Raw genomic sequence first — 72,089 nt, 5'->3', positions numbered from 1 at the left:
ATCATTCTAGACTATTATTCTGCATATAATAGCGTTATTCTTTTCAATCATACCATTAATTTATCCTGTGTATAACTCATTGTATAAATTCCCAGATTATCCTCATATCTACATCAACTTTATTCCCCAGTAGTTACTGCAGGTCTGCACATCTCCCTTATTCTTAAAGATCCATGCAAGCAAACTCCTTCTCCATTCCTCAGGCATCTTCTCACCTTCCAGAATCTTGTTAAACAATCTTGTTAAAAACTCCACTGTAATCTCTCCTAAACATCTCCACGCTTCTACAGGTATGTCATCTGGTCCAACCGACTTTCCACTCTTCATCCTCTTAATCGCTGCTCTCACTTTCTCCTTACTAATCCTATCCACCTTCTGCTTCAACATCTCCACACCATCCAACCCTCTCTCTCTTATTTTCGATGCCAATTGTGTTTTGCGAACATCTTTCTCCTGCACTGCTTTCCTGCACTTCTTCTTTCCACTACCCGGTCTCTTTGTCTTACTTTCTATTTCCAGATGTCACACCAAATATCTTTCCAGCTGTCTCCCTCATCACTCCTGCAGTATTTGCCCAATCATCCAGCACCTCTTCACCACCACCGAGCCCCTTTCGGACCTCTTTCCTGAACCTCACACTACAGTCTTCATCCTTCAGTTTCCACCATCTTATTCTTCTTTCAGTCCTCACTCTCCTCCTCTTCTTCTTCACCTTCAAAACCATCATACAGACCACCGATGCTGTCCCCTGCCAACACCTTACAGTCTTCAATCTCCTTCAGGTTGCATCTCCTACATAGAACATAGTCCACCTGTGTGCACCTTCCTCCACTCTTATACGTCACCCTATGATCCTCCTTCTTCTTAAAATACGTGTTCACCACTGCCATTTCCATCCTTTTAGCAAAATCTACCACCATCTGCCCTTCCACACCCATCATGTCCTCATCAATTCTGTTCCCTTCACCTACATGCCCATTAAAGTCTGCCCCAATCACTAATCATTCTTTCCTAGGTACACCTTCTACCACTTCATTTAACTCACTCCAGACTTTTTCCTTCTCCTCCATCTCACAACACACTTGAGGAGCATAAGCACTGATGACATTTATCATCATCCCTTCAACTTCCAGCTTCACGTTTATCACTCAATCAGAAACTCTCTTCACCTCCACTACACTCTTACTCCACTCTGGTACAGACACACACACACACACACACACACACACACACACACACACACACACACACACACACACACACACACACACACACACACACACACACACTTATCATTTCTACATCATTATGTCTATTATGTGTATCAGTGAGATATAGTAAATACTGTGTAGTTCACATGTAAGCGTGTAGGAAGCAGAGTGGAAACGTGTCTCAATGGATGCAGTAGAGGTGTGAAGGTTCATTATTTCAAGGTCTTTGTGATATTTTGTTTGCTTCTTGATTTGACTTATAAACCTGGTTGTTGACGAGGTCCTTTGCGTTCACACTAAGCATTTTAGGTATGATGAGAAAATAAAAATTTGAAAGGGGAAAGAAAAGAAGAAGAAGAAGACGTGGGTCTGGTTGCCCATGACGTGATGCGTGCTGCTGTTTTTCCATTCGCTGTGTGTGTGTGTGTGTGTGTGTGTGTGTGTGTGTGTGTGGGTGGGTGGAGGGGGGGGGGATTATCATCCATCCATCCTCCTGTCCCTCCTCACCAGTGTCCATAAGTAGCATCGCGCACTGCTCCGGCGCATCACTCCATCCTGCAGAATAGCAGGCTGAACCCAAACAAAGAGAGAGAGAGAGAGAGAGAGAGAGAGAGAGAGAGAGAGAGAGAGAGAGAGAGAGAGATCATAATGTACTCGAGCAAAAGCGAGGGGCCACGCAGAGGAAGATCATTTGACTCCATGAACCTCGCCTTGTGTTTGGAAGAAAAGCAGCTCAATAATGAGGTGAGACGACGCGGTTCGGTTTTGGGTTTTGGGTTTGGGTCTCGTTGATCTATATGATGAAGCACTTAGAGATAGTTAGGAGATGCAGCATGGCATCATAACCTTTCTGCGCATCCTGAGCTTTTTGGGCATCTTGAGCTTTTTGGGCATCCTGACCCATCCTGATCATCTAGACCTAGATATTCTGCAAGTTTAAAATCAGTCCTCTAGGATCTGACTCGTCTCACGTGCGCACAGCTGCGTGTGTGGACGATTTATTAAGCAGACATGAGCTTTAATAAAGTCGGTAAGCCGAGGCGAGACCGCTCGTGCGTCAGGCGTTAAGAAGGTCATGCTTTAAGCAGTGATGTCTCATCACATTTCATCTGATATGTCCAATTAGTATATAGGGGTTTAGGCTTGATCCTAATTTAACAAAACAAAAACACGCAAGTGATTCTACAAAACTTGGCGCAGACTTGCGCACGTGGCGTCAGTTCAAGTGCGCGCGACGGCACGCTGATACGTTTGCACATCCAGATTAAGATTAGGCGCTGAGATTAAAGTGGGACTGAGGAGGCGATCAGGACTCAGGTGAAAGTCAACCTCGTGCACTCGGGGTCGGTGGAGCAAAAAAAAAAAAAAAAAAACCCCAAACGTCATGTTGGCGGCGCTGCGGGCGGGACTGCGCGCGCACTGGCGGCTGCTTCGCTTTCGGCTCGCGCTCACCTCGGGGGTTAGTAAACCTCAACCTTATAAAAAATGTAAAAAATATAAATAGAATACATTTAATGTTGGAGATTAAAGTAATGACACTGTTGATTAACAGGTGTGTAGATAGATGGATGGATGGATGGATAGATAGATAGATGGATGGATGGATGGATGGATGGATGGATAGATAGATAGATAGATAGATAGATAGATAGATAGATAGATAGATAGATAGATAGATAGATAGATAGATAGATAGATAGATAGATAGATAGACATGCATGCAGGCAAACTCATTTGTATTCATCTCAGAGGTTAATTTCATTTTACAGCACCAAGGACAGCAACCTGTATAATTAAAGCAATTATAGGTTAATAAATATGTAGATATTCAGTACACAGAGTTGTATAAGTATATAAAAAAGGAAATAGATACAGCGTGGGTTTTATTACTTTATCTCTCTCTGCTCACTTTCTCTCTAAAAATATAATTGGAGGTTTTTCAGTAGAAGACACTATATTTGGCAGTTTGGTGTGTACGCAATCATGCCAATAAAGTACTTTGAAATTGAAATCGAGAGAGATTGGGAGGGATAGGGTGTGTGTGTGGGGTGTGTGTGTGTGTGTGTGTGTGTGTGTGCACACATAATAGTCTATGTAATTAAGTACACTTTATCAGACACTTCACTTAATCCACAGCCATTTAATTCACACCCCTTGATGCTGTGTTTTATAAGAGTTGATAATCGTTTTTATTGCGGCCACTGACAGGCTTTTTCTTTTGGGGGGCGTGTCTTACAGATGAACAAATTGACCTTTCCTAAGATCGATGAGAACAAAGATAACAAGAGTGTTTCTGGAGAAAAGGGTCGTGCAGCTATAGCATTCACTCTGAAGAATGAAGTCGGGGGGCTCGTCAAAGCCCTGAAACTGTTCCAGGTAATCATGTTTTGACAGAGTTTAGATATTTAGTTGGGAGCTAATATACATTAGTGTTCAAAATAAGGGAAAAGGCTTTAGAGATCATAGGTCTATTTTAATGACTGGCCTAAAATAAACAAAAAAAATCTATTCTGCAAGATGAGACCAAAGTATAGTTTTTTCATATATTATGTTGTTTATGAATAGGTTTTATATATCCCACTGTTTGACCAAATTGTTCCATATTGCACCCGGGTTCCAATTTGCACATTATTTATTAAATTATTATTTGTCCATTATTTTTGATTTGCTGCAACATCCACGAGCATCTCGTTGTCAATTTTAAGCTTGTGCGTATAACTGTGAAGTTCTCAATTCTTGACTCTTCTACCGACAGGAAAACCACGTAAACCTTGTGCACATCGAATCCCGAAAGTCCAAGAGGCGCAACTCAGAGTTCGAGATCTTGGTGGACTGCGACAGCAATCACGAGCAGCTCAGTGAGATCATCCAGCTACTGCGCAAACACGTCAACGTGCTCGAGCTGGACGTGCCAGACAACCGACTACCAGAGGAGAGTGGTACGGACTGGGCATTTTAGAGCTATATACTCAATATCATAGTGAATATTCTGAGAAAATAGTAGACTATAGGCAAAAAAGCCCCAAATGGCAAAATATAAAGCTTCTAACGGTCTTGAATAAAGACCCTTAGAATGAAAGAATGAATAATAAAGTACCTTGGGATGCGATGGGTTTTTTGCTTTGATTCCCTTCAGACAGCTTTATGGTTTAAAGAATGGTGTTCATGCAGTGGTAAAAAAGCTTCAAACCGTTGATGAGAAGTTGGAAAAACGTTGTATATCCACATTGTTGAATTTTATAGCAAACATTTTATGCATGATCATGATTTTTAACCTTTATAGTAATATCTTTGAATTATGAGCTTTTGCCCCAAACGCTTCACTGAAGCAAAACTAAACAAGTGATTGCACAGTACTTTGATGTTAAGACCATTAAAAGCTTAATATTTGCTATTTAGGCTTTTTTTTTTTTTTTTTTTTACCTGAAGGTCAACCTGACAGTTTGTAGGCCTCTTTTTATACAATATTTCGTATTTGAATTCCATTTAAATTTATCAACATCATTTGTTATTTTGTTAATTATTACTAAGAACAATAAAGTGAGCAAATTAAGCTTTTATTCTTTAAATCAGTCTTAAAATAATAATAAACATACTGTCACAGGTCTTTTAAACAGATTTACAGTCATTCCTACCCATCACACCCATTTGTAATGTATAGAAAAATACTTTTTTTTTCCAGAAATGGAAAATGTACCCTGGTTTCCAAGGAAGATCTCTGACCTGGATAACTGTGCGAACCGCGTGCTGATGTATGGCTCGGATCTGGACGCAGATCACCCGGTAATCATTCTTCATTATCCAGCTGACACAGTAGCTGCAGTTTTCTGTTGCTCTTTTAATTAAACCTGATATAATATTAAGTAGTACCTACACAAAAAAATACACCTTGGTCTCAAAGCGTTGCTCTCCTCATTGATGTGCATGTTTCTGTCCTGTAGGGATTCAAGGACAATGTCTACCGCAAGAGGAGAAAATATTTTGCAGACCTGGCTATGAGCTACAAGCAGTAAGTGTCTATGGAAGTCAAACAGATGTTTTTGCAATTTATTTAATGGCTCGTGTTCTTAAAGTAAAAGTTGGAAATGTGAAGAATCCAATTTCAGTAGATCAGAATTAACATTATGACCACCTAATATTGTGTTGGTCTCCCTTTTGCTGGCAAAACATTTTTCTTCTAAAACATTACCATAGAGGACAAAATGTTCACTTGCTGCCTAATAATATCCCACCCACTAACAGGCGCCATGATGAAGACGAGACCTTGGTATGCTTGGTATTATAATAATTTACTAATATAAAAATTATTTTTTGAAGTATCTTATACTTAACTTTTAACTAATTAATTAACTAATTACCTAACTATCAACTAATAATAACTTTATAATATATGTATTAATTTATATATATATATATATATATATATATATATATATATATATATATATATATGGCGCTTCATGGCATTTAGTTATAGGAAAAAGAAATGCAAATCACAATGGCAGCACACCCCACTTTATGGATATTTTCATATCCCACCACACCCATTCAGTTTTTATTCCTGTCATATTAAAGCAAATTGCCAGAGATTGTTATTTTTTGTAATCATTAAAACAATACACATCATAATTTGTATATTTTTGCAGTTACGATAGTAGTCCGTCCATAAAACTATTCAATTCTGGTTATCAAATCCATTACATCAATTGTTCTGGAAGCAAAAGTCAAGCATTCAATGTTTCATATAATTTTGCTATGAAGGTCTCTGTGATTGTCAGTAGCAATACCTTATTAGATAGAAAAGACACTAGCGTTAAGAGAAACCTGTGATCTGAGCTGCAGGAATAGAATGAAAAAGAATTTAGCAGTGATTATATAAAGCTAAAAACTGCATATTTTCTAACCTGGGGCTTATTTTTTTGCTCCAATTACCAGTGGAAACCCCATTCCCCGGATTGAGTTCACAGAAGAGGAGGTGAAGACATGGGGGGTCGTATTTCGAGAGCTCAACAAGCTCTACCCGACTCACGCTTGCCGCGAGTATCTGAAAAACTTACCTCTGCTGACCAAGTACTGTGATTATCTGGAGGACAACATCCCACAGCTGGAGGACATTTCTCGCTTCCTTAAAGGTGAGACAGAGGTTATCACTTTGAGTTTGTCCACAGTTTATGTACAGTGTATATGGAAAGACATTCATAGTGACCATTTTATTGCATCTTCAGAGCGTACAGGATTCACTATAAGACCCGTGGCAGGATATCTCTCCCCAAGGGACTTCCTGGCAGGACTGGCTTTCCGCGTGTTCCACTGCACGCAGTACGTCCGGCATAGCTCTGACCCTCTCTACACACCTGAACCGTGAGTACACACAGCATTTATAACACAGCATGTAATAGCTTTGTATGTCAATATTGAAAGCAGCAAAACTCGATTCAAATGCAGGGATCAGACTTAGTCACGATCCACTGGCCAGCACATTATTAAAGACTATAGTGTCATAAATTTGGCAATATTTAGATGTAAATATAAAAAAAAAAATTTAATAAATGAATATACAGAATTTCAAGTTTACTGGACTATGATATTGTGTTAGTAAAATTATGAAATTAGGGACAGGGCAGGGACAGAGGTCAGAAGAAGTTGGCCAAAAGTAAATGTTAAAAGATATGTGGAAGTTTTGAAATTAAAGTTCGCATAGCACTGAGGGCAACTATCCGAAACCATATCCAAATATGTTTGCGAGGTGCAGGTTCCGAATGCCACTAAGTGAAATGTGTTTTTTAGGGATACGTGCCATGAATTGCTGGGTCATGTGCCTCTTTTGGCTGAGCCCAGCTTCGCACAGTTCAGTCAGGAGATTGGACTAGCTTCTCTTGGAGTATCCGACGAGGAAGTTCTAAAACTAGCCACAGTGAGTATAAAGTCTTTATGTTTTTGTCTTCTATTCACATCCCTTCAATTAATTAAATATAATTCCATGTGTGCAAACAAAAAGAAACTTTTTTCATTAACATACTTTTTTTCATCCAGTGTTATTTTTTCACGGTGGAGTTTGGACTCTGTAAGCAGGAAGGGAAGCTAAGAGCGTACGGTGCAGGCCTGCTGTCCTCCATCAGCGAGCTGAAGGTAATCGACTGATATAACGTACGCCACCTCCACACACGCTTCATTGATGTGATTGTTATACAGTCTTGATCCTTATACAGGGAACTGGGAAATTTTGGAAATAGGAGTCCTTGGGGCATTTGCAATTGGGCAGTTGTTTGGAACTAGTGTGAGCTCATTCACATGAGAAACCCTTGTCATAATGGTTATGTCATGTGATTAATTTTTTTTTTTACGGCTGAACGCATTTCTCCAAAATTCTTCTTTGCTTCTTAATGAGCTTGCACTAGTTCTGACCAACTGCTGACGTCCCAAAAATTCCAAAATTTCCCTCCTTCATTCTGTATATCTTAGAATATGCTGCAGTGATGTAAATATCTTCCAATACCTGCATAGCTTGTCTAATTGGAGTATTTCTTTCCAAGCATGCTCTGTCAGGGAACGCCTGCATCATGCCCTTCGACCCCAAAGTCACATGCAAACAGGAGTGCATTATAACAACTTTTCAAGATGTCTATTTTATGTCAGAGAGCTTTGAGGAGGCCAAAGAAAAGATGAGGTTTGTAAAATGAAGAAGGGAAGGAGCGTATATCTATAATTTAGTTGAATATATCTTTTAATTGCTATTATATGATTGCAATATAACAATGCATTTATTTCTAGACATTTTTATTATGTTACTATGCCTATATTAGAGAAATTATCTGTCAAATACTAGATATATTTAACTACATCTAAGATCCTTTAACATGAAGTCTTCTGTTACAGTGAATTGTTTAATCTTTTATTATTGGATTCGATGTTATTCGATTATACTCTTGACTACAATTTATATCATCTTTCAGGGAGTTTGCGAAGACAATCAAGCGTCCATTTACAGTGCGTTACAACCCGTACACACAGAGCGTAGACGTGCTGAAGGACACAACTAGCATCAACTGTGTGGTGGAGGAGCTGAGACACGAGCTGGATATTGTAGGAGACGCTCTGAACAGACTCAATAAACAGTCAGGCATCTGAATAACTGTTCCTATTGGAATATATATATATATATATATATATATATATATATATATATATATATATATATATATATATATATATATATATGTTCTGCAAATGTTTCCATCAAATCAACAAAATGATTCAGCGATGATTTATTAGATTATTTTTAGGGCAATCACAGGAAATTCTTCGAGTTGTTGTTAAATATGTATGTAAAAAAATATATATACTATTATTAAAATGACACACCTTGCTGTTAAGTGGACTTCCGATATTATTATGTGTAATCTGAGGGTTTATGCAAGGATATTGAAGAAATTTTGTCTTTTTCATTGCACGTGGCAGTGATTTTTCTCTTGGATTATGGTAACTGTGGTGGCTTTGGTCAGAGCAGTGTCTTTGTGATTTCAGCTTTTGTTAAAAATAAGCTATTCAACTCACCGCATTGAAAAGCACCTCTGTGTATTGATTTTCTCTTCAATTCTTTTCAGGGTTTACTATATTTCTGGTACCTTGATATCGTTTTTTTTCTTTTGCACATGTCACATGTCACGTGTTTTGTTTTTGCGAACCTAACTGAATTTTCTGATTATATACTACATTATTATGTCTATAGACCTTTTATCTTGCAATCAGGGATCCTGGGCATTTAGAATGAAAATGATTTGTGCAAATATGTCAATGGTCATTTTGTACAAGTGACTGTAAAGAATGCTTATAGCTTCCAAATAACTTGTGTAAAACAGCCCTCGTGGAATCCAGTACAGGTTTAAACTGCTAGATGAATGTGATATGTTTGGTTGTGGAAGAGGTTATTAAAAATAAAATTCCTTATTTTTGTAACAATGCCACTGTGTGTGTGTGTGTGTGTGTGTGTGTGTGTGTGTGTGTGTGTGTGTGTGTGTGTGTGTGTGTGTGTGTGTGAATCTCAAGAATACAGCACAAACAGGCATTACATCATTACAAAAAAGTAATATAAGCACATTTATTTAGTATTTCAAACCATTTTGACATTTAAAGCTATCTTATGTTGTCACTCATCAGCCCCAAGACACACACACACACACACACACACACACACACACAAAAGCACATAAACACGTGACAAATCTGGAAAAAAAAAAAACACCTTCCTTCGCGTGACGTCATCAACATGCGTCCACCCAAACAAATGGAAACGTCCACGATAACATGTATACATTGTACACGTGGGTAAGTTTTAGACCCCCTACTGATCACTTTACAGATAAAACGACGAACATTGGGATTTGAAGGGTATTAACTAATAACTAAAACGCTGTTTTACTTTCTAAAAGTCTTTCGTGCTCATGTTTACCCTGTTCCAATAAGAGTGTAAGATGTAGAACAAGAGGATCGTCTTCTTTTTTTCCAATGGTCTTCTTTTGGTCATGTGCACGTCAGGGATACTTGTGATATGCTTGTTATGAAGCTCTGGGCACACTATTACAGACATACATACACACACACACACACACACAGTTAAATATATACAGATACACACCCAATACCAGTCAAAAGTTTGGACACCCCATCACCTGATTGTCTAAAGCACAATAAGAAGGCAAGAAATGAACTTTTGACAAGGCACATGAGTTTGCCAAGCTGTAATCAAAGCTACATGTAGCTGCTATTGGCATTCTAAAATATAAAATATACTCCGGGTTGTTCTCATGGTTTGGATGTCTCAGTATTATTGAACAATGTTGCAAATAAGGAAAAACCACTGAATGAGAAAGTGTGTCCAAAGTTTTTACTCTATATATAAATACACACTGGGCTTTTAAAATCCTATACTTAGATTTGTCTTATGTCAGTTTCTTCTGTTGGTCTTGTGACCTCTGTTAGGGTGCTAACAGTTTTGGTCAGCTGGGACTAAAGAATGCTGAAGATCAAGTGAAGCCACAGTGTGCAGAGTATAGACAGGAAGCAAGAACATTACGGGCCATCACAGGTGGAGGTGGACATTCGGCACTTATCACCGGTGAGTGACATTTTTTTGTGGAAAACATTTTTTATTAAATTTTTTATTTAATGCAGAAATAATGATCCTGATATACATGATACATTTCCAGATTTAAAAATAAATACGCCAATATATTCTTGAAATGCATTCAAACCAAATAAGCTTAAATGTTGTCATATCGTGTTTTCCTGTTTTTCATATGTGTTGTTTAGCATATACATTATAATCAGCAAGTGTTGTTATAGCTAGAAATACAAGAAAACTTAAAGTTTACTCAGAATGTTGCTCCATTTCTTACTTGTCTATAAAGCCCCAGCTCAGTCTAGTTGTTATGGATTCGAGTGGATCTCTATCCCTGTCTCAGGGATCTTGGTGCAAAAATGACAAAATATTTTTTGTCTTTACTGCAGAATCTGGTGAGTTGCTGGTATGTGGACAGAATCACAAAGGCCAACTCGGACTTGGCCACGTATCAGAGGTCATGACCTTTCAGCTTTGCCAGTTGCCTGGCCTCAGGACTGTTCAGCAAGTGTCATGTGGCTGGGACTTTACCATCATTCTAACAGGTGATGTTGAAGACTTCAAAAACTGATACTATATAACAATCTAATATTACACTTATACAAAGTTTACCGGTTTATTTTATTACCAGACGTGTCAAACTTCATGCATTTTGTGTTGAAGCTCTGCAGTTCAACACTTAAGTACATTACTATGAGTTATCCCCTAACAATATACCAAAAGAGCTTTTTTCCCCCTCCATTATAAAATGTAAGATAGGCCAATGTATACATTTTTGTTTTGAAATAATAAATATTCACTGATCTATAAATGTAGGGATGAAACCAAACAATGTGGACAGAAAAAAGAAAAAAAAAAAGGAAATGTCACCTTTAAAGATTAAATACTCACACTTTAAAAATAATGGTAATGTTCCCTGTTCTTGTATCGTGCAAAATGTGGGTCATGTGAGCAAAAATCTAATTTGATACACTGCCGATTTTTTAAGTGTTCCCACTTACAAAGAACGGAGAGATCTGTGATTTTCATCGTAGGTACACCTCAAACTGTGAGAGACAGAATCTGGAAAAAATAAATAAATCACATTGTATGATTTTCAAATAATTTATTTCCATTTTATTGCATGAAATAAATATTTGATACAATAGTAAAATAAAACTTACTATTTAGTGCAGAAACCTTTGTTTACAATTACTAAGATCAGACATTTCCTGTAGTTCTTGACCAGGTTTGCACACACTGCAGCAGGGATTTTGACCCACTCCTCCATAAAGGTCTTCTCCAGATCTTTCAGGTTTTGGGGCTGTCGCTGGTCAACATGTAGTTTCAGCTCCCTCCATAGATTTTCCATTGGGTTCAGGTTTGGAGACTGGCTAGGCTACTCCAGGACCTGGACATGCTTCTTACGGAGCTGTGTGTTTGGGGTCATTGTCATGCTAGAAGACCCAGCCATGACCCATCTGCAATGCAATGAGGGAAGGAGGTTGTTGCCCAAAATCTTGTGATACATGGCCCCATCCATCCTCCCCTCAATACGTTGCAGTCGTCCTGTCCTCTTTGCAGAAAAGCACCCCCAAAGCATGATGTTTCCACCCCTATGCTTCACGGTTTGGATGGTGTTCTTGGGATTGTACTCATCCTTCAACACGGCGAGTGGAGTTTATACCAAAAAGTTATATTTTGGTCTCATCTGACCATATGACCTTCTCCCATGCCTCCTCTGGCAAACTTCACACTGGCCTGGACATGTGCTAACTTGAGCAGGGGTACCTTGTGCACGCTGCAGGATTTTAATCTATGAGAGTGTAGTGTGTTACTAATGGTAACTGTTTTAGACTGTGGTCCCAGTTCTCTTCAGGTCATTGACCAGGTCCTTCCATGTAGTTCTAGGCTGATCCCTCACCTTTCTCAGGATCATTGATACTCCACAAGGCTAGTTTGCCTATTATCCTGTAGCCCATCCCAGCCTTGTGCAGGTCTACAATTCTGTCCATAGTGTCCCTAGACAGCTCTTTGGTCTTGCCCATAGTGGAGAGGTTGGAGTCTGAATGACTGAGTGTCTCTTATACAGGTAATGAGTGGAGGATCTAACAGGTCTGTGAGAGACAGAATTCTTGCTGGTTGGTAGGTGATTAAATACTTATTTCATGCAATAAAATGGAAATTAATTATTTAAAAAATATAAAATGTGATTTTCTGGATATTTTTTAAGGTTCTGTCTCTCACAGTTGAGGTGTACCAAGATTGCTCCATTCTTTGTAGGTGGGAACACTTGAAAAGTCAACAGTGTGTCAAATACTTATTTGACCCAATGTATTTTTGATTGCCACTGGCAGCAAGCAGTTCCTGACCACACAGCTGATATTATCATGTCTATTATACATAAATGGTTTTATTCTGTGAACTATTATTATTTGGACTTCTAGGACATATCTGATGTAGTTTCTGATGGGCCATACTAAGTGAAACTGCTTACATTTTTAAATAACCTAATAACAAATTGCAGATTCGAACCTTTTCAAGTTGTGCTGTTAATGCATTGTGTTACCTTCTTGAGAGTCGACGAACGGTCGCACATAGTAGTTGTGTGCGAGTCTCTCGGTTGTCCTGAGTCTAAAACAAATTGATCACAGAATCATATAGTTGCTGCTGTGAACTGCAAAATCTGTCAGATATGCAGTAGGTGCTGGAAATCCTAATAGTGTGCAGTTCCTGGAGAAGGAACTCAAGGATTCGTGTATTATGGATCATATATAAGAATCTGCTATGTGAAATTGCGGATTCAGGGCACTTCATATAATACAACACGCAATTTTAAATGATTAACATTTTACAGATTCGGCATATGGTGTATGTACATTTATTATTATTTCAAGTTTGGGTTATTTATTGCAATTTTTTATCAATGGTAACTCATCAGAAGGTCATGAATGCAAATCCCAGCACTATAAGGATTACACTGTTAGGCCCTCGAGCAAGGCGCTTAACCCTCAACTGCTCAGTTGGAGATGATTGTAAGCTGGTCTGGATAAGGGTGTCTGCCAAATATTGTAAATGTGTATAGTAGAGTATAATCCTTACCTCTAGGGATTCATCAATACCACTTTCTCCATTTTTGTATACAGTATCAATAACAGGGCTGAGTATCAATGAATACTAGATGCTGCTGCTTGTAACACAAGAAATAACCCATGTCTGTAATTCAGTCTGGAAAATATCCTTTGAGCCGATACAATGCAGGATTTCAGAAAAGTATGAAGCTCTATATACATCTCTACTAACAATGACCAAAATCCTAAAATTGAATTTCATCGTCACACTTGCGCTTTATCTAGTAGATGACGGACACGTCTTGGCGTGTGGCTCCAACTCTTTTGGTCAACTGGGAGTCTCCGTGGAGACACAACACACGCCGGAGCCTCTTCTACTCACGGTAAGAACGTGTGTTTTTTCTCTAGTTATGTATTGCACCAAAACTTGACATAGAGTTTGTTCTTCCAATCAAATAATTAGTTTTTTTGTCTTTCCTCCTTTTGTTGTTAGTCTTTAAAGGAACCTGTCATCAGTGTAGCGGCAGGGCTTAGACACACGCTCGCTGTAACAGGTACATGTACGATAAGCTTCACGTTTTCTTTTTTCCGTGTCTCCCTTCCTCTATTCACTCTCCACGTTCCATGTGTTGGTTTGTTCGTGTGAAGGTTCAGGGGGAGTGTATCAGTGGGGTACTGGTCTGTTAGGTCAAGCGAAGAGAGCACTGAGTCCTCAGCCTATCCCTGGCCACTTCAGCTCCAAGGAGCCCTGCCTGGTTACAGGTAAGATCTATGGTGGACTTTATAAACACGTTAAAAGGCATGAATCAGTATATGTTGACGAGCCAAACCGGCAGATTCGCGCAGGCGCGATCGACCTTGCAATCACATTCTTCCGATGTATCGTGTTGCCTGTTGAGAATCGGTGAATGTGTACACCTTACATAATAAGGTGTGCGAGTCCGTCAGTTGCCAGAAGAATTGATTAGAGAATCATATTGGTGCTGTTGAGAACTGGAAAAAGCTGTCAGATATGCAGTAAATGCTGAAAAAACTAAGTGAGTAAAACTAAGCAAATCTGCCACAGAGACGTTTGATATGACATACGTTTTACATTCGGCGATGCTGCAGCGAGTCGTACGAGGTGTTTCGCGTGGCACGTATGCTTCAAGAGCGGAGGAACTTCACTGGAAGACGGCGAGAGATCAGGAAAACCTTCAACGAGCTCAAACCCCAAAAATGTCGCAACCATTTGGCAATTTGTTTATGATGATCGTCAGAGAACGATCTTTCTCCTGTGGACTTCGCCCTCTTCTCGAAGATGAAGATGCAGCTCAAAGGTTGCAGTTTTGACACCATTGCGGAGATCCAGCGCAAATCGCAGAAGGTGCTTCCAGGACACATTGCAAAAGTGGCAGGAACTCTGGGGGCGCTGTATTGCTGTTTGCTATTTCGAAGGTGATAGTGTGTGAACGTAGATAAATAAAGTACTTTCTTGTAAACAAAACTTTTTGAGAAAACCTCACAGCATGTTCAGGGCCGTTCTGAATATTAAACAACATGCTATTTTTTATTTATTAACATTTTGCAGATTTTACAAGACACATGTTTATCACCTCAAGTGTGCATAATGTATTGCTATTTATATCAATGGTAACTTGTAAAACATCACCACTGGCATTTATCAGCAACAGGAAGAAGTAAATGAGGAAATTTCAATTAGAAAATTTTCACTGCAAAACCCCAAAGAACTAAAATATTCTATGTTTTATCAGTCATATAAATTCTGTCACAGTGATTCAAGGCTTGATTTTATTTTGTTATTTGACACGATCAAAAACCATATATAAAACGTTTGAGAGCTACAACAATGACATCAAGCTACTCAGAGACAAAGTTGGAGTTCAGGCTGAGTACAGGCTGAGAGCCTTCAGGAATTATGGCCTCATTTCTGGTAAGTACCATAGAGAACATTGATGATTTCTTTCTGGTTTTTGCGGCGCATTGTGGGGAATACTTTTAGGCGCCAAATGTTCCAGTGCAGTCTTTAAAAGGTTTTTGGGTTTGAGACAGACTCAAAATGACTGAATCCCTGATCACTGCCCTGACTGCTCAACTACGGGAGCTGATTGAGATGTAGCCTAACGCATGATTCTTCACATTTAGGGCTGGACCAGGTATCTGCCAAGCATGTGACTGCAGGTTCTGCACATTGTGCTTGTTTAACAGGTGAGCTTATTCCAGATTAAATGCTCTTTTGACTTTAAACCAGGCTTTGAAGACATCAGAAAAAACATCTGTTCAAAATGTTTTGTCTACAAGCTTGAGCATGTACAGGTCCCAAGACTACTAAGTTCACACAGACTGCTAGTCTCATTACAGCATTAGTATAACCAGCAGTAGCATTCTCTAGCTAACCTATTGTTGTTTGAGCAGAATATACTCCTAAAGTTTGAATATAAAAGTAATTTGGATGTCATTGTTTTGTCTAGTGTCTGGTCAGGTGTTCCTGTGGGGCAGCAATAAACACGGCCAGCTGTGTAGAAAAGAAACCTTCCTACCTCTTCCTATAGCCTTAGACCAATCACTGTTAAATGGAGAAAAAGTTTTAGCTCTACACAGTGGCTGGACTCATCTAATTGCCCAGACAGGTACGAGTAGTAAAATGATTAAACATACACACACAGTGTATTTTTTATTTGGATCATGATGTAATTCATTTTACAGGATAAAAATGATTAGGATATTTCTATCTGTACAAACTTGCTAAAAGGTGTATATTTAATTTGGATACCACTTAATTGCTTTGTGTTGTCTTACATATAGATGTTGCCTTGAGCTTAGGTAATCTTTCCCTAATAATCACAAATGATATGGAGTCATTGTTTTTGTCATTTTGCCCTCCATATTTGCCCCACCATCAGATCAGAAACATACGTTTTTCTCCCTCGAAACACAGACGTCTGGTTGACCGGAATGGTTTCTTCTCAAGAATTTGCTTGTGTTCGGCCCTTTTTATCCGGAAACAAGTTTTCTGGATCGTCCTTTTGAATAGCAACCGCTGAGCATGCCGCTACCACCATCTACATTTATAGTAGAAATGGTGTTAGCTTGGTTTTCGCATGTACAGTCAGCCCCCCGACCTACGAATTTTTGGAGATACGGTGAGGAAAATAAGTATTTGAACACCCTGCTATTTTGCAAGTTCTCCCACTTAGAAATCATGGCGGGGTCTGAAATTGTCATCGTAGGTGCATGTCCACTGTGAGAGACATAATCTAAAAAAAAAAAATCCAGAAATCACAATGTATGATTTTTAAACTATTTATTTGTATGATACAGCTGCAAATAAGTATTTGAACACCTGTCTATCAGCTAGAATTCTGACCCTCAAAGACCTGTTAGTCTGCCTTTAAAATGTCCACCTCCACTACATTTATTATCCCAAATTAGATGCACCTGTTTGAGGTCGTTAGCTGCATAAAGACACCTGTCCACCCCATACAATCAGTAAGAATAATCGATTCACGAAATAGATAGGGACCGGAAAAGCGTTCGTAAGTCTACCTGTATTTTATTTTTATTTTTTTTGTTTTTGTTTAAAGCCTAATGCTTTTCTCTTGGTTCAAATGGTTAAAAAAAAGGATCGCCGATTTTGTTGAATGCCATCTATGATCAACTCAATGCTTCAGAGCCACAGGAATAAAGCTCTTATATAAGTTTGTAGTCAAACCAATGAAAAGGCTTATATTGTGAGCATTTGATTGAACTTCTAGATGCTAAGAGAGTACTTACATGGGGAAGAGCCAGTTATGGACAGCTTGGGAGACAATTGACAACCACTGACAGTTCAGAATCAAGTCTTCCTTCTGAGGTTCGGACTCTTCATGGCGCCACTCAGGTATGAGTTTCTCACGTTTTTTTGTTTTCTGGTTGAATGCCAAATTCTCCACTCTTCTGGGAGGATGCTTCATTAGATTTTGAAGTGTGCTTATGGAGATTTGTGCTCATTCTGCCACAAGGGCATTAGTAAAGTTTGCACTCAAGCTCTCCAATCCAACTCATGTAAACCATATTTTCATGGAGATGGCTTTGTGAACAGAGGGTAACAGTCTGGGGAAGAACCACATATAGCTGAAAATGTCTGGTGTCCCAATACTTTTGTCCATATATCGTTGTGAGATGTAGTGTGCAATCAGAGCCAGCAGGTGGAGACGTCACTGTGACTATTTTTTTATTGTTTCTTGCATCCTGCCTAGAGACAGAGCATTCACAGGCATTCAAGGTCACCACTAACCTTGGAGATGCAGTATTTGTGTGTGTGTGTGTGTGTGTGTGTGTGTGAGAGAGAGAAAGTAAACCAATTTTCAGTGGAAAAGTTTAAATCTCATGTCTTGAAATAACAGTGGATTAAAGGTGTATAATCAGAGACATATTACACTGTCCATTTCAATAAGTGTGTGTGTGTGTGTGTGTGTGTGTGTGTGTGTGTGTGTGTGTGTGTGTGTGTGTGTGTGTGTGTCTGTGTTTTGGGAAAAGTAAGACAATGTGAGTTAAAGCCTGACATGACATGTGCCATGCTGCATATTTATTCCCTGGTGAGAGTTTAAAGTTGGATCTGTCCATATCCTGTCGCTGTAGTTCAGTATTTACGCTCAGGGTTTTAAACAGCTGTCCCGAAATGACTAGATTTTTTCTGCTACATCTTTTTTTTCTTTCTTTCTTTCTTTTTTTTTTTAAGTGTCTGCTTTTATCACTTATCCTATTTAATCTTCCGAAGCTGCTGATTCCACATTGTCCCTGTAGTTGTTGTTGTGGTATTCACTTGTACGCTGTGTGCCATTGAGACAACCGACAGGGAAGGGCAGAGCGTGCTGTAACGTGCTGCAAAAGTGTTCTATCTTTAATGAAAGCGAGAGGCAAAGGAACAGAGGAGTACACCATTGGCCCTGGGGATGCATGTACAGTCATGTGAGGGAGCACAGTGCTCGAACACACAGTTTCTGTCCTTAATGCGTTCGGTCTGAAAGTCCTTGCCTTTGGCTTTATGTAAAGCTGCATCTATAACTCTCCTGGAAGGGCATCCAAAGCAAATTTACTGCATCCGTTTGGATCAGTTCTGTGTTTTATGTGAATTCATTTGGCAGGTGCTTTTGTTTCTGGAGGTTTTAAGCAAATGACTAGAAGGACATGCATTTATTTATGAATTTTTGAAGAAAAATTAAGACATGAACAGTTAAATAACAGGCGGATTCAATACATTGCAAAAGGAAACGCATCCTAAACCCCCTCGATTTTCCATATCATGCTTCTTCCCCAAACTGTTACCACAAAATTAGAGGCACAAACTAATGAATGTGGTAGCATTCAATTTTCCCTTTACTTTAACAAGAGACCCAAATCTGTCCCAGCAAGACATTGCACACAACCAGCTCCATGAAGATATTCTTTACATGGATTGGAGTGAAAGATCTAGAGTGGCCTGCTATAGTGCGCTGGTCTCAACTCTATTGAACACCTTAGGATGAATTGTAGCTCTGACTGCACCCCATGGCTCCTCACATCACCTACATCAGTACCTGACTTTACTAAAACCCTTGTGACTGAATGAGCACAAATCTCCATAATAACACTCCAAAATGTAGTGGAACACCTTCCTAGAAGAGTGGAGGGTATTATAACAGCAAATGTGGAATCAGTGTGTAATGGGATGTTTAAAAAGCAAATCTTATGGTCAGGTTTCCACAAATAAGAGGAATATGGTCACTAATCCTTTCTCTAGTCAGGATTCCAGTTGATTTTGAGGTTAGAAATTGTCACTCATTTTACACGTACATATGTTCCAATTCTAATTTAAATCATACAGTTGTCATGGCCTGGGGTTCACAGAAAATTGTTTTTATTTGCCATATAAGTTTGTGAACCCCAGCAGTCAAAATATTCTCCATGCTGCAGTCAAAACATCTTTAAATCCCTCCTTTTAATTTTCAGAAGGTAAACAGACTTTAAAATGCGTTCAGTTTTTTGGCTGCCTCACATACAGTACACCAAACCATAACCTACAAATACTGGCCTTAACCCAAATGAGCTACTTTTTAAATCTATTAATAAACAGGTAGCTGCATTCTTCAGGGATGGCCTGCTGAGAGAAGACCTAGAATCATACAGCGATGTTATTCCTGGCCAGATTTCACTCACATAAGTGCTTAACTTTAAATCATTTTCTCAACAACAACAAAAAAAACAACAACATGCACCTATTGTGTTCATTTAGATGAATACTATAAGATCTAGCTGTTAGCATGTTTGTTTGTCTGGTATCAGAGCTTTTATTTTCATGAGTTAGCTTTACTTGATGTTTGTTTGCATGCCTTGGTTCATAAGTGTGTTCATTTTTTGTTGTTGAGGAAATTAGTCAACTTTTTTCTTGGTTTTTTTCGAAGTTTTATTTTCATACTTTGAGTAAATGTAGCAATCTGATTAAATGGTTTCAAGATTTTAAATTGATGAGCATTTTCACTTTTACTCTTAATATAATAACTCAACATACAGCCATTATTGTCAAAATAGCTGGTAACAAAAGCTGTACGGCGTGTAACCGTGCAAAGCTGCATGTCCTATTCATCATGTTTGTTTTTGTCTGCTTGACAGGACCATACAAATTTGTGTATTTTGTATTAGAGAGGTTACAATTTGGTGCTTTGAGTACAATTCTCTCATACTGACCACTGGATGTTCAACATGGCACCTCGTGTCTCTCTGAGGATTTGAGAATTAAATTGTTGCCTTGCAAGGGTCGAGCTGACGCTTGAGTATTGCAGTATTGCTTTAGAGGCTGCAGGAGCAGAAGGTCCGCTTGTCAGTGCTCACACCATACGCCGCACACTGCAACAAGTCGGTTTGCATGGCAGTCGTCCCAGAAAGAAGTTTCTTTTGAAGCTGCTCCCAAGAAAAACCCCAAACAGTTTGCTCAAGACGACCTGTCTAAGAGCATAAATTACTGGAACCATGTCCTGTGGACTGATGAGATTAAGACATACTTGTTTGACTCAGATGATGTCCAGCATGTGTGGTGAGGAGTACCAAAAAAAATTGTGTCTTGCCTACAGTCAAGCATGGTGGTGGCAGCATCATGGTCTGGTGCTGCATGAGTGCTGCTGGTACTGGTGACATTCTGACATGATGCCTTCCTTTCAGAAACTGGGCCAAACGGCAGTTTTCCAACATAATAACGACCCGAAACACATCGTCAAGATGACCACTGCCTTGGTGATGAAGCTGATGGTGAAGGTGATGGAGTGGATAAGTATGTCTCCAGACCTAAACCCAATTGAGCACCTGTGGAGGGTGGTGGATGTTTCTAACATCCAGCAGCTCTGGATGTCATTATGGAGGAGTGGAAGAGGATCCCAGCAACAACCTGTGCAGCACTGGTGAATTCCATGTCCAGGAGGATTGAGGCAGTGCTAGATAACAATGGTGTTTAGACAAAATATTGACACGTTGGGGACAGTTTTGACATGTTCACTTAGGGTGTACTCACTTTTGTTAAGCGTTATTTAGACTTTAATGACTGGTTGTTGAGTTCTTTTTCAAAAGGACAGTAAATGTGTACTGCTATACAAGAGGATGTCCCAATTTTTTAACTTCTGTGAACTTTCATTCTTTTTTTTTTTATGTTTGTTTTTTGTTTAGTTTTTTTATAAAATACAAGAAGATTTTACAATAACGGAAATACCCTAAGCAAATACCTTTTTTAAATATATATATATATTCCCTCAAGACCTGCATATGGATCTGAATTTTAACCCAATTCTGTAAAATTGTATTTGTATTGCACTTTTAACGAACGACATTATCCCAGAGCAGCTTTATATATGTAAGTAGATTAAGAATATTTGTTTGTCTGTATATTAGTTTGTCTCTGAAAGTTCCCCAATGAGGGAACGAGAGGAACCAGATTCAGATAGGAAGCCTATTCTCATCTGGGTTATATCTGGATGTTTATTCATTACCGCTTCATCATTAGCTTGTAACAGCTTTTTTTATGTGAGGTAGCAGGAGAATGAGTAGGGTTAGGATAGTAAAATAGTGGCTTCTTCGGGTCATATCAGATCATCATACTGTTTTTTAGAGTAATTCATTTTACTTGTCAAGGCATAAACTTGGGTTTTACTGAAACTTGAATTCTATAGACTCCATTTAACATCAGATTTGAGAATTTTGGAAGCAAATAATCACCACATAACAACCCACTATATAGTATGACACCTTGGGAAAGGTTTGTATTGTGAGTGGCAGATCGGTGGTAATGACATTAGACTTTTGATCAAAAAATTTTGAGGTCGAATCCCAGCAAGTTTTTTTTTTTTGTCCAGATTTTCCTCTTGGAGCGTATTAAAAATAGAAAAAAGAAAAGAAATATTCTTGTTTTCTCAGACAAAAGGCTAAAGGATGGGCAGCAAACCTAAAAAGGCAACGCAAAACACGGGTGGAAAATATCATTCATTAACTTTTATACAAAATATAAAATAGAATTTAAACCTTGGTTAGGGAGAAAGTGCATTCTGCAAACAAAAAAACCTCAATGTGAATTCCACAAAGTTGGCAGAACCAGAGTTCAGCTTGTTCTGACAATTGTATTAAATGTTCTATTCAATGTCCTGGGATTATTTTCTCACACACACATTTTTTTATTAAGCCGTGGGCTTGGCTAAACGACAGCCTGTTTTGTAACTGATGGTAATAAGTATAAGCAGGTTTTAAGACAGAGCTTCTTTTTTTTTTTTTCTTCATACTCCGAATAATGTATTGCAAATCCATCACATTTTCTGGCAATAGCTTCCCAGTGCAAGGCGCACGTAAACAGTTTACAGCAGCGGTAGACGATTCGCTTCTTATTACATTTTTATAAGTGTAGATTTACACTGTGTTTTCCTTTTATTAAATAGAGACTGTACTTTTACAGAACTTCTGCCCAGTCTGTATGGAGTTTGTGCTTGTTGTCCCTATTCTTCGAAAAATTGCATATTTTGAGTACATACAGTGAGGAAAATAAGTATTTGAACACCCTGCTACTTTGCAAGTTCTCCCACTTAGAAATCATGGAGGGGTCTGAAATTGTCATCATAGGTGCATGTCCACTGTGAGAGACATAATCTAAAAAAAAAAATCCAGAAATCACAATGTATGATTTTTTAACTATTTATTTGTATGATACAGCTGCAAATAAGTATTTGAACACCTGTCTATCAGCTAGAATTCTGACCCTCAAAGACCTGTTAGTCTGCCTTTAAAATGTCCACCTCCACTACATTTATTATCCTAAATTAGATGCACCTGTTTGAGGTTGTTAGCTGCATAAAGACACCTGTCCACCCCATACAATCAGTAAGAATCCAACTACTAACATGGCCAAGACCAAAGAGCTGTCCAAAGACACTAGAGACAAAATTGTACACCTCCACAAGGCTGGAAAGGCTGCAAATACTTATTTTCCTCACTGTAAATAACTAGAATGTCAAAGATTTCAGTGAGATGGACACCGATGCATGAGCATAACTCCTTTACAGCACTGGGGTGATGAGGTTTACTGTGATTCTACTGATGTGATTATTGTGAAGTTTTTTTTATTTATTTTTTCTCTCAATACAGATCGCCTGTGGCTCGGAGCACAACCTTGCTATCGTAGGTGAGTCACATGTTCATCTAGGTGTTTTCATTTGTCCTGCACACAAAGCATTGCACTTTGGATCCAAAGGTTGTGAGTTCAAATCTCAGCCACACCAAGCTGCCACTCCTAGGCTGCAAAGCAAGGCTCTTAACACAATAGCTGCTCAGTCTATTTGAATACCCAATTCTGATTGGCTGGAAGGTGTGCATTGAACCTGAACATAAAAGTAGCATGTTAAAATAATGATGAATATGGTGATTTTGGTAAACGGGTCCAAACTCAATCAAAATCTAACCAAAAAATACATAAAAAAGCACAACGAGTTTACAAAAGCAGCTACATTGTTAGTAAGCGTGCGGCACAGACACACATCATTTACTCACACACTCACAAACTCACGCACACACACGCACTCTCGCTCTAATAACTATTTTGAACCCGTACAAATAAATGTACTTTTATGGCACTACTTTATCTCTGTCTATGACTTACATCAGCCAGATTTCTAGATCCGTATCTGAAATAGCTAGAAAAAATGTGCATTATTTTTATCCATTTAGTCCATTTTTCCACTGCAAACATTAATACTATTTTTTTTACTTTTCATTGCTGGCAAGTGAATAATTCATAGCTTGGCATGTTACACCATTTCAGTATGCTCTACAGAGGCATTCCATTATACGGTTTCTGCGCTTTGCATTAAAAGCATGTAACACATTTATTGTTTCATTATCAATTACTTTCTAAAGCCTTATTAAACATTGGCCATTAGCCAAAGCAGTGAGCACTGAGAGCAATGATGTGATGGAGGCATGAAAGCGTTTACTATGTGAACAAAAGTTTGTGGACACGTGATCATGTGCCTTTTGAACATCCCATTCCGTATTTTGTCCCCATTTGCTGTAATTATAACCTCCATTCTTCTGGGAAGGTGTTCCACTAGATTTTGGATTGGGATTGTGGAGATTTGTGGAGTCAGTGTTCCAATGCATCCCACAGGTGTTCCATAAGTTTGACACCAAAGCTCTTGTGCAGGAGATCTTCCACTCCAACCCTTGTACATCATATCTTCATAGAGATGGCTTTGTGCACAGGTGGTGGTTCAAGTGAAGGGTAACATATACAATTGTGTGCCTTAAACTTTGTGGTAACAGTTTGGGAAAGAACCACATATGGCTGGAAAATTATACTTTTGTCATGTAGTGTATATAGATGCTACAAGCTTGCCAGCCTCAGAACTCAGAGGAAAGTATAGTTGCAGATACCGTACCAAGTTCTCAAATAGTTCTCAACGTTCTCAAATTTTTGATGGGCATGAGAGTTATGAGTTCCATCCCATAATTGAATGCAGCAAAATAACGTACTATCGGCCTTAACCTTGGCTTTCGGTCAGACTTTAAAAGGTCAATACTTATATTTCCTGTCATTACCTTAGGGATAAATAAAGAGCTATAGATAAGTAGCCAGTCCCAGAATCAATATGAGCTTTTAAACAGGCTTTTGAGAAAGTCTGAAAGTGAATGTAGGGTTTGATGTACAGGCTCTCTGGTTGCATGTGGGCATTCGAAGGTATATGCCCTAATTGAGCTCATGGTTTTTGGGTTTGTTTCTTTCGTTTATGTATTTCTTTTTAATGATTTGACTTATCTTTCAAATCAACTCATTGTCGTTAGTAGGTTAGCTTATATAAATCAAAATTTCTTATTTGAATTGCATAGGCAGTTCCTATCGCCTTCAAATAAAGTCAGACGAAGGACACTGTTGTTGCCTTTGTCTCTAAACATGAGCGAACAGATGCACAGGAAGTCAAATTAATTACAAAACGAGTAGTGCTGATTTGGACTATCGGCTGTAAACGGCCACTGGTTGAGTTTGAGGTTGAGTTTTCACCTTTCTTTTATATATTAAAAAAGATCTCTTACTTATCGGGCGTAAATCATACTTCTTGGGACTCGCTTCCTGTCTCTAAGCACGAATGGCAGGAAGTGTGTGCTCTGGTTAGTTGTAGTATAATAGTATAATATATTGTAAAATAGTTCTGAGAAAATATAATAAATGTGTCAGAAAAAGACATCCAAAGTAGCTTTGATGATACACCTCTATATTGTACCATATTATTATGCTGATGTGTCCACAGCACACAAGTATTTTGCGTTTTTAGAGCTGGTTGATTGGACACTTTTTTTTTCTTACAGTTTAATGTTACTTATTTTTTTCAAAAAGTTAAATAAGATTTTTTTTAAATACCATACTACAGTTTTGCTCGTATTTTCTTTAACAAACCGACTTATTAGCATATATAAATATATATGAACTCTATAGCTCCAAAACTATTGGGTCACCTGACCTTTCCTGGTATATGTGGTTATTTTTCAAACTGTTACCACAAATCTGAAGGCACACAATTGTCGATTGTCTTTAGATGCGCTATAATAACATTTAGCATTCACTTGAACTTTGAAACCCAAACCTGTTCCAGCATGGTGATGCTGGTTTACATGCTTTGGAGAGGAGGATCTTGAGTGGCCTGTTATAGAGCTCTGATCTCATCCCTACTGAACACCTTTGGGATGAATTGAAATGCTGACTGCACCCCAGGTCTCCTTACCTACAGTACAGACCAAAAGGTTTTCTTTATTTTCAAGACTATGAAAATTGTAGAGTCACACTGAAGGCATCAAGGGCTATTTGACCAAGAAGGAGAGTGATGGGGTGCGGCGCCAGATGACCTGGCCTCCACAGTCACCGGACCTAAACCCAATCGAGATGGTTTAGGGGTGAGCTGGACCGCAGAGTGAAGGCAAAAGGGCCAACAAGTGCCAAGCATCTCTCGGGGAACTCCTTCAAGACTGTTGGAAGACCATTTCAGGTGACTACCTCTTGAAGCTCATCAAGAGAATGCCAAGAGTGTGCAAAGCAGTAATCAAAGCAAAAGGTGGCTACTTTGAAGAACCTAGAATATGACATTTTTCTGTTGTTTCACACTTTTTTGTTATGTATATAATTCCATATATAATTCCACATGTGTTAATTCATAGTTTTGATGCCTTCAGTGTGAATCTACAATTTTCATAGTCATGAAAATAAAGAGAACTCTTTGAATGAGAAGGTGTGTCCAAACTTTTGGTCTGTACTGTACATCAGTACCTGTCTTTTATAACACCCTTGTGATGAACACAAATATCCATATTCGCACTCCAAAATTTTGTGGAACATCTTCCCAGAAGAGTGGAGGGAATCATACGAGCAAATTGGGACTAAATGTGGAATGCAATGCTCAAAAATCACATACTGTACTTATGACAAGGTGACCCAATACTTTTGGAAATTTAGTGTTTAATAAAGTACATATATGTATGTATTTATGTATATGCGCAAGTTAGCATTTGTATTGCGATGTTTCGTTTTTAATATTGGCATCGCTAAAAACAATAGATGCGCTTTACTTTATTGTTTAGAAACTGACCAGTAATTTGTGACCATTATTTTATATGTAGATCGATTTCTCCTCGCTAAACTGTTTCTCAAGCACCACCGCCGGCACGTTAATTTGCATGTCACGACACTACGGAGACAGAGGCGTGTCCTGAGAGTCACATTGAATACAGATTAACATGGCAGAGGTAGAGCTGTAACTTCCTTTGGACAGAACAGGAAAATAATGTCTGGTTTTGTTTAATATATATTTTTTTTGCACTACAAAGGCCTGTTTGTGAAAGGGCCAGACGTTAAAAGTCAAAAGGTAGTTAAGTAAATGTATGATTTACAAATAAAAGCAAACTATCTGTACCATATTAAATTGCATAACATTCTATTTTTCCGTTGCATCATATTTTATTGAATACTAATTTAAAGTTATAGTAAATCATTTATAATCTTAAATTTCACTTTCTACATATAGATAATTTTTTTTTTTACTGACGCAAATGTGTTAAAAACGTTACTTCATGATACACAAACAGCTTGTATCCGATGCACTCTTTTAAATAGATGCATCACGTCATTATCTTTTATGCCGATGCGAATCTGTGAATTTTACCATTCATATGTACCTTGTGTCAATATATGATATTTGAAGATATGATTTTTGGACATCCCATGTTGCTGTTTAATGGGATTCTTTTGTACTAAACAGCTTGTTATGGAGCTGGTGCTCATGTCTCCTGTCATCTTGTTATCTGGGAAACCAGTAATTGTTTCATTAATACAACTGGGTTTTGTAGGAAAGGCTTAGGCTCATGGTTTAGCTGATGGCAGCATGGTGCATTGCATATATGTAACCTTATGTTTAGATGCTATCATATTTTCTTTTAAATGTGAATTTGTTTACCCCAAAAAATGAACATTTTTATCCATTCAGTGAATTTTACACTGCAAGCATCAATGACATTTTGAACTTGTCCGTGCTGGCAAGCAATTAAGTTGTGCTTTAAAACCGTGTAACAATAATTATCAATTACATACTGAAGCCTGATTTAATCATTGGTATTAACACATTTGCACTGAGAGTGGTGATGCAATGGAGGTACGAAAAGGTACACTAAACTTTGTGGACACTTGACCGTGTGACAAGGTGACAGGTGGACATGGATGCCATCTCTAGAACAAGAAGCTATTACAAAAGAAGCTCTAGGGATGTCAAAAAAAAAATCACAATATTACAATACTGGCAGCTTGGTGCATTGCATATGCTGTTTAGATAATTCAATATAAGGTAGCTTTTCTTTTTACTGAAATCAGTTTGGAGCTAAATTAGTTTTTCCCCAGAGCAAACAGGGATTTAGGCTGATTTTACTTGTTTACCCTGTAAAAGATCTCTCATGTTCCTGGATTAGAGAGAAAAAAAAAAAAAAACCTTTTCCTTCTCTCAAGATCGCTTTATTATTCCGTATGTTGCTACGTTTGTTGCCATGGCAACAGCAGCGGGCTTCCTTTCAATGACCGCACACTGCCCTGTTGTTGAATTAATTGCGTTCTGGTCTTTCTGTTTAGAAAGATTGGACATTTTTCTTCTCTCCTAATAAGCTTTCAAATACATTTCAGATTGAACTACTAATACCACCATGCTATATTCCTTAAGACTGGAACAGACAGGCACGAGCGACCATTTTCCCGCTGGCTTTGTTGATTGGACGCTAGGTTGTTGCCCAGTTCAGGTTGTGGAATGCGCCATTTCAAAAGCGTGTAAAGTAAACAAGAAAGAGCAAGAAATCTGAGAAAACTGGTCTCGCCTCGAGAAAAAAACATGCTCGCTTCAGGTTGCCACGGCAATGAGGGAGTTATGTAACAGGGTTACCATGGCACGTGTTGCCACCGCATGTGTTGCCACCGCACGTGTTTCCATGCTGGGTAGGATGGACCATACCCACCAGCTGGATGAACTCCAAGCCCATACATCCAGTAGGCTTAAGGATTAAAGGTTTGATTACAGGAAGATGGTTGTAGTTATTTAAGTACCAGATAGCAAATACATGAGTGTATCCACAAGCATTTACTCTACTTATATAAATATTTCCATTTTCATATATGTAAAAAAATAATAAATCTTTTTTTTTTTTTCCATTTGAACCAAAGCAGCTTATAGTGTTTCTGGTGGGTTTTGTTGCTAAGGGTCTTGCATCCATTTACTCATAGTGCTGAGTAGAATTAGTAATTACCTCCTTCTTATATTGCCCGGATAATATCTATGGGTTTGGTGGTGCACATGTTGGATAGCAGGTTCACAGATCATATAAGGTTGCATGACTGGCTGTAGATTTGTTGTAATTGTTTAGAACTTAAGGCTTTTTATGTGCGAAAGTATCATTTTATTTGGATAAATTAACCGTTTTTCTTTAACGTAATTCGTTTCTTTTTAATTCCGTTCCAAACCGTTCATTTGAGTTCAATTCCATTAATACCATTTCATCTGTACAGGGACACACACATTGTCCCGGAGCAGCTTTAAAGAATAAAATAGATCGTAAATGTCAATTGTAGCATCATAAATGACTTCCTATTATCTTTTTTTTTTTCCTCCTTATGAGCGAGCTGAGATGTTCTGAGGAAAAAAAAAAAAAAAAAAAAACCCTTTAGAGGAAACAGACTTAATGGTGAACACATCCTCATCTGGGTGACACCTAATGTCTATTCCACCGATGTAGCGCCATCATTGTGAAGCAGGTAGCATTGGTCTTTTATTAATTTAAACTCTAGGGTCTGACTTTTTGACGTGTTACTATGTGAGTTAAAGGTTTTACTTGGATGGATTTGAACGAAGATAAAAGAATACGCAAGGCGTGAAAATCACTTTGAAGTTTGCACTCAATCAACACATTAAAAGAACTTTAATGCGTAACCAATTTACGTTCCAGTTTACACACTTATTCTGAGTAGAATGAAATTAGGGTTATACAAATAAAATTGGTGTATATTTATAGTAAATAAAAACCTGTGGTACGGACTGAGCACGCAGTAACAGCTACCTAATTCCAATATATTACACATTAATATATAGAATGCATTATACCCTAATTGTTCGTAAGTGCATCAAGTCCAACTGTTACATAAGTTTTGATGTAACTACCGTATTTTTCGGACTATAAGCCGCTACTTTTTTCCCACCTTTTGAACCCTGCGGCTTAAACAACGAAGCGGCTTGTTTATTAATTTTTCCTGGGTTTTTCCCGGTTTCACAAACTTCAAGCCAAAAAACTGAGCCCCATAACATTAGACCAATAAAAAACGAAAAATACGCACCTTACCTGTGTTCTGAGCTGCACGGCATCAGGGGAAAAAAAACTTTTTTTTTAAACGCACGACGATGCCAAAAGAAAAACTCCAGAGATAAATAGTTGTGAAAGGAAGGAGGAAGACAGTGAACAATGACTTTCTTGGTAGGCTACTGTTTAGATACAAGCCGTTGTAACGCGTTGAGTCTGGGTGAAGGGAGAGCTCGCTAACTCCAGTTGCAACAGAAATCATATAAGCACAGACAGGTTTCCAAAACTCGTGCTTTTTTATTTTTCTTGGCAACAGCGTTACGGGTTAGTCAAAGAAACTTAGAAATGAGCATCAGAAAATAATAAGGACATATTCCTCGGTCTTGCACACATGCAGTAATAGCAGAAAAATACGGCGGCAGGCTATTCCCAAAATGCCGCTCTGCTTTTAAAGGAGCCACAACATATTTCACCCGTGTAACAGACACTGTCATTAAAGCCTGTGTAAAGTTCATTAGTTTCAGTGTAGACATATACGGCTTATAGACAGGTGCGGCTTATTTATGTTTAAAATAAAAATCTTTGTCAAATGCGGTGCGGCTTATATATGGGTGCGGAAATCCGGAAATTACGGTACAAGCTTTTTGGAGTGTGGAAGAAAACGGGTTCCTGAAAGTATCTGTAACTTTTCACGTTTTAATGTTAGAAACCTTTAAGATTTCTTCCAAATTGAGAGTCTTTTTTGGATGCTCTAGATGATCTACACGTTTCGATTGTGTTTTGTGTTATTTGCTCTGTCGTTATAGGAGATCAGGTCTTTTCCTGGGGTTGGAATGAGCACGGAATGTGTGGCGATGGTTCTCTTTGCGATGTCATCCAGCCGCAGCCAATCCCTGCCCTGCAAAATGCCAAAGCTCTCCTGATTGGCTGTGGAGCAGGACATTCTTTGGTGCTTTGTTGTTTGAAATACAGTGAAGATACTGGAAGCTGAACAGCATTTAGAAAGGTGTTGGATCCATTTCAGGTGCCCTTTAGTTTGTTTTCTCACTGCATGTGAATAGAAGCCCCCTAATGATCTTGTATAAACCTCTTTTTCTCTCTTTCTTGTCTTTTTGTCTCTTTCTCTGTCCGTGAATCTTTCTCTTTGTGTATGTCTATGTCTCTCTCTCTCTCTCTCTCTCCATCTCTGTCTGTCTATATCACCACCTTTCTGTCTGCCTGTCTTTCTCTCTTTCTGTGTCTTTTCCTTGCTTTGTCTGTCTATTTGTGTCACTCTGTCAATCTTTCTCTCTGTATCTGTCTGTTTCTCCATTTTCTTTGTCTGTCTATTTGTGTCACTGCCTGTCTCTCTCTCTGTCTGCCTGTCTTTCCTTTTGTATCTGTATCTATCTCTCACACACACTCTCTCTCTCTCTCTCTCTCTCTCTCTCTCTCTCTCTCTCTCTCTCTCTCTCTCTCTCTCTCTCTCTCTCTCTCTCTCTGTCTGCCTGCCTGTCTTTCCTTTTGTATCTGTATCTATCTCTCACACACACACTCTCTCTCTCTCTCTCTCTCTCTCTCTCTCTATTGCTCTCTCGCTCTCTCTCTCTCTCTCTCTCTCTATTGCTCTCTCGCTCTCTCTCGTCTGCTGGACTACTGGGGTGGCGACACGCAAATTGCCGCGTCTCCTATTAACGCTATTATTTTCTCATGTTCGCATCTCGTGCCACACTGTAATTTATATGACCACAGAGGCTCAGGATCACCTCAGAAAGCTAGAAATGCCATCTGTTTGATCTAAAGCCACTGATATATATTTCTTTATAAATGATTGATGATGATGATGATTATTATTATTATTATTATTATTATTGGGTATTATGTATAGTTTGTATTGATCTTGGCCATATTGAGCTTTGTAAGATTATCATAATACATATATTTTTTTATATCAAATAGTTTAAAACACTCATGAACCCATGAAATAACATGAACCTATGTATGAATAATGAACTCTATAGTAAAGCTAAGCTCTGCATTCAATCAGTTCTTTTCCACTCAGTTCAGTTCAATTCCATTTCATTCCATTCCATTTGTACTGTGCTGGACATTGTCTCAAAGCAGCTTTTCAGAATGAAATTTATTCAGAATGAAATTTAATTCCTTTAAATTCAATTACATTCGTACACATTGTTCAGTTCACATTGGTTGGATTAAATCTCAGCTTTACAGAATGAAATTGATTGTAAATATAAATTTAGCGTCATATATTAGTCCCTACATACATTCATTCCTTATGAGCGAGCCAGTGGTAACAGTGACAAAAAGTTTGAAGAAATCTCGAGTGGAACCAGACTTCATTGGTAAACCCATTCTCATCTGGGTGATACCGAATGTCTAATCATTACAATTCCAACATTTTGGATGTTATCAACTTGTTTACTGATAGACGCTTGAATGCAAAACTGTTTGTGGCAATCGCAGCCCGAAGTCAACTGTTTATATAAATTACAGTCCAAAACCATCTTTAGCTTAACTCTTCCACCAGAAAGCCACGATTTCCCCATTTTTCCCTCCACGGCACTGCGGTACAGCAGGTAGCATTGGTGTCTTACTAGTCTAAACTCCATGGTGTGGGCTTTTGACGTGTTACCATGTGAGCTAAGGGGTTTGTTATGGTTTTAAATGAAGATGAACGAATACGCGAGTATTGATCTCGACCTTATTGAACTTTATAAGATGATCAAAGTATTATTTTTCAAATATCAAGGTGTTTCAAACATCTGCCTTTGTAGCTAAATTGAATGAAACTCTCTATTAAAGCTTAGTTTTGCATTAAATCAGTTCGATTTGATTTATATGGAACTTTTAACAAGAGATCACTAAAAAAAACTACCTGTTGGTGGAAAAACCACAACCAAGGAACGAAACTCTGCTCGTCTGCACCAGATTGTAAATGGGATTATTAATCATTTAAAGCATACAGCTGTGAATGTCGTGAATTGGGAAGCGCAAATTGTCACGGAAATCCTGGAATGTTCAGCTGGGCGATGTTTGTGCCTAAGCTATTTTCCTCTCTTTCAGGCTGCTCATAGTATTGAATGATTCACTACCTGAAATGAAGCCCATTACACGGACAGTCACTGCCTTCTTCCCTTTAGTCCGACCTATTTCGGTATGACCAAAAGTTTGTGGACACCTGAAAGCTCACACCCATATGTAGGTCTGTGCCAAACTAAAGGAACTCAAAAGATCCAGAACCTGGTACAGCTTGACCGTGCTCCTGTGCATAAATTGAGCTTCATGTTTGACAATGGATGAGTGGAAGAACTTGAGTGTCCTGCACAGAACCTTGGCCTGAAAACACAGGTTTAAATCCCAGACCTTCCCACACAACATCAGTACCTGAGATCTTATAGGTGCGTGAACACAAATCCCTACATCTACACTCCAAAACAGAGGGGAAAGCCTTCTCAGAAGATTCGTAAACACCCCATTCCACATTTAGTCCCCATTTAGACCTTCAATCTTGAAGATGTTTCACTAGATTTTGGAGTGTTTGTGGAGATTTTCAGGTTTAAGTTTCAGTCAGGAACTTTAAAGCAGGTGAGGTGAGGAGGCCTGGGGTGCAGTCAGCGCTCCAAGGTGTTCAGTAGGGTCAATGTCACAGCTCTTTAGCAGGAGATCCCCCACTCTAGTCTTTTTTCTAAAGCATATCTTCATGAAGCCGGCTTTGTAAACACTTTGTATTGTTTGGTTTGGGTCTCCTAGTTTAAGTGAAGGGAAAATTTCATAGGCTTTCAAAGGCATCGGGAAAAAATGGCATGCCTCTAGCTTTGTGGTAGGAGTTTGAGAAGGAGCCACATATGGCTGGAAAAGGCAGGTGTCCCAATAGTTTTGACCTTATGAAGAGACTTCTGTTCAAGATATAACTCAGGAGAGGTCCAGAAATTCAATTGCACGCCATCAAATGTACAAATAAAAAATAAAAAAACACCAAACAAACATTTATAAAAAAAGAAAAGATTTATTTTATTGACATTTCTGTGCAATTCTCATTTTCTAATATTTATTCAATGTTTATTGCATATTTGATAGCACCCTTAATTTTAAGAATTAATTCATTCCTTTTTTTTATTTAATTTTTTTACTGAGAAGCCTTACGGTTCAGTTTGTTTTTTTCCCCCGTAACATAAGACACACAAAAAACCCCTTCATTAGTATTTTTTTATTACTCTTTAGTTTGCGCTAATTGTATTTATTTTTTTTCCTCAGGAAAAAAGACACAAATTTGCTTAGACAAATCAAACCATCAATGAAAAAAAAAAACATCTTTTGAACCACTAAATCGCACTACGCACTTTGTCGGCCGAAAATATCTCGTCATTGACACGTACCGGTGCTCTAGGTGGTGTTCCTTGTGTACAAATAAGTCCAGCATGTTGTTACAGTGTGACGTCGACATCGCCATGGTTACGACTGGCAGTGTTTCAGGTTGGTCCCAAAAGAACTGGGCGTACTGTACATTTCCACAAATATGAAAAATAAATAAATCGATAAATATTGCACCGAACCTAAGCCACAGTATTGGTTTCATTCAATTATGCACCTGTCTGGATAAAGACCCTGTACTTTTTTTTTTTTTGGACGTTGCTAAACGAGTGTATTTGAAAAATCCCGTCATTGCTTTATTGCGCTGGATTGTCGGTTTTTAAAAGAAGAGAGAAAGAGAACAATCCAGACACACTACAGCTTGGTTGGATTTACAGGAAGAATTAGAAGATGAAAAATTCTTGAGAATTTGTCAAACAGCTCACGTGACATAAATACAGGACGTTTCTTTTTTTTTTCAGAATGTAAAGTTTCGATTCTTGGGGTTTTTTGTCAGCCCAATTCGATCAATCGCTCGATCCAAAGCAGCTTTTATTATCTTTTTTTCCCTTCATTGTGGGCATGACTGCAAACTAGCCCTAAGTCCTAACCACTGAAAAAGTACTGGAGCAACATTTCACATTGAAACACACACACACACACACACAAAAAAAAATTTGCTAGTAAAAAAAAGAAACAAACACAAAATCGTATGCATTAGCACACCAAAGCACAACAGCGACACACATACGCCTGCACACGTATACACACACAGGACGCAAAAAGCAATAGGCACTTTCACACGATACAACAGCACGATAGTCAATCACGAGAACCAGAGCTACGGCTGAACAAACATATACGGCTTCTCTGTGCTACTGTGCTACATCTATGCTGAGTTCACTTACGTTCTTACATTTGACTTACATTCACATGCGTACAGAGACACGCTCGCACGAACACGCACACTACAGCACTATCGGGTGGGAGAGGTGACTTTATGGTTGACACACATAGTGGTTGGCACACCATGGTTCATAACACACACTGACTCTGTCGGCGGTCTGCGTCGGCTCGCTCGCTGGGATTCTAAAAAACACAAAGAGAAAACAACGACAACAAACAACAAGGAAAAAAATCATATTAATACACCAAACGAGCACAGACGGGGAAAATGAAAGGAAGGAGACGATGGAAGGGAAAAGGGTGGTTAAGCGAAGCATGCATGCGGACGCCGGATAGGACGTGGCAAAGCGATGGAATGGCCAGTTTGCACTGCGCTCGTCAGTTTTTAAGCGTGCACTGCAGCATGCTCGACTGGGGGAAAAAAAAAAAGAAGCATCCACAAACACCGGCAGTGTACGTACACATATCTTTCAGGAAGGCAGTCCATCACATCTGGACATGCTGCATGAACTGAAGGTTTAGACGCACTGGATTCTCGCATGCTCAAGAAAGTCATGCCAGTGTGTGAAGGTGAAGCAGGGCAAAAAGGCAGCACCGCTCCTGCTATCTCTCTTCTTACACCCCTCCTATTAAGGTCACATCCTCTTTGACCATGGCGACCACTCATAGGGTCTGATGGCACACCTTTCGCACCACTACTAGGTCTTCAATTCAATTATACAGTACATACATACATACATACATACATACATACACGTGTGTGTGTGTGTGTGTGTGTGTATATATGTATATATATATATATATATATATATATATATATATATATATATATATATATATATATACACATACACGCGCGCACACACGCACGCACACACGCACGCACACACACCCTCAGCACCACCACCATCAAAGAGTTGCAATGCAATGGAACAAAGAGGTGAAAAGGTCAAAGAGAAGCCATTGCAATGGAGGTGCAGAGCTTGTTGCCGAGCAACGAGACACCGACGTGTATGTGCGTTCTGTCAAATAAAAAACAGAGTCCGAACATGGCTTCAATAGAAAAAGGTTTATTTTCATGCAATGTATGTTCGTTTTCTCTTTATTTACAGTCTCATTCGCATAGGGTACGTATTAGTTCTTGCATAAAAGTGCATGCATTTACCTTTCCCCAAAAAAATACTTTACACATACTTTTTTTTTTTTTTTTGCCGAAGTGAACATATTCTTACATAATACACTTTAATATTCGATTTGCTACAGAGAGAACAACAAATAGTACTCCGAATACCATGGATTTATGAGAACCAAAAAAAAAAAAATAAATACAAACACCACCGAAAAACTTCTAATTTCCTTCGACGGAAAGCGGAATTAAGTCTGCTCACGTGAGAAACGTCAGAACGATGGTATTTGATGTAAAAGTGCATTTTTTTTTTTTTACAATTTGCATGAAAATTTTTCCCAAGAACAAAAACTGGACCAGCGCTACTAGTAGAGACATGGCATGTGCTCAAACGCACACAAGCTCACGGTTTGGGGAAAGGCAATAAATAAATAAATGAATAAAAAAATGTCCGCAAAAGAAAATGCCCCGATTGCTACATTGGCATTTAGATCATATTAAATGATAACACTGTATCTGCATTAGATTGCTCGAGAAGCTCTGGATGTTGAATGTAAAAATAAAATATATAGATATAGATGTGTGTGTATATATATATATATATATATATATATATATATATATATATATATATATATATATATTTATTTTCCTTACATGGTTCCATTTGACTTACATTGGTTTTCTCAGTTTCCCATGCAAGGCATGCAATGCAAATGATTTTTTTTTCAGTCATAGGTTTTATGTTTGGTGATGTTTGCATCACTAAAGAAATCATGAATGGTTAGTGTTACGAACTGTTTTTTCAAAATGATTATTTATTATTATTATTATTATTTCCATTAATATTTTCTGTATGTGTTATGAAATACTATATGAAAAAGCCATTGTCTTTTCTTTTTCTTTTTCAAAATGGTGTCCGTTAGCACCTGATGAAAAACCACAGCTTTAAAAACAGTGAAAGGGGAGAAGGAAGGAAGGAAGGAAGGAAGGTTTGGGAAAGAAAAGATGGTGTGAGATTGAGAAAAAGGAACGCATGGTAGTGCAGGACCTGGAGAGAGGAGGAAAGACGTGACAAAAAAAAAAAGTAAAGAAGTGGTATGGAAACAAAAAATAACACTATGTCAGTAGATGTTTGAGAAGACAGACCCAAAGCTATGAGAAAAAAACCAGAAGAGTGATGACAAAGACTGATGATGATGATGATGATGATGAATGCTGGGAAAGTGATAACTGAAGAACTGAAGGCTGATGAGAGACGGATGGTACACAGTGTGGGCGGGCGTCTCAGCGCAGCGCTGCGGAGCGGAGCCTCTGATTGGTTAGTTTGCTTGTCCATGCTACAGGATGGATGGGATGGGAGAGTGGGCCTGCTGCATGAGACAGGGCGGGCTGCAGGGGAGGGCCGACACTGAGGCCACACCTCCAGACATGCTGCTATGGCTCCATGGCTTTTCATAACCTTCATTTGAAGAGAAAAAGGGCTTTCAGTACACCAAAAGTGCAGTCTCGAACTCCAGACGTGTGTGTGTGAATGTGAGTGTCTGTGTGTATATGTGTATGTTCATGTCAATATTTATGACTATGTGCATATTAAGAGCATATTTAAGCATTTGGGGTGCGTTAGTGTGTTAGACCCGTCATGTAGTAATGCTCATGGTGATCCAGTTGACAGTGATTGACAGTGATTATTCACCAAGTCAACCGCGTCATCCTCCATGCGTGTTATGCGTTATGCATTAGACTGTCTACTGCATGCACGGGGGTGGTATCACAGCGCTAACCATAACAAACATAGCTTTCGAGACAGAGAGATTGACACAAAGAACACAGCCAGACACATCAGCTTGATACATGCCAACTTATCACGCTGTTAAAGTTCAGCAAGAGAAAAAAAAATTTAAGCAAAAGAGTTCTCTTGTGTCATTTTTGTTTTCAAACATAAACAATAAAATCACAGTTGTCCTGTGTACTGTTTTCACAAGCTTCTGTCTCGCCCCTAACTACATCCTAACGGACTGGGTTTCACAGTAAAAACAATCTCAGCTTGGCATCAAACGAGGTACGATATAATCACAGTCATCCTGTTCGAGCAGCAGGAAGCGGTCTGAGTCGGATTTTGGTCACATCTTTAAAGTCTCCAGAATGAAGAAACACACTCCTGATGTCAGGGAATGCGAAGTATGGCTGTTGGAGTTTGTAAACAAAGCTAGTTTATGTATTATCGGCTAAGAGCTCAGATCATCACGTTACAACGATACAAATCTGATATTCTGTCTAAATTTCACAAGATCTGATCATTTGGGGCAAACTGATTTTTTTCCCCTAATTAGATACAGGCCTGGGTGTTTTCTTGTTTTGGGGCGTAGACTCTAATTTCACCTCGGTGCTGATCAGGATAAAGTGAATGAATAAGGGAATGAACAGATTTGGCAAAAAAACCACAAATATATATATAATTTAAAAAAAGCCAAAACATCAGAACCGAGCCTATTATGTGCCTCGCCCTGGCTGTGTTCTCGTCATGTGACCACGTGCCTCATACCCCATGCTGGACCTCTCAGAGGTTCACCATCACCAGTCCAACTTGCCATAGTAAATCTGCATGCATCAATTTATCACTAGGCAAGAATATCTAATAAGGTCCTTGTAATTCATTTAAATAAATTTTTTTATATATATAACAATTTTATATCATTAGTATATTTCCACCAGTTGTGAACCGATTTCGAATCTTATAAACAATGAGGACCTCCTTGAAGCGTTAGTGTTATACATTCAAAACCCTAGAAGTTCATAAGAGTGAACTGTAATCTGTGCCATGTCTTTTCCACACCTCATACATGTGAGGTCAGAGAAGAGAAATGCAAATGTGCTTGTAGAATCGTTATATGTCTTTCCTCTTACTACTACACCTCACACTCCCAAGCTCTGAGCAAAGTCTGAAGATCTGAAGGCCTAGACTCCGTAAGGAGACTACTAGCTAGTTAATCTCACTGCAGTTTAAAAAAAAAAGGCGTCTTTGAATGACAGCTGCTCCATTTCACAGTAAGCACCCTTGCATGCTCATTATTAATCTAGGCACGATCAACAGGGACAGGCCGGTTACGTACCCTTTCTGACTCTTGCCCCTATGTGATTGCCCCGATCTGCAGAGGTGAGCAGGAAACAGGGTCTCTCGTGGTCTACAGGGCTGAAAACTTCCTCAGGTGATACAGCCTGGTCGATATGGGGACAGTCTTCGTTGGCCAGGGCCGCTTTAGACGGCTCTCCGTTCACTTTAAAATCTGCAAGTACAAACACAGGACACTTTCACAAGTCGCACATGGACACATTTCATTTAATCGCGTACGCTAAGGTACGGCTTACAGACAAGAAGGTCAAATTAAGCTTAATGTACGACTCAATTCTACGTTTCTTGGAAATGAAAATGAACTTTAAATGGTGTTGATTGCTTCAAATCCGGTCTGTTTTATTCGGAACCTACAGTAGGATCCAACAGTCTTAAGACCACACTGAAAGTTAAACATCTCATATAATGATATGTGAAGGTCAGTGGTGGATGCGTAGCTACACTTTACTGAAGTATTACTTCAGTACATTTCAAAGTCAAATATCGTACTTTTAACTCAACTAAATTTTGCGAAATCACTCGTTCCTTTTTTAATTATCAGCAGATAAAAATGTAAGCGGTCAAACACACACAATCCACCAATCAGTTTCGAGCACGTGCTCTATTTTGAACTCGTTTTGATTGGCGCTCGGTGTATCTACTTATCACCAACATACAGTTCAGCATCAGTTCAACAGCAAACAGAACATTTTGAGAGGAATAAATAATGGAAGAAACTTCGGACTCGAACTCGCCCAAACACCTGTGGCCTCATTTGCATGATTGAATTTTTTTCAAGTAGTTGAAAATAATGTTTTAGGCTCATGATCATTTGAATAGATTTCCATCAGTGTTTTACTCATTTATATATATTGGTGTGTTAAGAGTCACATTAAGAGTCTTTTCACCTAAACTGAGTTGAAGAGTTGTGAAAAAAATTATAAGAGGAACATTAAAGATTTTCCCTACTTTACGAACTTTCGCGGATACGAACAATCCTGTGCTCTAAGTGAAATTTGTTCGCCGTCAAAAGAATTTAAAACGGAGGAGAGTCGCGGCCAGCTAGTCGTCGACCGTAACGAGTGTACACGATGCGCACTGGACTCTGGCAAATTAGGTTTTTTAAGTGAATTTTTTTTATATACAGTGGAACCTCGGAGCTCGCGGCCTCAGCGCTCGCGACCTCGCATGCTCGCGACTTTTATTCCGACCGGCGACTCTCATTCAGATCGGCTCGTGAGCTGATCAAAACGCTAGTTTTAACATTTCTAATCAATGTTTATCTCATTAAAATTGTCTAAAAAATGCTTTCAAACTATTTTTATTATGTATTATTATACTGTACTTCTCTACTGCATACTTTACTGTACCTGTACTTTATTTTTTTTAATTAGGCATTGTAATTGCTGTTAATTTACATAAAGTATTGTTAAAATAGTCTAATAATTAAGTGTTATGGAGTAAAATAGTGTTATTTACTCATTTAAATCGATTTCGTATAGTGTTCTTTGGGTTTTTACTGGGTTGGAAGGGGCGTATCAAAAGGTCGCGAAAATTCGGAACTCGCGACCGGTCTTGGTCCCTAACCCTCTCGAGCTCCGAGGTTCCACTGTATATATATATATATATTTTTTTTTTATTACTTAATACAAAATAGTGTATGCAGTATTCGATTATTTCGATTTGTTTTATTTTATTTTATTGTTTTTTTTTATAGTATTTATAGCTTACATCATTAGGAGATATGCGTAGTCAATAACGGACACAGTAACAACTTACGAACAAATTCATGGTACGAACGGTCATTCATGAGGTGGGGGGCATCTGTATAGTAATATTAAATCATAGTACTTTGGATACTTAAGTATATTTGAAGACAAATACTTTATAGTACGCAAGTGAAAGTTTAAAGGGAGCACTTTTACTTTTACTGGAGTCATATTTTACCTTGTGTATCTTTAACTCAACTACTACTTGTGTACAGTACTTCGTCCACCATTGTCGGGGTACCTTTTTAAATGTAAGCAAATGTGTGATACTGGTTATGTGATCTGCTTTGAACAAAATTCAACACTCTTTTCCTCATGCCTAATCCCTTCTACTGAAACATGTGATCATGCGTCGCTCGGATGGATTTGATCAAACATGGATCGGTTTTGCACAAAAACAAAAAAGGGGTCTTGTTGAACGCTGAGAAGCTCTGAAATTCATATGGCTATTTAAAAGATTCCTCTTTTCACTCAAGTTGTTGTCAGTAATATAATTTAAAGTGAAATGGAAGAATTGACACTGGTGCTCTCAGACTTTCGGAGTTCACCATAGTAAGGGATCTGCTGCAATTTGCAATTGTATGGCCTGTAGGATGTTATAAACTCAGATGGTTATGATTTCAAGACATAAATAGTCATAGCAATTTCAAGCTCTAACACCAGAGGCATCATTTGCTCAGTATGATTTGACAGAAGTGGAAAGATACATGCAGTGAAATATAGGCCAAAGAATGAATGACACAAATAATTGTCATAATAAAGAATTATAGACTTTAGGCTTTCATTAATTAATTAATTTAATATTTTAAGGTGAATAAATGTTATAATATTTGCTTTATTCTATAATATATAAATATGAAATACAAGTGAGTAAGTTGTTTCTTTCAGAAGCTTTAACTAACCAATTCTACCTGCTATCCATGAGGATACACAATATGAACAAAAGTCTGTTCACACCTGACCACTAAATGCTTCACCAGATTTTGGAGTGTGCTTGTGGAGATTTGTGCTCATTCAGCCACAAGGGTATTAATAAATTCAGGTGCTTTTGGGGAGTGGAAGCTCAGTAGTTAAGCTGCTGGAATAATGATTGGAAGGTCTGGGGTTCAAGCCCTGATTTTGCCAAGCTGCCACTTTTTGGCCCTTAGACGAGTCCCTTAACCCTCTGTGTTCCAGGGGCTCTGTATCATGGCTGACAATGCACTCTGGTCTCAGGTTCTAAACAAGCTGGGATATGCGAAGAAAGTAATTTCATTGTGCTGTAATGTACATGTGACAAATTAGGGCTATTCAATTCTTCCACTGATGCATCGAGGCCTGGGGTGCAGTCAGCATTCTAACTTTCGCCTAAGTTGTAAAGCATATGTTCATGGAGTTTGCTTTGTGCACAGGGACATTGTCATGCTGGAACAGGTTTGGGTCTCCTAGTTCAAGTGAAGGCAAAATGTAATGCTTCCACATCCACAGACGTCCTATACAATTGTGTGCCTCAAACTTTGTAGTAACAGTTAAGGGAAGAACCACCAAAGGATGTGAATGTCAGGTTTTCCGATACTGTTGTCCATATAGTGCTTATAAATCAAATCCTACATTGCTGGGTTATGATCTAAAATATTCCTGAAAATGACATGAGAGCTCACATAGAGCCAGGTTGACCCAATGTTAAATTTTTTTTTTTACAAATGTAATCAGAATGTAATTTTTTTTTATTATATTGTTATTAATATTAATTACACTGATGATTCATTATTTATAATGATTAAAAAATATAATAAACAAAACTTTTTTTTTCCTATTTGAATAACAATCTAAATAAATGTAATAATATTCAGTTTATTTGTTGTGGTGCAAAACTAATCATTATTATCATTATTATTTTAATCATTATTAATGTACCCACTGCCTGGCAAACTCAGTGGTTTTTGTGAAAGAGGAATGGTATTGGATGTCCTACCTTGGTATCTGATCTCAGAGACTTCTTCCTGGGCCAGAGGGCAGGAATCACTGTGAGTGCTTGGTCTTGGTGAGTTAATGGCTGACTTACAGTAGTTGGGAGACCCCAGCTGAGGTGCCCGTGGGATATGCTTGTTCTTTTTTTTCGGTAGTTTTTGCTTCGCCATCGCCAAAGAATAATACATGCCGAAGTTGTTGACAATCACCGGCACGGGCATGGCAATGGTCAGCACTCCAGCCAGAGCACATAGCGCCCCCACCAACATGCCTGACGTCGTCTGAGGACACATGTCCCCGTAGCCAAGGGTCGTCATGGTGACCACAGCCCACCAAAAACCAATGGGGATGTTCTTGAACTGCGTGTGATCGCTGGCACGGGGATCGTTTGGGTTGGCTCCGATACGTTCCGCGTAGTAAATCATGGTGGCGAATATTAGGACGCCGAGGGCCAGGAAGATGATGAGGAGGATGAATTCGTTGGTGCTGGCACGAAGTGTGTGGCCCAGCACTCGCAGGCCGACGAAGTGGCGCGTAAGTTTGAAGATGCGCAAAATCCGGACGAATCGCACAACGCGGAGGAATCCGAGCACGTCTTTCGCAGCTTTGGAGGACAAACCGCTCAGGCCTACTTCCAGGTAGAAAGGCAGGATGGCCACAAAATCAATGATGTTGAGGGCATTTTTGATAAACTTGAGTTTGTCTGGACAAAAAGTGATTCGTATTAAAAACTCAAAAGTGAACCAGATCACACAAACACCCTCGATGTATGTGAGCTGCACCATGGTCTCGGTTTCCGGGTAAACACGCACCACGGTTTTATTGTTCACTATTTCGATTTCTGTGCGATTGATGATGGGGTTAAAGGCCTCGTGGGTCTCCAGACAAAATGTAGTGATGGACACCAGGATGAAGAATAGTGATGCAAAAGCCACCCACTGTGTGAAAGAGAGAAGAAAGAAATTACCAAAAGTGTATTTTTATCAGTAAGTGTGTGTGTGTGTGTGTGTGTGTGTGTGTGAGTGTGTGTGTGTGTGTGTGTGTGTGTGTGTGTGTGTGAGTAGGGGACAGAGGTCTGAATGAATATCCATGGAATCAATTACATAAAAATTTAGGGAGTCACTGCAATAGGCTTCCTTACAGACAATTCCCAGCTTATTTCATACATCACTTCCAGTTGTGTTGCACTCATTTCATTGAGTACAGGTTATCAGCTGCATGTTGAATGTTTGCTTTCTCATTCAGGTCCTCAAATCCACTTCATACTCTGCGAACTGCAAAGAGGTCAATAGAGTAAAAGGACAAAATGCACCATAATAGTAATACTAATTGCCACTAAACAGCCGTTTCAGCAAAATCCTTTTGAAGGAGTTCAAAAGGATAATGTTGCTGCTTCAGTTTCTCTATGAGTCACACAATACTGCCTTGTCAACAGGAGGGTGTCACCTAAGCCGTCCTCCTTCTACCGCTGCTGCTGAAGCTCAAGGTCACTACTCGAGCTCAAGGACAGCAGAGAAATTGGTGCCAGTCCAGCTCTCTGGGCTAATTTTATCTGTACGCCCCTCTCACTAGAGACTGCAGGCTGCTTTAGCAAGGTCAACAAGGGCACATTGATTCATCCTGGAGGATGGATAATCAGCTCTGTATGGCTTTAACCCCTCATACACTGAAACATGAGAGGAGTCCAGGTTCGGATGGATGTAGCTTTTTGGAGAGGACACAGAAAAAGGTGCTGGACAACTGGCCAGGAGCAAGAGAAAAGTGGGTTACACATTATGAGAACAAAATACTTTGGCCTGAATACAATAAATAATAGATGATGCTTTAGAGTGGACCTCAGAAGTCAAAATATTTAAAATCAATTTATGAGTCATCACACTTCAGGTGTCTAAAACTCGTTTTTTTTTTTTTTTATTGTTTATTATTTTAAATTAAAACCAGAATGCAGTAAAAATAGGCCACAAATCGAAAACAACCATTTGTAAAGACAGCTATTGGTACTTAAGCATTACAAGTGTGTCTGGGAGGTACAGAAGCCCTGCTATGTGTTATTGTTTGTTCTCAATGTTGATACCATAGATAGATAGATAGATAGATGGATGGATGGATGGATGGATGGATGGATGGATGGATGGATGGATGGATGGATGGATGGATGGATGGATGGATGGATGGATGGATGGATGGATGGATGGATGGATGGATGGATGGATGGATAGATAGATAGATAGATAGATAGATAGATAGATAGATAGATAGATAGATAGATAGATAGATAGATAGATAGATAGAAATAAATTAGTCGATCCTTTTTATTAAGGAGTGGAAAAAAACTTAGCACACAGCAAGCCACCAATCAGGGTCGAGCGTGCACTCTGTTTTGAACTTGTTTTGACTGGCGCTCGGTGTATCTACTTATCACCAACATACAGTTCAGCTTCAGTTCAACAGCAAGCAGAACATTTTGAGAGGAATAAATGATGGAAGAAACTCCTGACTCGAACTCGCCACAACACCTGTGACCTTTTTTTGCACAATTTTTTCATCAATCGGTGTTTGCCTCATTAATATTATTCTATTAATATATTGGTGTGCTGACAGTAACATTAGAGTCTAAAACTGTGTCATAAACTGAGTTGATTAAGTAAAGAGCCTTGTAACAAAAATTATAATAAGAACATTATAGCCATAATAAATGATAGTACTTTGGATACTTAAATACATTTGGCAAATACTTTTGTACTTTTACTCAAATGAAAGTTTAAAGGGAGCACTTTTACTGGAGCAATATTTTGCCATGTGTATCGCTAGAAAAAAGTCCCTAAACCTACTGGGACAAAGTTTTATCAAGAATGTGATAAAAAAAAAATTTTAATTATATGATTCTGTTGCTTTACTGGATCTCCAGTGTTTCTATTTTACCTGGCTGATCAAAATAACAAAGCATTTCTTTGTAAAGCAGCATGAAACATTTACACCATCACTATTATCAAGCTTTAACAAAGAATGCCAATAACCCCTTCTCAATTTATCCCATTTAAATAAAGTCTTAAGTACCGTATTTTCCGGACTATAAGCCGATACTTTTTTCTCACGCTTTGAACCCCGCGGCTTAAACAATGAAGCGGATAATTTATGGATTTTTCCTGGGTTTTTCCCGGTTTCACGAGCTTCAAGCTAAAAAACTGAACCCCATAACATTTAACCAATGAAATTGCAGAACGGGTTCAGGTGAACCAATGAAACTCTTTTTATTAAATCAGATGCGCTCCCACTGAATCGGGCCGAACCACATCATAAATATGGATGATGTTCCTCTGAAGTTTGACCTGCCGCTCACTCAGGCGGTCTACAGGAAATGCGAATCATTCGTCACGCTGAAAACAACCGGGCATGAAAACACACACTTCACCTGTGTTCTGAGCTGCACGGCATCGGGAGAAAAGCTTCACCGATGGTGATTTTTAAACGCACGACGATGCCAAAAGATAAACTCCCGAGAAAGATTGTTGTGAAAGGAACGAGGAAGACAGTGAACAATGACTTTCTTGGTAGGCTACTGTTTAGATACAAGCCGTGTAACAGACACTGTCTTTCGTTAAAGCCTGTGTAAAGTTTATTAGTTTCTGTGCGGCTTATAGATAGGTGCGGCTTATTTATGTTCAAAATAAAAATCTTTTGAAAATTCAGTGGGTGTGGCTTATATTTGGGTGCGCTTTATAGTCTGTCAATTACGGTAGTCGTTCATTCATCTTAACTAAATTCTTTATACTGGCCAGGGTCACAATGGACCTGGAGCCAATCCCAGGAACACTAGGTGTTAAATGGAAATACACCCTGTATGGGAGGTTACTCCATCACAGGGTATCACACACTCTTTCACACCTAGTGGCAATGTAGTTAAACCAATAGGGATTTTTACATGTTTTTGGAAGGTACAGTACGTGGAAACAGGAGAATGTTAGGATAACTTGTGGATGCACAAAGAGCATGAAAAAACTCTAAACAGACAGTAACCTGAGCTCAAGGTCAAACCAGGACCCTAGAGCTGTGAAGTTGTAGACCAGTAGTAATTTGTACAAGACTTTTCTCAAAATAAAAGGGAATATGCAGTCAATCAGATTTAAGAAATGATTATTTTTAGTTTATGTACGGGATCATCACAGCTAGATTACACGATTTGAATGCACATCTCACAAGGTGAACCCACCTTGCCTTTGCAGAAAGAGAGATAGAAGTCATGTATATCAGTGTCAAGTCTCTAATAATACCCTGTGGGTGTTAATTCATTGTGCACTTTCCTGTTACAGATTGCTTAGTTACATGACATGTAAAAATATATTTTGCTCATTAAGGTCATCAACAATTCTTTTTATAAAAATAGCTGTCACACTTTGTATATACAAACCCGATTCCCAAAAATTGGGACACTGTGTAAAATCTAAGAGAAGAATGCGATGGTTTTCAAATCTCTTAAATCCATATTCTATTCACAATAATAAATAATAAAAATAAAATCCATATCAAATTTTTAAACTGTACTGAACTGAATATATACCATTTTAAGACAAAAATAAGGTCATTTTGAATTTGAAGGCTGCAACACATAAAAGTTGGGACAGGGCCATGTTTACCACTGTGTAGCATCACGTCTTCTGTCCGTTTACATCTGAGAACTGAGGAGACAGGATACAGGATTATAGCTGCTCAACAGTTCTGGTTGTCCTTTGTTGTGTTTTTTATTTTCATCATGCGCCAAATAGTTTCAAATGATGAAAGGTCTAGATTGCCGGCAGCCTGATGAAGTATGTACTTTGTATTGTCTTCCTCAAATAGGCAACACCATCCCTGAAAAGACGTTTTCTGTATGGAAGCATATGTTGATCTGAAAACCTGTGTTTACCGTTTCGCATTGATGGAGCCTTTGTAAATGTGCAAGCTGCCAATTCCACAATAATGCACTCCCATACCATCAGAGATGTGGCTTTTTGAACAAGCCAGATGGTCCCTATCCTCTTTAGTACAGAGGATGTGGTGTCCACGGTTTCCAAAAAGAAATACAAATTTCGATTTGTCTGACCACAGAACAGTTTTCCACTTTGCCTTAGAACATTTTAAATTAGCTTTGGTCCAGAGAGGATGGCAGCATTTCTGGATCATATTCAAGCATGCCTTCTTCTTTGTATGATAGAGATTTAATCCGCATTTGTGGATATGTTTACAGATAATGATTTCAGGGGTGTTCATGAGTTGGAATAGGGGTTTAAAATATAACTGCATGTTAATATGCTTACACTTGTTTAAAAGGCATTTATTTAATCACGTATTAAATCTAGGCATTTATTTAGAACAGTGATCAAACTGATCGGTACTACCTGCAGATTCAAAGGTTTAAACGCACACCTTCCAGCCAATCAGAGTTAGACAGACTATGGAAAAACTGAAGTGAATTAAATTTATTTTCCAAACATGATTTCATTGTCTATACTAATCGATTTAAACCGGTATCTAATCTACTCGTTAATATGAGGTAGTGTGTGTTTTCGTGTGTGTGTGTGTGTGTGTGTGTGTGTGTGTGTGTGTGTGTATGATTAATTCACTCAGAATAAACATGATCTGATTATGTTATAAAATCTCAGCCAGTGACTGGAAGGAATGACTGTACTGTAGTTCTAATTAAACTGGATCAAACTATGTATGGAAATGATGGTACAGCCGGTAATGCTGCTGCCTCGCAATGCCAAGATCCTGCAGCTCAGTCATAATTGAGATAACTGTAAGTCTCTCTGGATAAGTGTGTCTGCCAAATGCCATAAATGTAACGAAAAATGTAAAAGCCAAAAGTGTTCTGTTGTTCTTACAGTTTTTCTCAGTTGCCTTGAAGCATTGGTCAGATCAGAAATGAAACTTTTAAAACTCCTTGTTCAACCTCAAATTGCGAATGCTTTGGTGCATTCAATAAATCGATTGTGTACAATTGTTTGAGGTTTCCTAAATGATCAGTTGATTATGTTCATGTTGAACAAAATATATTATACTGGTGTCACGAAATTAGTTTTAACCCCCAAAACATCAAGGCATCAGTTCATTGTATAAGTCATTGAATCCAAAATGGTTAAACCAGTTGTCATCATCTGTCAAGCTTAAATTTCCATTAAACTTTTTTTGTTGGTAAATGTTTCTTGAATATATGAATTGTGCAGATGAATCTTAAATGTCACTAATGAAGGAGAGTGTACTGCATTAGATCAACCAATGATCAACTAGTTCTCTAAAACAGGTCAAAGGTGAATCTCGTGAACCTTCAATTGGTGAGCGTATACAGACAGAGCAAAACACAGAATTACCATTTTTAAAAATGGATGAACAACCAAGAAAAGAATGTACACTTGTATAGTACAGTCAAAGTGTGAATAAATAAATTTTTGCTGCTGAAATTCATAGATGCCAAACAGAAGAAATTCAGCCTTGTGCATTTTCAATCATTGTACTGTGATCCAAACCGTAATTTAGATCAGAAAATACAGAAAATGTGCGCCATCATACTGACAACAAGACTAAACGCGACTTTTCATCTTGTTTGTGAACAATGACAGAAGGACTTGTTATTCTGAGGCTAATGATCTGACAAAAATACTTACTTTTTCGACAGTTGAACTAAGGATTTAAAAAAAATACAGGCTTTTGCAAGAAATCCAATGTATTGTGCTTCTTAATCCTGCACTTACTGGTTTGCAAATATTAAGGATGATTTGAGAAACGCTCCAAAGCAACTGAGAAAAACTGTATTGGAATCCTCTAGACATAATATGCCACCAATAAAAGACTCACATTGACCATTAGAGTACATTACAGGTATAGACGTTAATACTGCTGCCTCGCAATGCCGAGATCCTTCCGCTTGGTCCTTAGGGGCCTTAGGGTGAAATCATTTAGGCAATGCGCTCATGTCACTCGAATGATTCAGGTGAATCGAGTGCACACATCTAAATGATGTCAAATCGAATTAATATTTTTGTGTGTACTTTATATTCGTAGAAGCAACTAAAGTTGTGCAATTGGTCAATTCTATTAGATCGTAATTGCCAACTAAAAGGCGGGCGTTGGATATTTATTTAATTATGTATTAACATTTAACGGAACATGCAAACATTTACACAGCTTTTCTCCTAAAAGCTAAGCACTGCTCTCTTCGAATGCAATTACATATTATATTGCATCTCACTCAAGTCTCTTTCTATCTCTCTCTCTCTCTCTCTCTCTCTCTGTATCTATCTATCTCTCTCTCTACAGGTGCTTTATATTTGGGTCACGCGCTACTTAATCAAAGAGACAAAATTCCTTGGATGTGTTTTGTTGGTCATTTGTGGGCATCGAGCTGCTTTGTTTGAGGCGGTGAGAAAACCTGCATACACACACAAATTCATGAAAAGGACCTTTTCATTTATCATTAGGATCACCTTCTTCTGTTTACTGGTGCGGCAAGCCTGCATTTGCTCCGAGACCGAATGAGCTCGACTGTGTAAGGCGGCACTGTGCCTCAGCTGTGGAACCGAATAGCCAGAGAGGAAACTGCATTAGATTTGAAAAGGGGAGGGGGAGAAAAAAAAAAAAACATGGAGTCCAAAATCAGGAGGAATGGGGAGGGGAATAAAATGATGTGGAGGACAGGGAAGATGATGGCTTTTTAATAAGTGGGGGGAAAAAAAAGGTGGAGGAGCAATCAGCTTGGGGGGGTTGGGGGACCTCAAAGGATGGCACGTGATTGAATATGTCAGAGCAGGAGGGGTTTGTGAAAATGGAAGATGGAACGCAGAATTGTGCTATCTTTGGAAGTCAATGAAGGGAACACTAATGATAGGAGCAGAATTAATGAGGGAGATTTAAAAGATGGAGAAATGGAGAGCATTTCCGAGACAGAAGACAAAACTCAGGATTGATCGCCTTTACACATATTCAAGCAGATATCCGGAGCTCAGCATAGCGGAGTAACCACACAGACCATATAAATGCTTTTAATAATTGATTTTCGTAAGAACAAAGTCTCTTAATCACAGTGGGAATGAACAGAGTCCAGCGTTCAATCTTAGGAGCCAATGAGAAAGATCTTTGGCTTGGATATACATTTGAGAATTTAAGTTTTGACCCCCCTGAAGCAATGCTCAGTCATCTGTAAATGTGTTTGAGTTATGTAATAGATCAAAATTGGACTTGCATTGAAATGTATGTGTGTGTGTGTGTGTGTGTGTGTGTGTGTGTGTGTGTGGTCTTAAAAGCACTTAGTGATCTCACCTTACCTAATCTTGCCTCACAATCTAATTCATCTCAGTGTGAGACACGAAATATTTGATCATCCATGTCTGGGCTGCCATGTGATAGCTCTCTGTGCTCTTTGGCCTGCTGTGCCACAGCACTGACCTCACCAGGTGTTACCATAATGCGCTGTGCTCTGATGAATTACAAAGCACGGTCGCTCAGGCGTTTTTTTTCCGAGATACTCGACCAATGGACTGATGCGAAATACGAAAGCAATCATACCTGCTTACCTTAATTTCTGCTACGGACACAATGACGATCCGTGTAGAGTGCTTTCGTTCTCATTATGAAAATAGGAAACTGAGAGTAGGGCTTTTTCTTTCACTATTAGAAACAAAATATTGACTTGTTTGGAATTGTTTTTACTGTACATATTTCATCACAGTTTGGAAACCCAATATACATGAATCCAAGCACAGAAAAAAATGCCCACTGCAGTACATTTCAGCATAAACAAAGTCAATTTATTGATACAAGTAGGCTATTCTATACATGTTCTTCCCTGGTTGATGATGGGCACTATGGAATGTCATAATAGAATAAAATAAAATAGAATAACTGTTTGTTTGTTTTTTTCTTTCAAATTATCATCTTGTCATTTTCTAACAGCACTAACAGCAATCTTTAATCCACCTTTGTAATTACTAATACACATCTTGGTTGTGAAAATGGTAAACGGCGCACAAAGAGCTGTTTATGGGCCTAATATACCTATTGAAAAAACAATAAAAGCCATTGTATTGGTTTCCACTACAAATTCTATTACAATCCATCAGCTGTTAGTTATGCTAGTTATCATCAAATCATTGCAGAAACCTACTGAAATCTGGACCTGACGTTCTGATGGTCCCCATTGGTGTTCATTAGATACCAACATGTGACCTATAAGTGCTCACCTACAAGCTCAGTGGATAAGGTACTGTATTGGACTTCTGATCGGAAGGTCATAGGATCAAATCTCAGTACCGCAAAGCTGCTGGGTTCTTAAGCAAGGCCCTTAACCCCTAATTGCTCAGCTGAGATTACTGTGAGTCGCTCTAAATAAAGGCATCTGAACACATAGCATAAATGTAATATAAAATGTAAAACTGTGTGAAAGCATTCTATTGGTCCTCAGTAGTATCCAAGACACAGGAACCATTAGAGTTTACTGTAATTTGGTAATTATTTTACAAATTGCTGTAACTTAATTACAGTTCAAACAGAGCAATTCACAGTACCGTAATGTATAAACTATACATTGCGTATACATGTATGTGGCAGTGGGCAAGTGGATGAGCCCCGGTTCATTAGTGGAGGGTGGAGCATATGATGTGACATTTGCCTGCAATGCGAAAACTATTGCTGTTATCATTAGAAGTTCTAAATGATTCTGTATCGAAGGGTTATGTCTGTCGCTTTCTTTAAAAATAATTGTTTGTAAAACCAAAACTGCTTAATTTTTTGTTTCTTGTCATTGTAGTAAAAAGAAGGAAGTCCAACCAATCTCAGGAGGAGGTTTCTCTTAGTAAAAAGCAAAATAAGATCTATAGATCAAAAGACTATTAAAACTTTTGCCCCACCAGACCACAACTATAGAGTCTCAGAAAACCCAATCCAGCTGCGCTAGTCCTGTTCACACTTGAGGTAAAAAAAATAAATAAAAAAATCACAATGATGAGTAACCATCACATGGGTCATCAAAACTTGCATTTGTTCAGTGATGTTTGAAAAACAGGGCGTAGGTCTTGGGCTGACTTTGTGCTGTTAATGCTGAATACTGTTTATGCCCTCAGCACACACACAAACACACACCCTCACACACAAACCAGCAGGGCAGGCTAATAAATGACATGTGGGAGGATAATTACTGAGAAAGAGAGTCTGGACAGGACTAAACTCAGCCTACAGCTCAATCAAACATCTTCTCAACACAAACATTTACAGCTAGCCCAACCATGTCCAAATGGATTTTTATATTTATATTTACATTTGAAAAAATATCTTGAAGTGTTACGAGGAAGTTAAAATATAGCTTTCAGTCACAAAAAAAAGCTGACATCAGAAAACCTTCAGACATATCAAATTCCAGGCTTGCTGTCAGTGGCAATCCAACAGCTGGACATGCTTATTGACAGGAAAACTTAGAGGAAAATGGCCAGACTGGTCATGTTACGGCTGACAGGATGCCTGCAGTAACTAATTTCAACTGTGGTGAACAGAAAAGCATTTCAGAACACAACTTTGAGGCAGAGAAGCTGAGACAGGAGAGTGCTTCAGGTTCTACTGCTGTTAGCAAAGACCAGGAATCCAAGTCTCCATGGACTGAGGAATCTGTGAACCTACTTTAACTTGCCATGTGCTTGTCATGTCCGTCCTGATGTCCTGCACCCCCCCCAAACCAGCAGTCCTATCAGACGACATCTCCAGGATGCTACATAGCATTTGACTGGTAAGACATCATGCAATTCACAATTATGATAGCAGTTGTACAACAAACTAAATAGTTACAAGGACACACGTAGCCCACTTTATAGAATTCATGTCTACTCTCCGTGTAGTAAGATCAAGGAATAAATACACAAGATCCACAAATAATCTTATTGCGGTTAAAACTGTCAAATAAGCAAACACCAAAAAGTTCTAAAGTTAAAATGTCAAATAAGCAAACACCAAAAAGTTCTAAAGCTTGGACTTCTAAACATTAGATCACTTGCATCCAAAGCACTCATTGTAAATAAGATTATAAAAAAAAACAATCCTGATGCTCTCAAGACGGATGATGGAGCAATCTAAATGATTACATGGGTCTAAACGAGTCTACACCATCATGATATGTTTATAAGCATGAACTCCATCACACTGGTCATGGGGGTGGTAAGCAACCATTTATAGTGCCCTTCTTCTTGTTAGTCAAAGATTAGGATTCGGGTTTAAATCATTTGAAGTGCTTGTTCTTAATGTTGTACTTTTTAAGAAAAACAAAGAAAACCAACTAACGTTTTTGACTTGGTAGGACTATTGTTCCAGCCACTAAGGACAGATTCACAAATACCTGCCCTATCTGTGATCTATGATCTTGACTAAATGGCCAACAACATAGACACTATCTTTACATTAGACACTGTTGCCCCCATTCGATTAAAAAAGGTCAAGAGAGCAGTCTGTAATCTAAAAAGAAAATAGAGAAAAACTAAATTAAAGGAAACAGACAGAGACAAAGAAAATATGCTCAGCTAAAGACTGGCACTAAACACTGCTAAATTTATAGAAACAACCAAAACAATCCCAGGTTCCTTTTTAGTACAGTGGCTAAATTAACAACAAATCAGATATCTGAAAAGAGCATTTCATCACAGTTTAGTAGTGAGGAGTTTATGAATTTCTTCACTAAAACAATTTATAAGAAAAAGTATAAGAAACACAGGTCCAACCTCTGACAGCATCTCATGATCCAGTCTCACCCAAAGCTCCACAATTACTAATACACTGCTTTACAAGTATAGGACAGGAAGAGCTGTATGATATTATCACCAAAGCCAAATAATCAAAGTGTCTGTTAGATCCCATTCCAACTAAACAACTGAAAGAAGTATTACATACAGCTGTTGAGCCTCTTCTCAATATAAGTTATTATTAACTCGCTACCTTTGGGTCATGTCCCTAAACCCCTAAAGTTATTAAGTTATTAAGCCCCTCATTAAGAAACCTAATTTGGATCCAAACAAACTATCAAATTACAAACCAATTTCAGTTTATGTCTAAGATTTTAGAAAATATTTTGTCTGCCCAGTTATGGTTCTTCTTACATCGAAACAATAGCTATGGTTTCAGTCAGGTTTCAGGCCTTATCATAGCACAGACACTCTGCTAGTTAAAATCACAAATTATATGTTTTTAGCTTCAGACCAAGGCTACATCTTTCTGGTAGTTTTTGCTATATCTTAGTGCTGCATTCAACACTATAGATCATAACTTTCTCCTAGATCGCTTACAGAATTACATTGGCATTCCAGGACACTCATTAATCTGGTTTAAATCCTACCTGTCTGATCGTTACCATTTTGTAGCTTTAAATGGAGAGCTATCCAGGTTAATGCAAGTAAATAATGGAGTGCCCCAAGGTTCAGTTCTAGGACCCCTCCTTTTCACAGTATACATGCTTCCGTTGGGAAATGTGATTAGTATTTGCAAATGATTAGCATGGTATTAGTTTCCATTGTCATGCCGATGATACCCAGCTATATATCTCGGTTAACTGAGTGTGTTAAAGAATTTAAAGATTAGATGACGCATAATTTTCTATTATTAAATTCTGATAAGACAGAGATTTTGTTCATTGGCCCAGAAACCAATACACAGAAGTGCCAGCAATTCAACTGGTTGTACTGTAACTCTTTATTTAACAGTAAAAGACCTGGTAGTTATTTTATACAGCAGCTTTTGAAAATCATATCAAAAACAGGCTTTTTCCAGTTTAGAAATATTGCTAAGAAACATATTGTCTATATCTCATGCAGAGAATCTTGTCCAGGCAATCATGTCCTCCAGACTGGACTATTGTAATGCATTGCTAGGTGGGTGTCCTGCATCATTAATAAACAAGCTACAGTTAGTCCAGAATGCAGCAGCCAGAGTTCTCACAAGGTCGAGAAAATATGACCATATAACTCCAATCGTATCATCCATACATTGGCTACCTGTTAAGTTTCGAATCGACTATAAGCTTGCTACTTAGTTACAAGGCTTACTTACTGAATTTGTTCGGCTCCCATGTATCTCTCCAGTCTTCTAACATGCAACAATCCTTCACGCTCCTTGAGATTTCAAAACTCTGGACTTCTAGTAGTTACTAGAATAGGAAAGTTCACTAAAGGCGGTAGAACATTCTTACATTTAACTCCTAAACTTTGGAACAGGCTTGCTGTGAGTGTTTCGGGGCTCAGACACACTTTCCCAGTTTAAGTGCAGGTTAAAGAGTGTATCTTTTTAGTGAGTTCTAAACATAACTCATATCACATATCATAACCTTGTGCTCCAGTACATCTGATCACATGCACATTATCAACTTGTGCTTGTAAATATTATTAACAGCAGCTACACTATTCCTCTTCACCGCTTCTCTTTCTCTTTCTCTCGCCCCGATTCTGGCATTCTGAGGTTGTGCCAGCTCCAGTCGTGTCTCACCTCATGATAATATAAATCTTCAAAGAAGTAGATGCCCGCAAATACCCTGAACCAACTAGAGACGTACCAGTGCCATCTGGATCCAATGTAGACTGTAGAGTTTAAACATTGAACCTCTTTGAATGTTTAAAGGCTGAGGCATGGAGAAGCTGGTGTTGGCTCTATGATGATCTCAAATGTTGAACTATTTTATAGGTTGCTCAGTTGTCTCCTGGTTCCATAACCTCAACTGACTGTATAAGACTGTAGAAAGGATTAATAATCACAATCTTGATGGGTTCCTCTTTTGAGTCTGGTTCCTCTCAAGGTTTCTTTCTCATAACATCTAAGGGAGTTTTTCCTTGCTACAGTCTCCCCAGGCTGCACATCAGGGATAAACACACATCATTCACCTTAATTCTTAAATTCTGTAAAGCTGCTTTGAGACAATGTCCATTGTGAAAAGTGCTATAGAAATAAACTTCAACTGAACTAAAAAATTCAGGCTGGTGGTGGAAGAACAAGATAATGGTGTGGAGAATGTTTTCTTGGTGCACGTTAGGCATCTATAACCAACTGAGCGTTCTTTGAATAGCACGGCATATCTATGTACTATTACTGACCAAATGCATTCCCAAATATATGGCCACAATTTACCCATTTTATAATGACGTATTCTGAATAGAAAATCTGCAATGTCACAAAGCAGAACGTCATCTCAAGCTAGTTCCATTAAAATTTCTGTGAAGTCAGCGCACTTCATTGGCATCTCTAATGACTTACATGTAAAAAGAATCTCATAATTACTTGATGCAATCATTACAACATGGACCAAAACCTCAAAAGCAATGTTTGCAAAATTATATGTAGTCAGTCCTGCCTACTGTGATGTTCCTTATAAACTGACCCTTGGTTTACCGATGCTGCTTTACAGTTCCAGTGTCCCCAATTTGACCCTGAGCTCAGGTTCTTCTCTGTGTGGAGATCTTACCCTGTTCCTTGGTGGAATTCTTTCAGGTTCTATAATTCCCTTAGACCTTCCTGCCTGAGGCAGAAGAGGTTTGAGTGGATTAACAATAGCACCAGTAACCATTGCAGCCTTTAGGGGATCTCCTGAATCCATTTTTTTTCTTCCCTGATCTCCTGATTGCCCCTAATGAGTCTCACACCTCACCGGAGGCGTCCCTCTGAGGCTTCCATTCTTTAAGTAGAGATAAAAAGATACATTGATGGTGATTGCAGCAAGTAATTGAGTTGTCAAGTGATAATGTAATTAAGATCTACAGTTTGATGGAGAGAGACTAAAAATAACTGGCACACAATTGAATTGGCTTGGGAAAAACATCCTAAAAAAAGACCCTAAAGCAATAATACAGATGCCCACAGCAGATTCCAATGAAAAGAAGCAACATGTTAGCAGCATGATTGTGCATTTGATAGCTCTGACTCTCCTAGCTCATCCCTTATACTCCCATATCACTGAATTGTAAGGAGTGTTGTGAAAAATACAGTAATTTGAGGCTTTGTATTGATGAGGGATGCATATTATATCTAGACGTCATAAATCATCATCAGAAGTATCATTAGAATACTAGTGGTTGCTTTAGATTGTACACTTCATCATTCTTGGCGCTGGGATCAGCAGCTCCAGCAGCTCTCAGCCATGGCAGACATACAGTCCAGCCTTTCTCGCAGCAGTGGAGCAGGACAACCCTGGTCACAGCCAAATTAATAAAACATCTCCTTTCAGCTTAGCATCCTTTCGCTTTTTCAGGAGCAGATGCAAACAGCCTTTGTTTCTTTCCTTACACACTGGCTTTACTATATGCAGAATTGAGCTGGCTCATTTTTTGGGTCTGGAAACCTGCCATCTTGTGCCTTTTCTGTGCCAGACCTTCAGGTCAGAGTAAACCTATTTCACCTGACCTGTTTTAACCTACCTGGCAAAATGTGTGTAAAAGCTGTGATCACATTCAGACCTATTTAGAAGCTTACAGGCCACATAGTGAGAGTGCTGCTGGGTTAATAGTAAGAAGAGTGGTTGGAATAGGGCCAGTCCTATCTTTTTGTGTGAGTGTGTGTGCGTGTGTGTGTGTGGTGTGTGTGTGTGTGTGTGTGTGTGTGTGTGTGTGTGTGTGTGTGTGTGTGTTTGTAATTCTTCATGGGTGAAGTTTATTGGACATCAAAATAAATCACAGGCTCTGTGACAAGCAAGAACGTGCCTTGTCTTCACAATTATAAACATCGCAGGACATATTTACAATGTTTTAAGCAACATGCAGTGTCTTTACAGCACATAGAAAACAGGAATGCTGACATGACTGACAGTCGGCAAGAACGAGCAGGAGGGAATTACTCTGAATTGCTTATTAAGAACTCATTGAGAAGTAAATTGGAAGATGACCTTTCAGTCGTGAGTTATTATTATGGTGTTTTAATATGTACATGATGTCACCCAGGTCTTTTCAGGTTTCAGTAGGCACAAGAGGGTGAAATATTGATGGTTTCTGCTTCAAGGTCATTCAGTGGGCTGGTAAAGTGAGAGCTGGAGAAGTTGCCTGAGCAACAGCATTAATGATGTTCTGAGGAACACGTAGTGTCCTTCACTGCTTTTTTATTTCTCAGTCGAGATATATACATGTTTTATATATATATATATATATATATATATATATATATATATATATACATATATATATATATATATATATATATATATATATATATATATATATATATATATATATATATATATATATATATAACATTTTGATGTATTCGGAATAATAATAATAATAATAATAATAATAATAATAATGATAATAATAATGATAATAATAATAATAATAATAATAATAATAATAATAGTAATAATAATATAAATAACAATAATAATAATAATAATAATAATAATAATAATAATAATAATAATAGGTGCACTTTAGCAAGCCTGGGTCCTCACTTACCCGCGCGTATTTGGACGAATACGGGTCCTCGAAAAGCGCCCACATCTTCTTCTGCAATCGGCTCCAGCTTCCCGAGCGGCTCTCCGGCGAGTCTCCGTGCGCCAGGCGCCGCGTCATTTCCGCCCCCTCGTCCCCTTCGGCCGGCGCGTCGTGCGTACCGCCGTCGGCCTCCGTGTCGTCGTGCGCGACGCCGCCGCCGCCGCCGCTGCCGCTGCCGCCGCCTTCGAGCAGCGCGCCACCGCCGAAACTGACCAGCGCCTCCTCAGCCTCGCGGTGCTGCCGGTAGGTCATCCAGCAGCACGGCTCCACGTCTGTCTCGTCGATACCCCAGAAGGCGAGCTCCTCCTCGTACAGCGGACCGCACACATCCGCCGGACAGTGCAGTTTGCCCGTGCGGTAGTAGTTGAGGATGTGCGCGAAGACGCCCGGGTGCCGGTCGAAGAAGAACTCACCCGCCGTCGCGTCGTAGTCGAAGTGACTCGCGGCGTCGGGCTCGGCGAGCCACGAGAGGCGCGTGCCGGGCAGCGTGCGCAGCGTGCCACGGTACGTCTGGTGCTTGATGCCGCCCACGTTGATCACAACACGGTCCTTCTCGTCGCCGTGATGGCCCATCTCGACGTTCTGGGCATTATCTGCCACCTACCTCGGGCATGGCTAGAGGGAAATAGGACTGGGAGTGAGGGGAAATGCCAACAGCCAGACACGCATCTACAGACCTTTCCAAAGCAAACAAAACGCACGAACCTTAGAAAGACTAAAGCGTCTAAAGTGCAGATTTAACTGGAACAGATTCTAACTGGACGATGTTGACAATGAGAATGAGAACCTCTACCGTGGTGCCCCGTGTTGTTCGGTAAACGGAGGCGGCGCAAAGAGCGCGTTTACTCGCAGGCGCCGCGCATCGCTGCCCGCTCCCACTGGATCGGCACAAGGTGACCGGAGCAGCGCTGCCGTCGCGCCTTCATCTTCGTCGTTAGCCGCGGTGCTCCTCTTCCTTTGCGAGAGCAGGGGGGGTCCCTCGGCCACCGACGATAACGAGAGTAGATTAGGAGCCGCTCCTCATCCTAAGAGCACGTATAATGAAAATGTTGATGTGAAACAATAAATCGGCGCGTTCACGCGTTCACAGCGCACGCACGCATGCACGCACGCACCGACGCGCCTTCGGCATGGTCGAACGCCGCGAGTCACGTGAACGAGGATTTGAGGCTAGACGCGAGAAATCTGGAGAGAGAAATCCTTCGTCTACTGAACAGTCAGCTTTGTGTAAATTGCGTGTGTTTATCTTCTTGAGGACCAGATCAAATGTCCCTACAAGGACTACAATTTAAGTTTGGACCTTGTAATGACAATTTGGTTAAAAGAAAACAACAACAATAATAATAAAAAGAACTCTTTCTTGCTTCACGTGGTTCAAAATCAAATACAAACCAAAACCAAACTACTGCTATGGTTGAATAGTTTTTTTAGGAACTCTCATGTTTGACTTCTGGCCAAAAAATTGTCTCTGTCCATCATACCTATGTGTGTTTTTCCTCGAGCTGTTACCACATAGATAATACACAATTGTAGAGAAACACAAAGTGGACTGTATGATGCAGTATTACGATTTCTTTCATTACACCTAAGAATCCAAAACCTTTTCCAGCATGACATGCCCCCAAGCACAAAGTGAGTTCATGAAGGCATTGTTTGCCAAATTCGGAGTGGAAGATCCCTGATTGAAACCCTTTAAACACAAATTGTTCTGGTTCACACCAGTCGTCATTACACATCAGTACCTGACACCATTTATCATAAATGTTCTGCTATAAACGGTCATTCAGTAAAACCCAGATGAGGATGTGGTTCCCTCTTGAGTCTGGTTCCTCTCAAGATTTCTTCCTTATGCCATCTCGGGGTGATTTTCCTTGCCACAGTCGCCACGGGCTCACTCATCAGAGACAAACTTAATTATAAAGAACATATTCACTTTTAATCACCACATTATCTGTGTAAAGCTGCTTTGAGACAATGTTCATTGTTAAAAGCGCTATACAAATAAAAATTAATTGAATTGAATAAATACCCACACCAACATTTAGTGGAAAGTACATAAAAGAGCTGAGGTTATTTTAACATAAAATTGGGAATAAATCTGTAAGAAGATGATCAACAAGTGCATATGAGTGTGATGATCAGGTGTCCAAATGCGTTTTCCTATGTTGCTGTCCATGGTACTGATTTAATTAGTGCTGATGCAAAAAATCAGTGGTTCTTTCAATAGACTTTCATTCCCAAAGCATGAAGCAAAAAATTAAGTTAGTTTTATTCATTCTGGCATATGAGTTAATGTTAGTGTATTGTCTGTACTGGTTTTGGACCACCTGGTATTAGTGTGGAGATTCTCCGCTGAGCGCAGACTTAGCTACTGGTAATCACTCTCCAGTGTCAAAACTGGGGACAATAAAAATAATTGACATTATGAACGGAATGCTTGTGGAGAAACAAAGACCATATTGGTGTACAAATCTGCTCTTTAATAGGTTTAATGTTTGTTTATCTGAGATACATATAGAGGCACGTTTATTAATCACTTTAATATGCTTTTTCCTCTTTTTCATGCTGTACATTACATAACCTTCCAGATTATACATACATGAAACCTATACAGACCAAAAATAAGTGAGTGCAGAAATGCAACCCGACCAGGTTTTTATTTTATTTTTGTGTATACAGTTAACTTATTATGGTGTTAATTTGAGTCTCTTAATAAGCAACTTTAGACCACTTCTTTTACTCACACTATTTGCAAACGCAGAGTAAACACCAGGTGCCATTAGCACATACACAATGAAGTACTATGTGATTTCTAAGCTGCTGATGACCGTGGCACCCTGATGACCTGGGAAAATGGCCCACAAATAGCTTCTTTGGGTACAAAATCATTATTCCCTCCAGGTAGTGTATCCTAATAGCACAGGGAGCATAAGCTTTCTTGTAATGTCAAAACTTACTGGCTATAAAGCAATCATTCACCATTGCAATAAATATTAAAGTGTCAAGAAATCTTTACACAATTTTGACACTCTATTATAACAACTGCACCAGGTGCTTTTCCGGAGGAGTGGAAGTTATAACAGCAAAAAAAGGGACTGCATCTGGTATGGGAAACTTAACAAGCAAATATAAATGTAATGTAAAGTTAGGTGTCCCCAAACCTTTGGCTTTATAATATATTGTATATACACTGTACATGACCATGCTAAAAGAATTAGCACTGTTTTATTAAAATACCACTTTTATACATTTTATGACTTTTGCATTCTTCTTTTTTTTTTTTTTTGCAAATATTACGCATTCTAACTAAAACTACATGTTACACAAAAATTTTTCTATGACAGTAAAGAAGGTAGGATATTACATAATAAGTATTTGGTGCAAAACAAAAGCAAGGTTCACAGTCAGTCTCAGACAGAAGATCTGTGTGAGGTTCTCTATGATCTCTGTTCTATACAATTACACTCCACAATATTTAAAACCATATAAACAATTTTCTTATTTTTCTCATTTATTTTACATTTATGGAAGGAGTCTCCAGAATCCTATCTCTCCACAATTTATTGATCTAAACAGCAAATTCAAAAGTGTTACATTTTGAGTGTTAGTGTTGTGTGTTGAAAATACATCGTCATTTCAACACTTGTTTAGTTATTTCAAGTCAAGTCAAGTCAAGTTTATTTCTATAGCGCTTTTCACAACAGACATTGTCTCAAAGCAGCTTTACAGAAATCAACAGTCAAGGTGAATGGTGTGCATTTATCCCTGATGAGCAGCCATGGCGACTGTGGCAAGGAAAAACTCCCTTAGATGTTATGAGGAAGAAACCTTGAGAGGAACCAGACTCAAAAGGGGAACCCATCCTCATTTGGGTGACATCAAGAGTGTGATCATAAATCTTTCAACAATACAGAACACTGGAGAGTGAGAACTAACATGAGTACTGGAGTATAAGATTATAAGTAAATGTTCTTTCAACAGTCTTTGGTATAAAAGTAGGAGCTACTGAGCTCAACACTTGTGATCATCACAGATCCAGCATCAGCTTCTCCATGCCAGAGCCTTTAAACACTCCAGGAGGTCCAATGTCAAACTCCACACATGCAGTGGGATCCAATTGGCACTGGTACGTCTCTAGATGGTTCAGGATGTTTGCGAGTTTGGCATCAACTTCTTTAAAGTCCATTATATTCATGAGGTGGGACGTGACTGGAGCTGGCCAAACCTCAGGAAGCCTCGGGATGGGGAGAGAAAGAGAAACAGTGGAGAGGAATTAGCGGAGCTGCTGTTCATGATATTAACAGCACAAGTTGATAATGTGCATGTGATCAGATGTTCTGGAGCACAAGGTTATGATGTGATGTGTGTTATGTGTAGGCTTTGCTAAAAAGATATGTTTTTTCCATTTTTAACTATCTGAAAGTTATTCCTTAAAAAGTGTTGATTCAGGGTGTCAAATCAGAACAACTCTGGTCAGTGCTGAATTCAAAATGAACACTGACCAGAGTTGTTCTAACAGATATGTGTTGTGTATTTCTAAAGAAACGGGAGAAGCCCAACGTTACTCTCTTTTCTTCCTGTGAGAAGCATTCTTGTGTAACGACAATATGTCTATTCAATCACATTTTCTATGTAGTAGATATTTGCAATCTGTTGGTTGGTTTATATAGTTACAACGTTGAAAAGTACAATGCACTTGCAAGTTTATTCAACTAAGACTAGTCCGGCTAACTAGTTAGCAATAATCTAGCTAATTACAGCACAAGATCGGTAGAGTTTTCAAGCACCGCTTGTTTTTGAAGGACTTATAACGTTTTTAGTTTTTGCACAGAACTGCCAATTAATGCACACAATTTGCTTGATGAATGCCTCAAGAAGCCCATATATTTTCAGGGTTTTAAGCTAGCCACACAATCACAACATTGCTAATGGTAACCCTCACTTATTTACTAAAAATGTTTACTAAAAGTGTTTAAAATGGATTTTATATTGTTAAGATTTAGTGGTGCACTGTTATTACATGCATGCTGATTATGAGATGCGTGTGTGTACTGGGCGGCTGTAGACTGTAAAGTTAAGAATGAGATGCTGAAATCTTTCTGTATTATTTCAGATAAAATTGTTGACTTTTCATAATATTTCTTTGGGGTTTTTTTGCAAAATGTTGGTGATGGTGAGATTTTAGAGAAAGTCAGAAGTATGTGAAAGTGACAAAAATTAAGGAGGGCTATGAAGACTTCGACGTTGAGTGTCATTTCAAACAACTGTAAATGTTTGAATTAACTGACCATTCAATATGTTTATATTCTACCACAAAGATTGTGTTGCTCTCCTTGTGAAAACAGTAATAATCATTTACATTTACATTTGTGACATTTAGCATACGCCCTTGTCCAGAGCGACGTACAAAAGTGCTTTTGTGTCTCTAGCAATGAATAAATCTACACTGGTACGCAAGATTACAAACAATATAAATCAGACTATAACTCTTGATTTCTACAAAGAAAACTTGGAAAGTGCTAATTTAAGTGTTTTAGGAAGAGGTAGGTCTTCAGCCGTCGCTTGATTTAATCAGGGACTCTACTGTACGGACATCAAGGGGACGTTTATTCCACCACCTCTGTGCCAGAACAGAGAAGAGCCTTGAAGTGTACTTACCTCTCATTCTGAGAGAAGGTGGTACCAGTCAAGCAGTGCTGGAGGATCTCAGACAGCGTGGTGCAGTGCGAGGTGTGATGAGGTCTCTGAGGTAAGATGGTGCTGGTCTATTTTTGGCCTTAAAGGCATGCATCAGTGTTTTGAATCTGATACGTGCAGCTACTGGAAGCCAGTGGAGGAAGCGCAGCAGTGGGATGGTGTGGGAGAAATTGGGCAGATTGAACACAAGTCGTGCAGCTGCGTTTTTGGATCATTTGCAGTGGACGAATATCGTAAAGAGGAAGACCTGTGAGGAAAGAGTTGAAGTAGTCCAGTCTCAAAATGACAAGAGACTGAACAAGCACCTGGGCAGCCTGTGTGGACAGAAATGGTCGAATCCTTTAGATGTTGTAGAGAAGAAATCGACAAGAACGAGCCACATTAGTAACATGTGAGGAGAAGGACAGTAGATTGCCCATAGTTACCGCAAGGTTGCGAGCAGTGGCTGAGTTATTCGGAAATCTTTACCTGGGGACGAATCAACTGAAATGACCAGCAGTTCTGTTTTGTTGGGGTTGAGTTTTAATTGATGAGCACTCATCCATGAAAATATGTCTGTCAAGCATGCCAAGAGCCAAGCGGAAGCTGTGGTATCTGAGGGAGGGAAAGAAAAGATGAGTTGAGTGTCATCTGCATAGCAGTGTTAAGAAAACCCATGCAAGGATATTCTCCTCTATGAAGTGGGAATAGAGGGAGAATAGGAGAGGACCAATTACCAAGCCTTGTGGGACACCAGTTTTGAGTCTGCATGAGGCAGATGTGGCTCCCCTCCATGTTACCTTGTATGAGTGACCTTCCAGGTAGGAAGTAAACCATTCCAATGCTGTTCCATGGATACATAGGCTTCTGGTTGACTGTGTCAAATGCTGCTGAAAGGTCCAGGAAGATAAGTGCAGATGACAGCTTGGCTGATCAAGCAGCATGGAGTTTCTCAGAAACAGCCAAAAGGGCCATCTCTGTGGAATGTGCCACTTTGAAACCAGGCTGGTTTGGATCATGGAGTTTGTTCTGTGAGAGATAGACAGACAGTTGGTTAATAACAGTGTGTTCCAGAGAAGAAAGGAGAGAAGTGATGGATCCAGAGCAGGTTTTTTAAAGATGGGAATTACCCTTGCTTGCTTAAAGGTACATAGCCAGATGTCAAGGACCCGTTGATGATTGAAGGGCAGGAGATCTTGTGAGATGGTCTGAAGCGTAGTTGAAGTAATTGGATTCAGAGGGCAGGTGGTGGGATTGCAAGATTGGATAGCTTGCAGTATCTTATCTTCTGTTAAGAGAAGCTTGACAATGAAGGAGTTATTTTTGGCTGTGTTGTGTAGTCATTGTTGGGGAGAAAGTGAAGGTCTGGCAGATTTCCTTAATCTTCTCATCATAGAAGGCAAAGTCATCAGCAGTCAGGGAGGATGGAGCAGGTGTGGCAGGGGGGTTGAGTAGTAAAGAGAAGATGTTGTGGAGCTAATAATGGGAACATTGAACAAAGAAAACTTAAACAAGGAAAACTTTAAACAAGAAAAAGGAAACATAAACAAGGAAAACTGAGAAAATATTATTTTCTTAGTCATAAAAAAAGCTAGGTCTTCCACTTCAAACAGAGCTGGGCTTGACCGAGGAATCAGGGACAGAAGTGCACGCAGATGTGTTTGAGGAGCTTTTGTTCACTGAACAACCAATGGGAAAGATCTATTAATACTTGATCTTAATGGGAAAACAGTGGATCATCAGTGACAAATGCTGTGAAGGCCAATTTATTTTGTCATTGTGCAGGTATATATTTCATTAAACTGTGTTACAGTTGTGCTTCAGGAGCATGTATCACACACTTCATCACCTGTGTCAGATAACTTATCCACTTTTCTAAAATCCTCTGAATCATCAGATGCAAAAGTAACTATTAAGACAAATAGAGGAAAAAGAACCCATGCTGAACGGCAATCAACAAAAATGTGTGCAACCACCGCTTTTGTTATGGATGATATGAGTTATTGAATTCCAGACATTAAGATCTTGTTCAGATCGGTTGTGGTTTTATTGTTGGAAAGGCTAACCACAAATTTCCGATTCTTGTAGATGGTTAGAGATGCTCTCCACTCTAAGGCAGGGGGACAAAATATTTTAGAGTATCATGACAAAACAAAGACATTGACAGATAGAACACGGAGACAGATGGTAAATCTTCTTGTGGCTGACATGATTGAGGTTCATGGGTAAGACTTCAATGTTCACATTTGTAGTTTATGCAAATAAAATATTTTTTTTAAAGACTGATCATGAGGCATAACAGTAAAAACAATTAGACTACTTAGGAATCTTATTACAAAAAGGAATGTTAAAGGGCTAAAACATAATAAAAAATATAATAAAATACTTGTAACTTGCAAAATCTACCTCAAGTCAAGTCAGTTTTATTTTTTTAGCACTTTTCACAATGGACATTGTCTCAAAGCAGCTTTACAGAATTAGAGTGAATTATGTGTATTTATCCCTGATGAGCAGCCTGGGGCAAAGAAAAAACTCCCTTAGATCTTATAAGGAAGAAACCTTGAGAGGAACCAGACTCAAAAGGGAAACCCATCCTCATTTGACTGATATCAAGATTGTGATTATAAATCTTAAACAATACAAAACACCAGAGAGTGAGAACCACCATGAGCACCAGAGTGTGAGATTATGAGTAATGTCCTTTCTACAGTCTTATACAGTCAGTTGACGTTATGAAACCAGGAGCTTCTGAGCGACTCATAAAATAGCTTAACATTTGAGATCATCATAGATCCAACACCAGCTTCTCCATGCCTTTAAACATTAAAAGGTCCAATGTCCAAACTTTACATGAAGTGGGATCCATATGGCGCTGGTACATCTCTAGATGGTTCGGTATGTTTGTGGGCTCTTCATCTACTTCTTTAAAGGTCCAAAATCTTCATGAGGTAGAACACAACCTGAGCTGGTGCAACCTCAGGATGACTCGAGATTGGTAAATAAAGAGAAGCAGTGGAGAGGAAATAGCATAGTTGCTGTTCATGATATTAACAAGCACAAGTTGATAATGTGCATTTGATCAGATGTACTGGAGCACAAGGTTATGATATGAGTGTTATGTGTTTTACTCGCTAAAAAGATACATCTTTAATCTGCACTTAAACTGGGAGAGTGTGTTTGAGCCCTGAACTGAACACTGTCAGGAAGATTATTCCAAAGTTTAGGAGCTAAATGTAAGAATGTTTTACCGCCTTTAGTGGACTTTGATATTCTAGGAACTACTAGAAGTCCATAAATTTGGGCTCTCAAGGAGCATGATGGGTTGTAGCATGTTAAAAGAGATACCTGGGAGCTAAACCATTAAGGGCTTTGTAGGTAAGTAGCAACAGTTTGTAATAGAAACAGGTACCCAGTGTAGGGATGATAGCAAAAACTAAGGAAAAGAAACAAAACATTCAGATATAAAATCATGAATTAAACTTACACTGCCAATTACACAAATCTGTGTGCATTTCAGAGGTTTAAAAATCATACAAATATTAATTTCTACTTTAAAGGAGGATCCTGCCAACTATTGTTCATATGAAATATAATCTTGGTATCGTGTCTGTATTTCCCAGCTGCAGAGATCCATATTCAGACAATGGATATGCACGTTTATACACTAGTGGCTGGCTCATATTACATTTTTTGGAAGTACAACTTAATTTATTAGATTTTTCTCTTTAAAATGTACAAGAACACTTCTATGATCCACAGATTGGATGTGGCTATTTGGCCCGGAGGCTAAAGACCATCCAGTGCAACACTTTGCCTCCGTGCCGGAAACTCTCTACCGGCGCAACCGATCAAGATAGTAAAGTGAGTTTCTTCTGACTGACATGCAACTGCTTGGAGAGGATGGTCATGAACGATATCCTTTATGAAGCATTCAACAGATCGATTATCAAAGAGAAGATGAGGGCCACATTTCAATATCGTCAGTCACTGGTTCAGGATCAGCAACAGTCGTCAATAGACTTGAATGGGTTCCCATGATTCCTTGACAACCCTGGTTTGTTAAGACACGTTTTTTCAAGTGAACAGTTGCTTAAGGTATTCACTTCAATTTGTATGAGACTGAAATGATTGTGTTCTCCTGCAGATTAAACAAGACTTCACCATGATGTTTGGAGAGGAGGTGTCTGGCAGACTTTTGGCAAAATGGCCCACTTATTTTAAACCCAGGATCCTGCAAGAACCTGACTTCTAATGAGCATGTTGAAGAGCTCTTGTGTGCAGAGCAAAACTCTGATGGGACAGGTAAGCTTTGCTCAATATTTTCTTTTCTATGTTTAATTCAGATGTAAAAAGTTATGATTTGTCTCCTACTTTGCTTCTAGGCTGGGACAGTGACCAGTCAAGTATTGTACTGCTGGTTCACATGCTTCCATCTACCTCCAAAAGCCACAAGAGAGTGGCAAAATTATCTCATATCAAGCCTTCGACCATGTTGTAAGACATCTGCGGGTTGCAATTTTTTTAACGTTATTATTTTGACCCTTGCTTCATAAAACAAAAGTTGTTAAGTGGTGCTAAGCACTTTTTCTCAGTGCCAAAGAAAATCCCAGAGTCATGGAGCTCAGAGCAACACTTGAGGTGATAAATATGCTTAGTCAGCAATTAAGGCTCCATCGTGGTTTATATCCTTGAAAAATACAACTTTACGTTTGCAATGTGGACAGCTGCGGTGTTGCACGTTTTCAGTTTTCAAGGAACACAATAATTTCCACAGGAACATTTTTTTGGATTAATACTGTTGTGGACATTCATAATGAAGCTGATGAGCCCTCATCTTCTCAAGCAGTCTGTATAGACACCCTATTTGCCGCCCAACAGTCTGTTGAGAATCATCACGTGTTAAATATGTGTGATTCTGTTGTAGCACAGCTACAAGCGCATGGTGTTGGTGAAAGCACAGTGCAAGCAATAATAGAATCCATTGAGGAACTTGACATTCATTGTCAAGTAAAAGAGGCAGTTAACAGCTGTATTTCAGTCATTCAGACGCAAATTTGGTTGTATTTAATTTCTATTGAGAAACCCCAAAATTTCATTCTATGTTAATATATATACATGTTGTGGCACTCTTGTACTCATAAGAATTGAAGAAATATGGATTTGATGATACACTAAGGCCTCTAATTGATAATTGTAATACACTTGGAATTGAAGTGCCTTTCTCTGACTCGCCTTTGCTGGGTTTACATGGACTGTTTGGTTTTGTTTAGTCCTTTAGTGGTACATATTGCTGTAGAGTAAAAATGAGTTACAGTCTATCTTCACTGAAGATGACCCTGGCATGATTTTTCATAAAAGAGAAATCTATACACAGCATTGTGTATCTCTATAGAAAACTCCAAATTTGGATTCAACATTGCATCTTTCCACAATTCTAATAACTATGCAGTTGACATAATGTGATTTGCTTGAAGGTGTAGTGCAGTATGAACTAAAACATGTATATCAATACCTTGTTTACCAGAGGTATTTGTCTTTGGAAGCATTGCCACAGAGGATCCAATGTTTCAATTATACTGAGAGAATACTGAGGTTTGAGGCCAAACATAGTTATGTTTTTTGTTTTTTTAATTAGTGAATAATTTCAAAAACATCACATAATCCTTGGTGAAACAACATCAAAAACATCTAGCTTACCACTGGGAGAATTGACATTTTCAGAGATTTGAGTTTGGTCCAATGAAGAGTAATTTATTACGACCCTTATTAAGACTAGATTTATTAAATGCTCTTTATAATGTTAATGCATACTGTGCATTTATCTGTGCATTTATCAACATTTATTGCATTTGGCAGACGCCCTTATCCTTAGAACTGAACAGGTTTAGAGGGAAGAGTTTAGGGTCTTGCTCAAGGGCCCAGCAGTGGCAGCATGGTGGTAGAGGGATTAAAACATGTGACCTTCTGAGCCAAAGCCTAATGCCTCAACCACTGAGCTACAACCTCCCAACCACTAACTGGTAAAAAAAAAGTATGAAACACAATATCAGATTGATCTGTTTATTTGTGGTAAAACAAATATGGAAATTTTAGATTTCAGAAAGATGAACAACATCATTATAAGTAATGATCAAGCTTTTATTCTGACTTGCAGTGGACTCTTTATTTTAAGGATCATTTGAATGCATACTGTGTAGAGGACAGAGCAGATTCATTTGATGTTTTTTTACTTAAGGAGTTGATTTATTTCAGACCTTATGACAGAGATTTTTCTAATGAGATGGAAAAAAAAACATACAGTGGTGTGAAAAAGTGTCTGCCCCCTCCCTGATTTTCTTTTTTCTTTTTTTTGCATGTTTGTCACACTTTAATGTTTCAGGTCATCAAACTAATTTAAATATCAGTAAAAGATAACACAAGTGTGAAAACTGTGTGAAAAAGTTTTTAAAACTGTGGTTTATCACACCTGAGTTCTATTTCTCTCGCCACACCCAGGCCTGATTACTGCCACACCTGTTCACAAACAAGAAATCTCTTAAATAGGACCTGCCTGACAAAGTGAAGTAGACCAAAAGATCTTCAAAAGCTAGACAGCATGCTGAGAAATTCAGAAATAAATAAGAAAGAAAGTAATTGAGATCTATCAGTCTGGAAAAGGTTATAAAGGCATTTCTAAAGCTTTGGGACTCAAATGAACTACAGTGAGAGCCATTATTCACAAATTACAAAAACATGGAACAGTGGAGAACCTTCTCAGGAGTAACCAGGCGACCAAGATTACCCCAAGAGCACAGCAACGCATCATCTAAGACAGGGGTGTCAAACTCAGGCCCGCGGGCCAAATCTGGTGTAATTATAATTGGCCTGCGAGATCATATCAAATGTGTATTAGAGCTGGCCCACCAGTATATAGCGCATACACCGCTAATACTACAAATCCCAGAATGCTTTGTTAGTGCGCGGGCACGTCAGTCGAGAATGCTAAAAAACTCTGTGTAGTCA

The 72,089-nt window shown here is 38.8% G+C and overlaps 3 protein-coding genes across 9 annotated transcripts in view; 2 read left to right on the top strand and 1 right to left on the bottom strand.

The window, feature by feature from the left end:
- tph1a (tryptophan hydroxylase 1 (tryptophan 5-monooxygenase) a) overlaps positions 1–8,361 on the top strand; it is a 16,864-nt gene extending 8,503 nt beyond the window's left edge. The window contains exons 1-11 of one of the 4 annotated variants that reach the window (XM_083547431.1): positions 1,743–1,955; positions 3,450–3,587; positions 3,967–4,150; positions 4,894–4,994; positions 5,153–5,220; positions 6,147–6,343; positions 6,437–6,572; positions 6,999–7,125; positions 7,245–7,340; positions 7,745–7,878; positions 8,165–8,361. In XM_083547431.1, the coding sequence (XP_083403557.1) occupies positions 1,860–1,955; positions 3,450–3,587; positions 3,967–4,150; positions 4,894–4,994; positions 5,153–5,220; positions 6,147–6,343; positions 6,437–6,572; positions 6,999–7,125; positions 7,245–7,340; positions 7,745–7,878; positions 8,165–8,339 (1,452 nt within the window). In that variant the 5' untranslated portion in view covers positions 1,743–1,859 and the 3' untranslated portion in view covers positions 8,340–8,361. Of the gene's footprint in view, positions 1–1,740; positions 1,956–2,380; positions 2,671–3,449; positions 3,588–3,966; positions 4,151–4,893; positions 4,995–5,152; positions 5,221–6,146; positions 6,344–6,436; positions 6,573–6,998; positions 7,126–7,244; positions 7,341–7,744; positions 7,879–8,164 lie in introns of those variants that run through there. The other 3 variants (XM_083547432.1, XM_083547433.1, XM_083547434.1) reach the window with 3 other exon arrangements.
- A 1,078-nt stretch (positions 8,362–9,439) lies between these two features.
- On the top strand, positions 9,440–31,754 carry sergef (secretion regulating guanine nucleotide exchange factor). Its single transcript, XM_083546459.1, has 11 exons — positions 9,440–9,536; positions 10,191–10,326; positions 10,719–10,874; positions 13,668–13,762; positions 13,873–13,933; positions 14,028–14,141; positions 15,525–15,587; positions 15,851–16,009; positions 17,135–17,259; positions 23,013–23,049; positions 30,539–31,754. Exons 1-11 carry the CDS (start codon positions 9,516–9,518, stop codon positions 30,721–30,723), a joined length of 1,152 nt encoding a protein of 383 aa, XP_083402585.1. The 5' UTR covers positions 9,440–9,515; the 3' UTR covers positions 30,724–31,754.
- A 2,793-nt stretch (positions 31,755–34,547) lies between these two features.
- Positions 34,548–62,644, bottom strand: kcnc1b (potassium voltage-gated channel, Shaw-related subfamily, member 1b). 4 transcript variants are annotated; one of them, XM_083546346.1, is made up of 5 exons: positions 60,117–62,644; positions 59,373–60,026; positions 42,950–43,883; positions 39,228–39,401; positions 34,548–35,171 (listed from the first exon to the last, which is right to left on the bottom strand). In XM_083546346.1, the coding sequence occupies exons 2-5, from the start codon at positions 59,982–59,984 to the stop codon at positions 35,059–35,061; spliced, it is 1,833 nt and encodes a 610-aa protein (XP_083402472.1). In that variant the 5' UTR covers positions 59,985–60,026; positions 60,117–62,644; the 3' UTR covers positions 34,548–35,058. The 4 variants fall into 4 exon arrangements, with proteins under 4 accessions (XP_083402472.1, XP_083402471.1, XP_083402470.1 ...); XM_083546344.1 differs by lacking the exon at positions 34,548–35,171 and adding an exon at positions 36,039–37,576 and having other exon boundaries at positions 60,117–62,643; XM_083546345.1 differs by having other exon boundaries at positions 59,373–62,644.
- Between the last annotated feature and the right edge of the window lie 9,445 nt (positions 62,645–72,089).

Source organism: Silurus aristotelis, assembly GCF_946808225.1.
Source record: "Silurus aristotelis genome assembly, chromosome: 7".
Taxonomy (NCBI): domain Eukaryota; kingdom Metazoa; phylum Chordata; class Actinopteri; order Siluriformes; family Siluridae; genus Silurus; species Silurus aristotelis.
The sequence above is the reverse complement of the archived record's forward strand: the minus strand, read 5'-3'. Positions and strand labels throughout refer to the sequence as shown.

Coding starts and splice junctions, on each gene's coding strand:
- kcnc1b (XM_083546343.1), bottom strand. CDS start 59,984: ATGGGCCATCACGGCGACGAGAAGGACCGTGTTGTGATCAACGTGGGC. Junction 43,884..59,372: donor ATTCGTCCAAATACGCGCGG/GTAAGTGAGGAC, acceptor TCTTTCACACAG/TGGGTGGCTTTTGCATCACT. Junction 37,577..39,227: donor AGGGGCAAGAGTCAGAAAGG/GTACGTAACCGG, acceptor CTTCAAATGAAG/GTTATGAAAAGCCATGGAGC.
- sergef (XM_083546459.1), top strand. CDS start 9,516: ATGTATACATTGTACACGTGG. Junction 9,537..10,190: donor TGTATACATTGTACACGTGG/GTAAGTTTTAGA, acceptor GACCTCTGTTAG/GGTGCTAACAGTTTTGGTCA. Junction 13,934..14,027: donor ACACACGCTCGCTGTAACAG/GTACATGTACGA, acceptor GTTCGTGTGAAG/GTTCAGGGGGAGTGTATCAG.